Genomic DNA, 71,621 nt, shown 5'->3' with positions numbered 1-71,621 from the left:
TTCAGGTCTGAAATGCATAAACAACATTTGGCAACATGACCTGAGGGGCTCTGAGGAACCTGAGCTAGTTGAGGATGTCCCTGCTTACTACAGAGGGGTTGGGCCAGATTACTTCTAGAGGTCCCTTCCAGCCACGTGTGTTCTGTGGTTCTGTGATTTTATAATTGCCAAGTAAGATAAAACTTCAAAAATAAGTTTATAAAATTCTGAGCAGAGTTTGGGCCTGGGTGGTAATAGTTAAATAGTTAATTTATCTAATTCCAGCTCTCTCAAGATAAATAAGATAAATCATAGAAGCATTAAGGCTGTAAAAGACCTCTAAGATCATCAAGTCTAACTGTCAAGCCAACACCGCTAAACCATGTCCCAGAGTGCCATGTCTACATGTTTTTGAGCTGCTCTAGGGATGGTGACTCCACCACCTCCCTGTGTATCCTCTTCCAATGCCTTACCACTCTTGCAGCAAAGAAATGTTTCCTTTTATCTAACCTAAGCCCACATTGGTGCAAGTTGAGGCCATTTCCTCTCATCCTAAAGCCCCTGAGGCTAGCTGCACCGAGGCACTGGTTGGTTATTCAGAGGTTCATCAGTGTGGGAGGCCAGCGTGCCTGCATTAGCTTGAAATCTTCCTTCCAGCAAGGTTACAGAGTGGCATTATCATTTCATACCAAGATGTAGTGAGGCTGCTCTGAACAGAAGACACAAGAAGGAGCCTCATGTTACACACTGGGAAATTACATAGCCCAGTTAAGATACTGACTCAGAACTCCGTGCAACAAAGTGCTTCGGCATCCTTTGCTGCAAAACACTTCTCCTTGTGAGCAGCTTTAAGCACCAGCATCAGTCAGCTGATTTTAATGGAGGTTTGCTGCACAACTGTAGCTCAGACCAGACAAACAGTTCAGCCAGGGCCATCCGGCTTCCCTGGCAGAGGCCAGGAGATGTTAGCTCCTACATTGACTCCTCTCTCTTGAGATCTTGGAGCAGAGATGAGATTTTTACCCCTGCCAGCACGGCACCTCTGCCTTGCTCCAAACTCTCAGTGTGTTTGTTGGCTGAGGGCCAGGCCTGTCACTGTGCCAGGCTGGGGAGGACATGCTTCTGCTAGAGCAGCTCCACTCGGGTATGTGACCCAGGGCAGTGGCATTTCTACTATTCCCTGCCATTTCCAGCTTGCATCCACCCCAGCATAACTCTTCTCATCACTCCTTCCAGCAGAGGCTGTAATCAGTTATCTGACTCCATTTCCTTCCAGGCACCTGCTAGCTGGAAAACTGTCGAGGGAAGCAAGCACCACGACAGGATTAGAAGGATAATGAGCTAAAAGCTTACCCTGAGAGATCTGCAAGGCTTGTTATAAGGCAACCAGGGGGACTTAGAGTGCAGAAATTCTGTACCACATAAATGCAGGGCTGCAGTAAACCTGTGGATGGCAAGTGATTTACACACACACAGAAGAGTTAATAAATGCATAAAATCTGAACTCCATATTCTTAAGTCGAGACTCATAGAACCATCAAATGGTTTGGGTTGGAAGAGACCTTTAAAGGTCATCTAGTGCAACCTCTCTGCAGTCAGCAGGGACAGATACAGCTACCTCAGACTGCTCAGAGCCCTATCCCAGCCTGACCTGGAATGGTTCTGGGGATACAGCTTCTACAACCTCTCTGTGCAGCCTGAGCCAGGCTCTCACCACCCTCAGTGTAAGAAAATTCTTCCTTCTCTCCAGTATAAATATCCCTCTTTTTGTTCAAAACAATTACCCCCTGTAATTGCTGTGCCCTGTCCCACCAGGCCTTGCTAAGGCGTCTGTCCCCAGCTTTCTCACAAGCCCCGTAAGTACCGAAAGGCCACTGGAGGCTCTCCCTGAAGCCTTCTCTTCTCCAGACTCAACAGCTCCAGCTCTCTCATCCTGTCTTCATAGCAGAGAGGTTCTGGCCCTTGGATCGTTTTTGTGTCCCCTCTAGACCTGATCAACAGGTCCCTGCCTCTGTTGTACTGATTCCAGAGCTGGCCCCAGCACTGCAGGGGGGTCTCAGCAGAGCAGAGGAGCAGAACCCCCTCCCTTCCACACCGGCCCACACTGCTGGGGATTAGCCCAGGACATGGCTCACTCTGGGCTGTGAGAACAGTGCCAGCTGATGTCCAGTTTTTCATCTACCAGCACCCCCAAGTCCTTCTCTTCAGGGCTGCTCTCGCTCCCTTCATCCCACAGACTGCATTGACACCAGGGATCATCCAGCCCCAGGTGCTGCAAATCTGCTCTTACACAGCTCTGGTTTGCCATGATGGTAACCTCCACGGGATCACTGTCTAACATGCTGGACTCCACAGTGCCACATGACACTACCCCTGAGATGGAAAGAAGTGCAGAGGAGAAGATGCAGCGTCCTGTGATGAGGAGTTCTACCACTAACACAGCTCCTGGAAAAGCAAGCCGAAGCTGCTGAGATCTCTCTGCTTTATAAGGCTCTTATGCAGCACTTTATCTTGTCTTATGGTATATTATCGATATTTCCCTAAAGGAGAAGGATTCACTCTGTAATTATAAGCTGCTAGAAAATAAATTGAACCAATTATTAGTAAAAGACAGATCCCAGGAGCCTTGCACCCAGATTATCCATCTCAGCTGTGAGCTGGAGGCAGCTCATGGCACAAACCCCTTGGTTCCAAGCTTCTCAATCGAGCTGGCAGGGCTGGCTTGGTGGCTGCATCACAAGAGTGCTTACAGCCACGGTGTGAAGTCGGTGCCATAATAAATCCAGGGGAAGTGCTGGAGAAATTGAGAGGGAAATTCGCACTTCATTGAATTTGGTGTCAACTCCCATTAAATTCAAAGGGCCATGAGAGTTTTCACAGGGTTATTGAGCATCTGTAAACATTTCCCAGCCTTCCCCAAGTTACAGGTTTATTTTTCAGTTCAAAGAAATTGGCCAGGCAAAGGTAGCTTGACTTCTTATGAGAGAAAATTGAGAGCAATGAGGAATCACAGAAAACACCTGGTTGGAAGAGACTTCCAAGCTCATCCAGTCCAACATTTCACCCAGCACTGCAGGGTCAGCACCACACCATGTCCCTAAGCACCAGCTCCACACTGCTGGAACACCCCCAGGGATGGGGACTGCAACACTGCCCTGGGCAGAACATTCCCATGGCTGAGAGCCCTCTCTGGCAAGAAATATTTCCTAGCACCCAGCCTGAACCTGCCCTGCTGCAGCCTGCTACCATTTCCTCTGCTCCTGTCCCTTGCCACCAAGGAGCAGAGGCTGTCCCCTCCTCACTCCAACCACCCTGCAGGGAGCTGCAGAGAGCAAGGAGGTCTCCCTCAGCCTCCTCTTCTCCAGCCTCAACACCCCCAGCTCCCTCAGCCTCTCCTCTAGCCCAGGGGCTCCAGGCCCTTCTGCAGCCTGGCTGCCCTGCTCTGCACAGGCTCCAGCCCCTCAATGTCCTTCCTGCAGGGAGGGCCCAGAGCTGAGCACAGCACTCCAGCTGTGGCCTCCCCAGTGCTGAGCACAAGGGGATGGTCACCTCCTGGCCCTGCTGCCCACCCTGCTTCTGACCCAAGCCAGGAGGCCTTTGGCTTTCTTGGCCCCCTGGGCACTGCTGGCTCCTGGCCAGTGAGTGCCAACCAACAGCCCCAGGTCCCTCTCCCAGCTGCAGCTTTCCAACCACACCTCCCCAGGTCTGGAGCTCCCCATGGGGTTGTTGTGAGCCAGGGGCAGGACCTGGCCCTTGGCCTTGTTGACCTTCACCCAATCAACCTTGGCCCATGGGGGTCAGCTGTCCAGGTCCTGCTACAAAGCCTCCCTAGCCTCTAGCAGATGGGCACAGCCACCCAGCCTGGTGCCATCTGCAGAGTTACTGAGGCTGCCTCTGTGTCCTCACCCAGGTCATTGATAAAGGCATTGAAGAGGACAGGTCCCAGTGCTGAACTTGAATGAGAGGAGAGGCTTGGTACAAGAGTAAAGACATTTTACAAATGGGTATTTGAGGTGCTCTACAGTCTGGGCACCCCACTGGATATGAGGAGCCTCATCTAATAGGACTTACACCTGTCTTTCTGTGGTTCTTGGCAGCATGTATTCATTGTAGTGTGGCCTCAAAGGCACACAGCAGCTTCACATCTCAGGTCTGATATGCTGCATGTGGATGCACAGAGTTATTGAGGCTGGGGGGAACCACTTTAAAGCCTCCAAACCTCAACGGAACGGTTTTCAGTGACTTCATTCACCTTCAGGTGAGGTTTGTCATGCAAAACACTCACCTGCTTGCAGGAAACCCAAAAAATCTCTAAGAGAATAATATCAAAAGATGACTGAAAAGAGAATAAGGAAGATATCTTCAAATCTTGCCATTTAATTTCTACTTAGAGATAAAAGACAAGTGCTGGAATAAACTCCACTAGTCTATAGCTTTAATAGCAACAACTTGCAGTGATAGGGAAAGCAAAATGCAATTTGTTCAGAAATATCATCTGAGTTGTGTGCATGGGAACACCCTGGCTGGCAACCAGCATGGCAGATCTCCTCAGCTGCTTTTTTATGGTGAAGTGAAACACTGCAGAGGCATCCTGCAGGTTTCCTGAGGTTCCCCAACACTGGATAACTGTCTAGGTGACACAGAGAGGAAAAACAAGAAATGGAAAGGGTTAAATATACTTCAACAACTGAGAAACACCTAATGAAGGGTACTGGAGGGGTAACAGAGTCTAAATTATTAGTGAGAGAGAGAAACCCATGACAAAGCAGGTTGGAAAAGACCCTTGGCATTGTCAAGTCCAACCATTGAGCCTACTCTACAAGGTCCACCCCTAAACCATATCCTCAAGCACCACATCCAAACCACCCCTAATCCCATCCACCACCTCCCTGGGCAGCACATGACAGTGTCTGACCACTTGTCATGCTGCAGCTTGAGGCTGTTCCCTCTCATTCTATGGCTAATTACCTGTGAGACTAGCACCAACCTCTCCACATGCCCTTTCAGGTAGCTGAAGAGAGTGATGAGGTCTCCCCTTGTACTCTTATTCTCCAGGCTGAACACCCCCAGCTTCTTCAATTGCCCTTCATAAGACTTATTCTCCAGGCCCTTCCCCAGATTTGGTACCCTCCTTTGTCCTAATTTCTTGGGTTGTGGCCGTTTGACGCTGTGCCTTTAAGGAAGGGGCACACTGGCTAAATGTTTATAAAATATTTTGGTATTCTAAACGAATTTCATTGGTTGAATTGTGGGAGGTGAGGTTAGTCCCAGCGCAGCTGGAACTTTCTCTGAGTCTTCCTTTCCTCGCTGTCCCTTTCAGCTGGATCTGCTTCTGGGATTCTGGCCAACTAAGATAAGATACTAACTCCTGTGCCAGGCCTTTCTTCCTTGTCACTATGTTTCCTTTTGTGCACACTCACTGTTCTCTATTTAAACTCTCCACTACTTTTGCAATCAGTTTGTCTGAGTTGCTATTTCTGCGCGTGGTGGGGAGGGGGTCTGCCACAACCCATTACATGGGTTATGTGAATTTGGGTTGAAAGTGGAGATAGGAACTGGCTGGAGGCTGAGCCCAGAGAGTGGTGGTGAATGGTGCCACAGCCAGCTGGCAGCCAGTCACCAGTGGCATCCCCCAGGGATCAGTGCTGGGCCCCATCCTCTTTGACATCTTCATTGATGATCTGGAGGAGGGGGTTGAGTCAGTCATCAGCAAGTTTGCAGATGACACCAAGCTGGGAGCAGATGTTGGTCAGTCAGAGGGCAGAAGGGCTCTGCAGAGGGACCTTGACCGACTGGACAGATGGGCAGAGTCCAACAGGATGGCATTCAACAAGTCCCAGTGCCAGGGGCTGCACTTTGGCCACAGCAACCCCATGCAGAGCTACAGGCTGGGGTCAGAGTGGCTGAGAGCTGCCAAACAGAGAGGGACCTGGGGGTGCTGACTGACAGCTGCCTGAACATGAGCCAGCAGTGTGCCCAGGTGGCCAAGAAGGCCAATGGCATCCTGGCCTGTATTAGGAATGGTGTGTCCAGCAGGAGCAGGGAAGTTATTGTGCCCCTGTACTCTGCACTGGTTAGGCCACACCTTGAGTCCTGTGTCCAGTTCTGGGCCCCTCAGTTTAGGAAGGACATCGAGACACTTGAAGGTGTCCAGAGAAGGGCAGCAAAGTTGATGAGGGGTTTGGAACACAGCCCTGTGAGGAGAGGCTGAGGGAGCTGGGGTTGCTTAGCCTGGAGAAGAGGAGGCTCAGGGGAGACCTCATTGCTGTCTACAACTACCTGAAAGGAGGTTGTAGCCAGGAAGGGGTTGGTCTCTTCTCCCAGGCAACCAGCACCAGAATGGGGGGACACAGTCTCAAGCTGTGCCAGGAGAGGTTTGGACTCAAGGTGAGGAGAAAGTTCTTCACTGAGCGAGTCTTTCGTCATTGGGATGTGCTGCCCAGGGAGGTGGTGGAGTCACTGTCCCTGGAGGTGTTCAAGAGGGGATTGGATGTGGCACTTGGTGCCATGGTCTAGTCGTGAGGTCTACCGAGACAGGTTGGACTTGATGATCTTTGGGGTCTCTTCCAACCTTAGTTATACTGTGAGACTGTGAGACTGTGATATAAATGTATCACAATTGTAGAATTTGGTTGGGAAAGTCCTTTAAGATCATCAAGTCCAACCATTACCAGGTGAACTCTGGATTCTGCTGCAGAGAGTGAAAGAAGTTGTGTTCACATCATGTGGCTTGCTGGTTTTCAGTAATCTGAATATTGATTTGGGGAAGTATTAGATGCTCAAGTGAGGCAATGTCTCCCTGAAGGCTTTCTTGGTTAATTATTTCCCTCTTTTCTTGTTTTACATTTTAGGGCAGTCACAAAGCCAGGCCTGCAGTTCAGTAGCTGGTTGTTGGCAATGTTGGGTTCTTTGGCTCAGATGGAGTTCCACCAAAGGAAACAGCAAAAAGTTTTCCTTCCTAGTGCAGGTGGTAGTGAGGAGAACCACACTGTCAGCAGTTCTGACCACCTCTCTGGTTATGTTTGGCAAACCTGAGCTCTGCAATCAATCAATGAACTGAACTTCTCCACAGAGTGTTGAATTACAGCCTGTCTCAGAAGCAGCTGAGATCCCTGGCTAGGGGACAATAAAGTGAAGCCAAGCAGCTAAGTCCTGATTCCCAAGCAGTGAACAAGAAGGTCCATAACTCAAACAGAAACACCCTTGGAGCAGCACAGGTGTTTATTGCAAACCACAATTTATTTCTTTGTGTTTTATTGTACAAAGTCTCCATTACTTGCTTCAGTTACAGGGAAATGGCCCTGCTGTATTTCCAGATATTTCAAGCTGATCCTGTACTTCCCTTTTCTGTGTCAAGAAGTATTCAGACAATTGAACAATCAGATGACTGCAAAGCTGTTAAGTGTCTCGTGATGCAAGGAAGTGTGAGCTGTTTAAGAGCTAATGGCAACTTGCACACTCTGAGGTAAGTCTAAAAGGGGAAAAGAAAGGCAGAAGCAGTCAATATGACTAGAAAGGACTGGATTCAATACCCACACTTCTGTCTGGAAACTCTGAGACAAGAATGATATTGCTTTGGAGATGTTCCTTTGGATTGCAGAAAACACTTCTACTCTAAAGCATGGATTTCCCCCTTGCAACCCCTGCATTGTTTCTGAGAGCAATCTGAAGAGAAAGAATTGGGTGTACAGAAATGGATCACAGAATCACAGAATGTTAGGGGTTGGAAGGCACCTCCAGAGATCACTGAGTTCAATGGCCCTGCCAGAGCGGGATCACCCAGGGTAGGTCACATAGATGGGTTTGGCATCTCTCCAGAGGAGAAGACTCCACAACCTCTCTGAGCAGCCTGCTCCAGGCCTCCAGCACCCTCACTACATAAAGAAGTGTCTATTTTTTTTCCACTGGAGAAGGTAAAATGAATTCTCTATACTAAAACCTGCTAAAATATTGATACCAGACAAGAAGTGTCCAATCAATCATGTCTTAGGAGAAAAAGAAAAATGTTGCTTCAATGAGAACTAGGTGGCAACTGAAGAGGTTTCTCTGGAATGAGGAGCTGTTGAGTTCCTCTTGCTTTAAGCACATGGAGACTTTGGCCAAAAGACTAAGAAAGTGCCACATAAAGGCTGAATCAGAAAGTTTGTTTTATTGCTGCCCTTTATGGATTGAGGTTATCTAAGCCCCAAAATACTGAATTAAATCTGCTCACTCTGAGGTTAAAAATATGTTATGATATCTGTTTATTCTTGGGTGAAAAAGTTGTTATCAGATAGAGTATGTAATAGCTGATTTATAGTCTATAATGCCATACCATGTCTAAGATGCAATAGAGATACTTTAGTACTTAATAAATATATCCACAGATGCACTCCCCCAACACCATCAGGCAAACTCAGACACAGGAGATATTTAAATGAGTGTGGTCTTCCTTAGCACAGCCTTTGAAGAGACCCAGCTTGCATTTGGTGTCCCTGCTGGCTGCAGGGGGCTTGGACAAGATGTCCTTTGAGGTCCCTTCCAACCCAATGCAATCTGAAGATCTGTGATTTCTGCCTTGTGTGAAGCAAACAAGAAGAGCCACTGCTGTCCATTCTGAGCTTTCATAGTTTAGCTGCAAGGTGTGCTAAATGGTGCTTTAAGTGGGGGGAAAAACTGCCAGTTTTGCTGTAAACCCACAGCACTGCACTGAACAAGGAGTGAGCAGCTTTGGCACTGACCCATGGCACATCCCAGTGGGAGCAGTGGGTCTGGGTCAGCCAGGAGTAGTAGGAAGGAGCCTAACATGAGCAAGCTCCTCTTTGCACCCAGACCCCAGGTCATCCCAGTTGCTGACCTGCCCAGAGGGCAGCCACCCACCAAAGTGCAGAGGGTGGCACCAGTTTGTGTCCTGAACCAGTATGTGCGTTGGGTGCAAAGCCCTTTTCATGCTGCCCCACCTACCCTCACTAGCAGATGCTGCAGAGCTGCCTGAAACATGGCTGTGCAGCTCATTTTGCTGCAGTGCCAGGGAATATCTGGTCACTGAAGTGACTGTTTCTGGTTCTTGCAGGATGTCCTGATCACAGCATGTGAATGAAGTCTGGCTTTCAGACACCCAGGCTGTGCTCCAGCTGCCTCCCTCCCATAGCACCAGCATTTCTGCACTGTACAGCTTAACAGCCTGAGTTTGTCTTCCTAAAATTCTGCCACTCTAAGACATATTTAGGTGACACTGAGGGTCTGCATCTGTCTTAGGGAGGACTGGGAAGGTTTGGGATGCAGAAAGTTCAGCAACTCATGAGTCAGGTCCATACATAATAAATAGACTATGCTTGTTAAAAACCAACATATCTCCAAAACATACAGAAGCTGTGTTAATAGAGTCTGCAGGATGGGAACACAACCAATTTTTTATTGACATCTGACAGAAATCTGAGAGTTCATGGCAACTGGGGTGCTGAAGGATCTACCAGAGATGAGTGCCCAGGTCCACGACAAACTTCCTGAAGTCCCAAGGGTTGCAAGGTAAGTGCAGAGACACTTGTAATGACAGCATGTTCTCTCAATGTGTATGTTTACAGAAAGGGGACTAGTGTTTGTATGAAGGGGGAGAAGGTCAGGGGAAAGCTTACATTCTGCAGAAAAAGAGGGAATGTGGGCACTGTAATTAGTGGATCAAACTGGCAAGGAATTGCAAAGAGGATCAGAGGATAAAAAGATAATTAGCAGATCAAAGGCTAAGAAGCCAAGTGTTGAGATAAAGTGGTAGTAATACAGACAACTGAAGAGGAATTATTGACCAATAATTGTATTGCTTTGGGCAAGGTGTGCTTTGCTAGAGCTGTTATTAAGAGGGGTTTAATGGACTGGGCTATTTTTATAGACGTGGAGTTCTGAGTGTCAAACAGCAGAGCCAGAGTGCTCTGCCTCTAACCTAGATTTTAGGAGTCTGCAACAGCTATGCCAGTGGGAAATAGGAGGAATTCTGGTTGCAGTGGCTGGTTTCATGGTCAAGAGACCTTCCTCTGAATGTAGAAACAACACTGAGCTTCATTTTCTGGGCTTTGGGATAAGGCTTGTTCCTGTATCAACGTAAATGACACCGGTTATTCTGGACTGGGAGACATCCTGGGCTAAACCCTCCCTTGAATCCTCTCCATTGCTCCAAGTGAGTTTTGTTGCCTCCCTTTTTGCACCGAGTTCAAAAACTGCAAGCTGCAGACCATCTATTTTTATGTACAGCACACCTGCCCCACCAGTAATGAGGGTGGATTGAATGAGTGAAAAGCTAGTGGGGAGCCAGGGGCTTCTAATTGTCCCCTGAAATAGGGTCTGGCCAAAAGAGAGAGACCTTTGCTTAAATGGAGATTTCAGTCCTGTTTTCATCTGCCCTCTGGGCTACAGGTACTGAAACCTGCTATGGCTGACACCATGGCACGTGGTTAGCCAGCAGTTAACTCGGTGGCAAGAGCAGGTAAGCCCTTGTTTGTAGTCTCTTCTTACTGATTTCAGCACAAAACGTTGCAAGAAGCCTCACACCAGTGCTGTCTGACCGCAGCCTGAGGCAGCTGAAGTTGTTCATCTGGCTTTTTTGTGCCCAGGAGTAGGAACAAAAAATGCATGAGGTTTTCTTTATTGCTTTCTTTTCTCTCAAGTGTTGTCAAATTGCTTTGCTCAGACCCAACCCAGCTATTTCTTGGAATAAGAGCAGAGACTTTTAGGTTGAGTTTTGGCTAAGATTCCTCTCTAGAATTCTGGACCTATGGAGGAGAGTCACAGGCTTGGGAGATCCTGTAGTGGCTGGATGCCAGCACCCCTCTCTAGAAAGGAGTTATTGGATAGACTGCTCTTAATATTTGTAATAATACCTGAGCGTGGGTAGGGATGGGACCTGCTGAAGTGGATCAGATTCATGGCATGAAGCTCTCCACAGAGAGCCTTGCTGAGGGAGCACAGGATCCTCAACTGACCTGAAGGCACACTGCCAGTTTTGTAAGGGACTGACAGAAGGTAGTTTTGGTGTCTGTTTGCTTTTGTCAGGGTCTGTTCATCAGCAGAATGGCAGAAACATGCAGAATGCAAAGTACACGGAATGGTGGCACTGTTAGTTAGCATCCTCTGGGCTTTCCTCTGCAAAGAGCAGCGCATGCAGGCTGCCACAGCCCTGCTCTCCCACTTAGTTATCATTAAGAGAAATCTGTGGGGAAAAATGGTGTGGATCATTGGTGGCTGTTTTGGGTTTGTTTTTTTCTTAAATAGTAATCAGCTCTCTGAGGGCCAGAGAAGATTGAAACTGTCAGTCAAAGGAGCTCCTGTGCTTCTGCTGAAGACAATGACAAAGCTTTAATTACCTAAAAATCACCCAGTGGCCTAAAGCTGGGAGTGCTGAGGGCATTCCCAAGGAGAAATGAGACTTAAAGGTCTAGTTGGGCAGAGGCCCCTGTGTATACATAAGGAGGGGCTTGTACAAATCATTCCTGGAACCAGAATCAGGCCTGCAGCAAGAGCTACAGGATCGAGTTCTTCTAGATAGCAGGAAGAGGGAGGACTGTGAGTTGTCAAACCACTGTAGCACTGAAACCAAAACATGAAATGGGATGAATGTCTAGGAAAAAATAATGCTGAAAGACATCAAAACAATACTGCTGCAATTCCAGTTCCTAGGGTTTAAAAAAACAGTTAAATATATTTGCTTTAAGTCAGGAAAAAGCAGGCATGGTTATCAGTATTTAATGACCAATGAACCTTCAGCCAGCAGCAGCTATAAAACTTGCAGCTCTGTAATTAGTGCCTGGGAAATAAAAAAGTTTAATATTTCAGCAGTATCACTTTGGATGTGTAACTCCAGCTAATTCTCCCAGTCCTAAATAAGGTCCATGGAAGCTACTTTCTAAACAGTTCTTGATAAATGATCAGTCCCATCTCTTGCTGGTCTTTCTGGGTTAAAGCCCTAATTCTCTCACACATGAGATAAGATTAATCTGAAGCGTGGCTGAAATGTGTCTGCGTTGTAGGAAATGGCACTGCCCGGCCAGGGAGAGAGTGATGAGGTAGTCTGAAGTGATTAGACACGCTGCAAGAGTGAATTTCATTTGGAAGATGGAGAGGTGTGGAGATAACTGCTTTCTGCCTACACACTTTTACCTCTCCTCAGTACAACTGGAGGCTTAGAAATGCTTTCTAAATTAAAGAAATTAACCAGAGCACTCCCAAACTGCAAGCACCACCTACACCACTTCTGCACCGTTCTATTCATAGTGGCTAAAACATCGGCTCCTGCACCCCTGGCAGGTATTAAAATGGAGTAAAACTGAGAAAGATCAGAAGCTGGCATTCTGTTCTCAGTGCTTTCCAAGGGACCAGATACTCTTTGTCAGAAAACAGCAATTTCCTGGCTATCTCCAGGTTCCTGACCAGCATGACAGCATTTTTAAGAAGATGCATATCAGTTGAGCAACAAGATGTAGTAAATCCCCAGAGACAAACCTCCACAGCCTCTGTGCATGTCCTCAGGCTGATGTGGTGCTATCAAGAAGGAAACTTGTTCATTCTTCACTTTTGTACCACAGACATTTGGAATTAAGCTTCATTCTTCCCTTTCATTCTCCCCAAACTAACTGAAATCATTATCAGACTAAAGCCCCCAACCCAGCACCTCTGCTCGCAACCTGCCTAGAAGCTTTATTTAATCTCACCTGCAATCCAATTAAAAGCTTCTCAAAACTTCACACCTGTGCTGATTGTGGATTCACATCACTGCTTCATAGTCATTAAGCCCAAGAGTAAAGGTTTTTATGAGTGCAACTAATCCAGTTTCTCAACAGAATGCTGGAAGGTTTATGTGCTAAAACCAGATAATCAGCATTCATGCTTCAAGACGGCAGCAGGGGTCAGGAAGGAATTATCTTGTCTTATGAAGCATTTCAAAATGGCTAATTATGTTTGCTCCTAAAATTTGGTCCTAAAACAATTGAAATCAGATTAAAAGCCTTTGAACTTTTAACTGTGAATGACTAATTTGGCTGAGGTGTTGATTTATATCCAAAAGCCCTGTGACCATTTTACTCCTCAGCGGAGACCAAACAGATACACTTTGCAAATACAAACCCTGTAACACGGAAGTCTCCAGCTCCATGCTGCTCGCAAAAGTTGGAAACATGGTGCTGAAAGGCACCTGCTGCTGAATCTGTCTCTCTGTGACTGTATGTGTGTGTGGATGGATATCCACTACAAGACCTCAAAGTAATGGCCTTCTATATTCTGCCCTGGTGAGGCCACATCTGGAGTGCTGGGTCCAGTTCTGGACTTCCCATTACAAGAGAGACAGGAAACTGATGGAGAAAGTCCAGTGGAGGCTCCAAAGCTGCTGAGGGGCCTGGAGCATCTCTGTAAGGAGCAAAGGCTGAGAGCCCTGGGGCTGAAAGCCTGGAGAAGAGCAGCCCCAGAGGGGATCTGAGCAATGCTCAACAAGAGCTAAAGGGTGGTGATCAAGAGGATGGGGCCAGATTCTGTTCAGTGGTGCCCAGTGGCAGGACAAGGGTCAAAGGGCACAAACGGGAACCCAGGAGGTCCCATCTGAACAGGGGGAGAAGCTTCTTTGGTGTGAGGCTTCTGGAGGCCTGGAGCAGGCTGCCCAGAGAGGTTGTGGAGTCTCTTTCTCTGGAGAGATTCCAAACCTTCCTGGACAACACAACCTACCCTTAGTTACCCTGCTTTAACATGGCGGGTGGACTGGATGATTTCCACAGGGTTCCTTCCAATTGCAACCATTCTGTGCTTCTCATCTTACAGAACCAAGTTCCTAAAATTACCCATCTCTACATGGTTGCCAAATACCTCCTGTGGATCCCAAAGTTACTGGATTTAAATAGCCTAAAGTTTTCTAGTTTGCTAGAGAGTTGTTTAGAGATGTAAATTTCTTCACCCTCATACAGCTATAATCACCTAGCAGTGGAAAGCCCACCTAGCTCCTAGACAGATAAGGACAAATAAAACCAAAGCAATGAGAAGGAAAAATCCTTGTACACCTGCCAGAAATCTTCTTTTCCTAATGGATTCCTGCTCCCAGTCCACCCAGGGTAAATCACCAGGCATGTGGCATGCAGAGCAGATGGATCAGTCATGGTAAATGTATACAGCTGCACATCTTTGTTCCACAGGTGCTTGGGCTCAGACTCGTTGGCCAGATTCAGAGCTGTTGGCAAATGACCATGGATTGGAAGAGAAAAGACAGTGTGAAAGTAGTCAGCTGGCACCACAGCTTTCCACAGCAGCCCTCGAGCCTGAGCCAAACCTGCAGGTCTCATTCCTCACCCCATGTTCTGCATCACTGTCAAATTCCTAAACTTACTCCGCAGTTCAGTGGGAGGCTTTTTTGGCTGGAGCTGTTGGAAGGGAGACACTGGGATATTTACTGGAGACACTGGATAAGCCCTTCAATTGTTGGTCAGTGTAGGGCAGAAGTACCTGGGAGGAAGGCTTCATTTATGGGCCTTGGGGTTTCTCTTTTTGTTTTCCCCCAACTTGGTTGTTTGGAGTTGTGTTGGTCCTCCCCTCTCTCCCTCCCTCCTTGTTTGGTTGGAGTTGTTTGTGGGTTTTGTTCCCCCTTGGCTGGAGTTGTTTGTGGAGTGTTCTTCCCCTCCTGGGAGGCTGGAGCTGCTGGTTTGGGTGTATTTCCCCCTCCATGGAGGTGTTTTTCCTGTTTCTTTTTTATTTGGGTTTTTGGAACATTTTATGTATTTGTTAATTTGTGTGTGTGTAGTTTCGTTTGTTTGGGGTTTTGTTCCCCTCTTCTTTCCCCTACAGTTGTGAGGAAGAAGGGAGAAGCAAGGGCACAAACCCTCTGTGACAGGCTGGCATTGGCCAGAGGCAGGGGAGGCTGGACATGCTGCAGGTGTAACTGAAGCAGGGTGATGTTTGTTATGTCCCTCTAAATAGCTGCTGCTGATGTTGCAGAACTGGTGCTGAGCCAGTAGAAATGTATGAACCATATTCAGGCTTGAAAGGACAACATTATGGTGTTGACAGAAAAACAAATCCCTCTCCACTGTTAATGTTGGGTTCAGATTCATGTATATTGTACCTGCATATGACAAGGAGCCAAATCACTTGCTGGGGATCTGTTGTGATATGAAAATTAGAGAGGTCTACATAAGGCCACTTTAAGCTTATACATCACAGAATCACAGGGTTGGAAGGGACCTCCAAAGCTCATCCAGTCCAACCCCCTTTGCAGTCAGCAGGGACAGCCTCAACTAGACCAGGCTGCCCAGAGCCCTGTCTGGCCTCACCTTGAATATCTCCAGGGATCCCCATCCACCCCAACCACATCTCTGGGCAACCTGTTCCAGTGTTCCACTACCCTCATGGTGCAGAACTTGTTCCTCACATCCAATCTCAATCTGCCCTTCTCTAGTTTGAAGCCATTGCCCCTGCTCCTGTCACTGCAGGCCTTAGCAAACAGTCCCTCTGCATCCTTCTTGTAGCTCCTTCAGGTACTGGAAGGTTGCTATTAGTTCTGCCTGGAGCCTTCTCTTCTCCAGGCTGAACAACCCCAAAATACACAGCATGGAATGTATACATTTTGTCTCCTGACAGTTCCATAACTTTGTGCTAATCAGAAATAATTTTCTCTCCGACATTCAAAATGACAACACAAAAAGAACTTAGGTCCCTTGTGTTCCAAAGACACATTTCCAGCCATGAGCTGATAGAGATTTGCCTCTGCTCCTTACTGCTAAAAGTATAAATTGTCCATTGAAGATTTCAGCTAGGGCATCTCTCTGGGTGTTTATAGAGCAGTAACCTCTGCGCTAGGAATAGCCTAAGCCTCTGGTGACCAAATAGGGCCAAAAAGCCAGCGAACCCCTCACACAGGCTGTAACTATGTGGTAAGCAGTGATGGCAGGGCTTAGAACAAGGTCTGAGCAGCCATCCCCAAAATTCAGGCTGTGAGTATAAAACCTGAAACTGGGAGAAAGCCTGGAGACCCTGGGTCATCATTCTGACAGAGACCACTTCGGGGAGCTGAGAGCCTCTGTTCAATGCCAGCATTTTCAGCTATGCAGACCAGGTGCCTGGAACCTCCCAAATCCTTCAGTTCTCTGCCACTTCAGCAGGAGCACGGATGAGAAACTTAGCTAACTCAAATTCCTTCAGACAAAACATTTTAAAATGCAAAAAACTGGTGGTTATCATGAAACTTTTTTTTAATTTCTGGTAAATTTCTGCCTTCAGTCCCTGTCTGGCTCTGTGAAGTACGTGTGAAATGTCTGTAATTTAATCAGTGTGCTGCTAGCTTATAAACCTAATGACAACTGGGGTAATGCCAACATTTTTCTTGGCACTGCACTTCATTTTATTATAATCTTCCCACAGCTCTGGGATCAAAATCAGAATTCCTCCTTTGGATATCAGGAATCAACACATTTCCTCTGGTTGCATGGAGAAACCTTGATATCTTGACTTCTTTTGAGCCAAAAGAAGACATTCAGTGCCAACAGTAGCCCTCCGGCCAGGCCTGGGTGAGAGAGCTCTTGGATGTGCATTAAGCCATGACACAGAATCCTCAAACAATTCCCAGCCTACCTTTGCCTGACCTTTACTTTGAAACTACCCACGATGGGGACTGGGCTTTTTTTCACACTTCATTATCTTACCACTTACATCCAAGTACTTCAAGCTTTCTTGTATTCACAGAAGTGTGGCTTATGAATAGATGACTCCATCATAGATATTGATTTCATAGCAATGAAAAATGGAGAGATTATTTCCCAGCATAGGAAAAAAAAAAAATTACAACTCTAGCAATCAACCAAGAAATCAGTAAAACTTCAAAAAGTGGTTTAACCTTTATTTTATTCTTCTCTTCCTTCCTCCCTCCTCCATCCTTATTCCTTCTAAAGAATGTGGCATGGTTTGCATACTGTGGAAAGTCTTCAAATGGACCTTCTCCAGCCTAGCTCACAGAGCATGCAGACCAAGGGCACCTTCCCAGCAACCAACCTGATTTCCAACCTGCCCTTCCCAAAGGTCATTTGTGCATTTTACTTAGCTCAGATTTCCACACACACCCCTCCACACCCACCCCCCCACACACACTTCAATTAGGTTATTTAGACAGTGAAATACAGACAAGAAGAGGATTTCAAGAGAGAGATATGCTGCTTTTAAACGTGCTTAGGCGGTGCTGGTGGCTGGCAGTGGCAGAACAACATCCAACATGTCTCTGAAGCACATCAAGTTTAAAATAGGGAGGGCCAGAACTGCACCGGTTCATCCTGCTGTGTTTTTTCCAGCAGCTCATCACTGGCATGAAGAATAGCCAATAAATACCCAATACACTGCAGGCTGACACAGCTCTCCCTGCAACTGTTCCTAGCAATAGCTATGCTAATGTATGTAATGAGCTAATTACCTGTGCTATAAACACCAAGTGCTGCATAAAGAAGGCTTTTTAATTCCAGATAATTTCAAGTTGCAATCAGCCTGCTCAGAAATGGCCAGGTTGCTTTGATTGTGGTCTTGGAAAATACTGTGCTAAAAGGTGATTTTTCCATCATTTATTTGAGTAATAACTTGTCTTCTCTCAGAAAAAAACCTGAAATTGCAGAATTGGGCCTTTTGCAAAAATAAATCCTTTCACTGTAGGGATGCTGCGTGGTCAAACTGCTTACCAGAAGGAGAATACTCTCTGTTCATTATCTCTACCTCTTCAGTCTCCTCAGTTCGAGGAGGAATTCTGCAAGAGCTCGCAAGCGCTAGAAGAGCAAATGGATGCCCTGCAACGCTGTTGCACTTCTCCAGAGCTGCAGGATAATTAATTCATGAGCTGGGCTGGTGCTTTCACATACTCCTGATATTTATCAAAACTTTGGCATTTATTCTTCCCAGTTGGGCCAGCAAAAAGCAGCCAATTAAGGTGATATTCAGGCATACAACTTCCAACCCCATCCAGAAGCAAAGTAGGACAAAGAATTATCCAGGGCTTTTTTTAGAGGCTTCTAATAGATTCAGCTGAAGTAGGTAGAAAGAGATCTGGGAGATGCCTACTTGCACAGCATCTAGGGATCGCTTGACCATGTCAAAGAGCTGGGTCCTTCCCAACAAGGTCACAATGTCTCTCTGCAGTGTTGTCCTCCCCAGTTTTCCTCAAGAGGAGCAAGGACTTTGTGGCCAGGTCCCACTGCCCCGCTGAGAGTGAGCTGGCTGAGCAGGGCTTTCATGGCTGCTTTCTGATGAGCCTGCTGACAGGCAGAGCAATGCTCTTCTGCAGTAGTCATGGAGCTGTCTCTTGACTAGAAGGCAAGGGTGGACAAAAAAATAATCATAACTGGAGCTTACCTCCATAGCAGAGACAATTGAAGACATTGGGAGCCCGAGCCAGGAAAGCTGTGAGCTTGTGAATCTGTAGGTGTTTACTCGTGAAAAATGAGGCCAGCAGAAGCAGAGGCATCAATTCTCCTGGCTTGCTTCACCGCTGCATTTGCACAGGGTGTCAATGATTTAGGCCTTCAATACCCAGTTTGAATAGTCTCCTACAATAGATTGTGCCACAGGTTTGGCCATAAAGAAGCAATGATCTGGGGTTTTAATGGCAGTCTTAAAACTTTTTGGTCTAACAAGCAAATATCATTTGCTATGTCCAGCAAAGTTATTATCTCTTTATGTTTATGTCAATGAAATGATGTCTGAAGCAAGGTTTAAGTGCGGTGGCATCGCAGCTAAAGATCAAAGCCAATTGTGTTTTGCATGGCAGCCCTGTAAAACACTGCTATTCCTATTAACCAGAAATCCACTTTTCTGTGGCAGATTACATTGTTGCTTTGAAGTGTGAATTGCAGCAGCCAGTGTTTATAATAATATGTACATCATTAATCTTCAGGCTTTAATCTCTGTAGTCCTATCTAGCACGGCGAAGCTTCAAACACTGCGGTGCCTGATATTGTTTATTGAGATATGAGGTGAAATCTAAATCAAGGGTCTGGGGAATCAAAACGATATCATAAAACTCTTTTAATCTGCATAACATATTTAATGCTAGATGTGTTAGAAAGCTACTTGTGGATTTGCCTGATGAGCAGTAATACAGACATACTGGAAAGGGTAAACATATTAATTAGAGCCTGCACATCTCTCTTTCTTGCTGGTGTAATCATTAAATTGATTTTTCCAGTCTGACATGTAATTGTTCCAGCGATGGAATCCTGCTTTCCACTCCCGTTCTGCTTCATCAATATTTCCTGTAAAACACAAAATGGGTTACATTAATCTAAATGTGAATCTCTTTATATGCTAATTGGAAAATAATTTTGATTATCAATGTCATTTGCTCCAGATAAATCATGAGATGGGGCTTTTGCCTCTTAAACCTGGAATGAATGAAAATGCAGTGATTAAGAGTTTATCTTTACATCAGCAAGGAAGGACTGCAAAGAGACAATACTGGCACACCACAGGGTAATAAATATATTAAGTATGGGCTTGCTGATTTTGGATCATACTTCTGTCCATCAAATTAATCATTCTAAAGCCTTTTTTAACTAGAGGGGAAAAGAAAAAAAAAAAAGAGAGAGAATCATCAAAATATTCCTTGAAATCTCCTTTACAGTGAGACCTGCATACCCTGGGACAGACGCTTCTAAACACTCCAGCTTTGCTCACAACAACAGCAGCATTGCCATTAGTCCCAATGGACTTCAATGGATGGCCAGGATTTCATCCTGCTGTGGAATAGATCCACAAGTTTAATGTGTAAGGGGCACAAGTCTGGGGAAGGATCCTGTAAACTGTGCACTATGTCAACATAAAACCATCTTCTCTTTTGCTTTTCATTCCAGCCTATAAAGTATTTGCCAATAATCTGGTGTCCCAAGGCAGTATTTATTGTTAAACTTGCTGTACTTAACCAGAGCAGAGGGTGAGGATGAGAAGAGCAATAAAAAGACATCAATTTACAAGGTTGCCAGAGCGTTTTATGGACAAGCATCAGTTGCTCCAGTCCCAAGAGTTAAAGCAGGGGAGAGGTGCAGGGACCTTGCAGGGCCAAGCCACACAACAATTGAAAGTAAGATGAGGAACGTGGGCTGTATCCCACACTGGGGCTTCTGTTTTTGGATCAGTTGTAGGCTTTAAAAACACAGCTTGGAAAACGATTTATGATCTAAGAATGCCTCTACTCATTTTGGACATAATTATCTCAGTGTTCCATATTGACATAGCTTTCTTCCAAAAACCATGGTAGTTGTGTTCAGGAGATAACAGCTCCAAGGCTTCTTCATGCTCTTGTGACTTTATGATCTGCTGCTGCAGCAGACTGTAGGCCTTTTCCCTCCATAAATGCACACTTGCCCCCTTCTTTATGATCCACCAGTACTGCAAGTTTAACTGGATATGTGAAAATGAAATACCTTTGTGTTTTACACATCAGTAGAGAAAATATTTTGGAAAGCAAGCAAACAGATTTGGGGATTTAGTCTGGAGAAGCATCCAGCAATTTGGTTGCTTATCTGTGGTTTAGTTCAACACTTCCAAACCTTTTTTGGTCTGGGAATCCAGATGGCAATTTAATGAGACTTTGAAATGAGATTTACATTGGTTGGTTTACATTACTTGGTTCCAGTGAGATCACAAATAAAACCAAGATACTTGTTTTCCTGGGGAGGTTCTGTTCTTGTAGCCAAAAGGGAAATTGTGAAGAACAAATATAGGGGGGGAGGGGGATTAACAAAAATGAACCACAGTTCAGAGATGGGGCCCTGCCTTATTCCCACGCCACTCCCCATCCCCTCCAGCAAGGTGTCAGGGGAGGGAGGGGGTACCAGGACCCCAATTAATCCAGTAATGAACCCCCACTGACTGCTGAGCAACCCCTGAGTGTTGGGGGGGTGGTGTGTCTCAGCTTCAGAGGGGGTCCCATTGAAGCTCTAGGAAGTGGGGTGGAGAGATGTGTGGCTGCCTGCAGAGTGCAGGATTCCTTAACTGACAAATTCTGTAGCTGCCTAGAGCAAAACAATCACATTCCATGGGTGCCAAGAACAGCATCCTCACCTTGGCACTCTGGGATTGGCACAGGCTGCAGAAGCCACCTCCTTGACATGCTGGCACCTCTGATTGGGAACAGATTTTAGCTTATCTATGTGGTTGGATTTTACTGTCTAGGGGATTGATAACACCATGTAAAAACAGCCACTCCAAGCTATAAGGTAGATTGGGGGTTAGGGCTGCTAGGGATCTCTGCTTCTGTCAGTTCACTACTTCTGGCTGGGGTTCAGTGTAGGGAAGCTGCAAGGGATATGCCCAGGACTTCTGTTGGCTGCTTTGTCTCTTAAGGGCTTCCAGGACTTCTGCTGTTAGTGGGACTCTGAGACTCTGTGTTGCTGGGGATTCCACAATGCAGCAATAAAGGACTTCTGGGAGGACTTCTGAGCTTCTCTGCTCTCTGCATTTCTGGAATCTCATTGCTATATGGCAACAGAGTTCCTGCCTTCATTCCTCACCCAATGGCAGCCTGGATCAGGGGGGAACAATAGCAGTTGGTGCCTGAACGTGGATGGATGACTGGAAGACTTCAAGAGGCAATATCCTGCCTCTCAGAAACTTGCCTAGGGATGTTTCTGAACATAAAGCTGCAGCCAGGGCCTCAGGTGGAAAATTCAGCTATAGCCATGTCAAATGGTTTGGGAATACTGGTGTTATTTGCAGAAAAATTCCTCAGCTCTGTTTCTTGTCTTTTCTTGGTTATGGGTATCCAGTTTTGTTTATCCAGGCAAAGCCTCCCTTTAGGAATTAAAAAGCCTGTTCCTTCTTTAATTATTCAAGTTTGGATGTGTTAGAAGGCTGCCCCAAAACGTTGGGAACTGAAATACCTGCACCATACACAAGTCCTCGTTTAAAAGTCACTGTTCTAGGGTGTAAATTATGAGGTGTTTCAGCATTTCTTAAAGATCACAATGAAAAATTGAGTTGACTGGGGGGAGCCAACAAGAAGAAACTCAGAGTGGCCACTAGTATGAATCTAAAAGACAAAAGGGGAAGGAAAACACTAAAATAAGAACTTGGTTTCCCATTTGTTTGCTTTTTTTCAGTGATAAGATCCAAATTGAAGTCACAAGTCAATGCATCCCATTATCACCAACATCATCAATCTCTTTGAAGCAACCACCCATGACTTAGATGAGCTGACAGCTAGAAGAGAAGAAAAAAAAAAGAAGGCAAAGCTTAGAGAATTTCTCTTACCCAGGAATCACAGCTCAGCCACAGCTGTGGCATTCAGCTTTTAATGCACTGGGCTGAACCTGCTCTATGCTCTCATTGAACAGAATCACAGAATAGCTCATGCTGGAAGGGAGCTCAAGAGCTCATCTGCTCCAAGATCCCCACCATGCCCAGGGACACCTCTCAGCTCCACTCAGCTGCTCAAGGCCTCAGCCAGCCTGGCCTTCAACACCCCCAGCAAGGAGGCAGCCACAGCCTCCCTGGCCAGCCTGGGCCACACTCTCACCACCCTCCCAAGCAACAACTTCTGCCTCAGCTCCACTCTGACCCTGCTCTGCCTCAGCTTCCAACCCTTCCCCCTTGGCCTGGCTCTAGACACCCTCAGGAAAACTCTGTGCAGCCTTCCTGCAGGATGCCTTCAGGTCCTGGCAGGCAGCTCTGAGGTCTCTCCTCCAGGCCGAACACCCCCACAATAAAAGGGAATAAGGTGTTGTGCTGGGTTACACCCATTCTTGATGGGGGCTGAAAAGAAGTGAGGCCCCAGGCGGACAAAAGTAACCTGATCCAGGTGGGCAGAGAGAGAGACTTGGTTTTCCCCTCCCAGAAGGAGGGGTCCCCTTGGATCAAAGGTGGTCTACTGCACTCCCTCTTCCTGTCAGCAAGCCTATCAAAAACGGTGGACATCTTCCTTCCCTTTCCCATTCACCTCACCAGACCTCTGCTACTGCTTGACAGACCTCTGCTACTGCTGCTTCCTGCATCCACACTTTCTGCAGAACTGAATCCACTGGCACCAAGGGGATCCAATGCCAGCTGGGCCTGGTTTTGAGTATTTTTCTGTTTACCCTTCATCCTATACCTTTGTAACCTTCCCTGTTACTGCTATATGTTTGGGTTTTTTGTTAAAAACTGACCTTTTTTACTTCCAAACTGATTCCAGACCATCTTATTTTGTGATCTTACCTCTCCTTTCTCCTGCCTAATTTGCTTTTTATCAGGAAAGGGAGAGGGGAAGGAATCTAAATCTGTTTCCATTTGGGCTTTTGGACTCTGAGTGAAGCTCAAACCAGGACAGAAGGCAAGAAGAGCCCAGACTCAATCCCAAACTTTAGAGTGCTATCAATTAGCCTAATGCAAAGCCCAGATGACTGTCTGAGGAGGGAGGTTTCCGCAGCAATGACTCACACCTCAGTGCTCAGAACTGTCCTGGTTGAACAGACCACAAAAACAAAAGGGAATTTTTTGTTGGCCTCTTTGGCAGTGTCAGCACAGACAGCTGGCATTTCTTTTCTCTCCTTACAGCCATGCACCCCTTGCTTGAATGGCATTAAAGAAAGTTCATTTGCTGAACTGCTCGATGTGCTAGGATGTGCTACTTGGGACTGTATTTTTGTGTATTAGCATTAAGCTTGGGACAAAGGCCACGCCGCTGTTGCGATAGAGCATAATGAATGAGGGATGGTGAGTTAGGATTCATTTTTCCATCCTCAGCAGCCCATAAATGCAGGTACCTGCAAGCTTCTTGATTCATTAGAATGATAAATGCTACAAATTTATCTGTGCTGTAGGTTTTCAGGATGGTAGTTCGTACATTAATGTTCAGAAAAGAGAAAACAAATAGTATCTGCACTTCAGTATCTCTATTCCCTGCTCTTGAGGCACACGCTCTGAATATCTATGCTCTTTTAGCCACAACAGGAGATTTGGTCGCAGATGAATTTTTAAGGAATGCAAGGTTTATAATTTTGTTTGTTTGTTTGAATTTTATTTCTTCTTCCCAAAGTGAAGAGAGCTCTTGGGGAGATGAAATACTGCCAGGGTGGTTCCCTCTCCTGTGATGCGAGGTGCTGGAGCAGGAAAGAACTCCGATTGAAGCCCATAACCTATAGGTGCAGCACACAGTCTCATTTTGGTAGGTGCAATGGCGTTGGTGAGGTTATGTCTGACTCTTCTGCACGCATCTGGTGCAGCATCCAGCTTTGTGGATATTAAAACTGATTCTGGTGGGGGTTTAATATTTTTGCTTCCCTGAGTATTTTGCTCTCCTGAATCCAGATAACAATAGCAAATAATTATTTTGGTGGTCAAGAGGCTGAACTTTTCTTTGTCTCCATATTCAAAATCATTTCAGGGTTGTTTCAATACCTCGTGTATTTATATCAGCTCCTTTGATTTCTCTGTAGATGATATATGATGCAGTAATATCAAATAAACCAGAAAGCTCTGTATTAGGCACTCAAAACCCAGTAATGGAGCAATAAATGGAAAGCTTGGCTGCCTGCAGCTTTCTATAATCAAGAGGAAATGGGCATTTATAAATAGTTAGGGCCCTAGATGCCTTAAAGATTGTGTTAAGGAGGGAGAGTCTAACATAGATGCATTTATAATTAAGGAGTGATTGCTCTAAAAGCCACTGAAGAGTCACTTGCTGTTTACTGCCCCTCCGGTGCATTTCTTTCAGAAGCAGCCATCAGGAAAGGCTCTGGTGGGTGTCCCACTGCTCATGCCCTTGAATGAAACATTAAATGCTGAATGCTCCCAGCTCAGCTCAGGGTGAGTGGGAACAGGGGGGATGCTCGATGCCCTTGCAGTGGGGTTGAAATCTCACCAGGAATCTTTTTGACTTGGAAGCGAGAGCCCACAGAAGGCAAACCGAGTTCCAGCTGACCTGCCTAGTGGTCATCAAGCTGGCCAAGGGCAGTTTCTGACCTGTGTTCTCCATGATACTTCTACAGTTTGTGTACTGGAATTGAAGGAGAAGGCATTCAGAAGTCTTCACAAGTCATGCCAAGTACTCTAGAGCTCTGAAGGTCAGGGTGTGTGTGGCTGTTGCTGTCATGTTACTGCATGAGGCTTAGTTTTTATTATTTTTTTCTCCATCCATAATTGTGACTTTCCCCCCCCTGACATATTTCATGAGGCTGCTTGAGGAAAATAACCATGCAGATGGCAGGGAATAAATATTTTCCTCTCTCATATTTAACTGCCTCGAGGAACCCATTTTACCCAGCCTGTGATGGGAATAGGCTTGCTCAGAGGCTGAGCACATTTGGAGCTGGCCATTGCCTGCGGAGAAGATCCCAAGGGGGTAGCAAGGCTTGTGCTAGCAGCGGATCAATAACTAAATGAGTGGTTCATTACCAAGCATATCCATAATAAGTTCTGACCACTTGGAACAGTGAAAAATCCTCTTGCAATTTCTGCAAGATAAGTTAAACCGGTTTGATTGTCCTCTGCAGCTTCTGCCTGCTGTAATTCCATTCCGTCTATTCAAACCCTACTTGAACCATAACTCACAACAACAATAATATTAAATTTCCTTCCTCCTTGTTCTCTGTCATCTTGCAGCACATCATATTAAAGCAACTTTCTCTTTATGAGAATATTTCAGTGGAAGACATAATAGAAAAGATAGACCCTCAGAAGAGGAGGCATTGTGTGTATGTATGGCACGTGCTGTCCTTTGGGCATAAAAGGAGAAAGAAATGCAAACCAAGATTGCAGTGAAGAGAACTGCCACAATATAAACTGCTGTATCGTGTTGGTAAGCAGAATCCTAAAGGTTTCTTTGTCAGGTTGTACAGGCAACATAAACATAGCCCCACAGGATTTCTGTTATGATAGTTCAAGGACTGAGAGATACAGCAATATCGCTTGACAATATTCTTGTATCACTTCAGGATACAGGATCCATTCTTTCCTTTTTGCTAAGAATATGCTCAAAAAATTATCTTAATTAAATTATGTAAATTCCTGTTGTAAATTACTGAAAATGGCAGAGTGATGTATTTATGTCTGTTGGCAGATGTGGAGTGTTGCTTTGTCATCCCTCACGCCGCAGGACCATGCAAAGTGACTCTGCTGTCCTGCCAAGATGTGCTGAACTATGTCTGGTGATGTGCTCTCTCCTGCTCCTCCACAGAGCAGTTGGCTATGCACAATCCATTTGTAAGATGCAGATTACTCAACAGGGGTTCACAGCCAGGTTAAAGAAATATGTAAAACAGTTCAGTCCTCCTGGCTCAGCACAAAGGGCTTGTCAGAGTTTGAGACATCTCCCTAAAATCCATCAGCAATTTGGTATACAGTGATTTTAAAATAGCAGAGTGTGCTTGATGAATTATTCATTTTACCTACTGTTTTTACTTCTCTTGATTTAATTGAAAAACAGCTTTTGAGAGGGGATAAACGTTGAGCCATAATACAGTTATAGGCTCAAATGAGGAGGGAATAAATTACTTCAGAGAGAATCATCTGTGTGCCGTCAAAGTTTACAGTTTTTAACACTAACAGTCAAATTGAATCTCACAGAAAGCTTGTAAATGACTAATTAACAGCTTTAAAAGTGTCTCTTGTTTTTGAAGTGAGACTTCCCCCTCCCCTCCAGTCAGGCTGCAAAATCATTTTATGAAAGCAATCCCTTTCAATGCCCAGAAGGACAGAGGCTTGGTGTGTTTGCTGGGCTCTGCAAACCCAGCTTCAGTCGGCTTCTGAACAAAATCGGAGCCTTTTGTGTTCAGCTGAGCTTAAAATTTCAAGCAGCCCATTATACTTTTCTAAGCAGTGAAATCTCATAAACTTGAAGTATACATGGTTAGGAACAAATCAGTTCTGTTTTGCATAGGCAAATCCTGAAGTCTCTGGGTTGTCATCAATGATTAAGGCTCTTGAAATAAAACACAGGGTGCTCTGGTGTGAGAGGCAGAATGGAATCCACTCCTGGCAGCAGCCATGCACTTAATATCCTCTGGGATTAGTTGCATAATAATATAATCCCATAAATAATAGATAAATTAATCCCAATGTAACACCCCACAACATACCTCAGGTACATGAAGGTTATACAGAATGTCTAAAGCCTCCAGAAATCCCATGGCAAGGTCCCTCTTTAGCAATGTCTCAGGAACCCAAAGCCAAGCCCCTCACAGGGCATAGCTTGAGACCACAGATTTGCAGCACTCATAATGTCACGTTGGGAATGCATCTGTACCTGGGGACAAGAGAAGCTCCACACCACCCAAATGCTGGCCCATAGCCTGTCCCAAATCTTTTGTCCCAGCACACAACAGGGTGGAGAGTCCATGACACACGACACAGCATGGACAATTCTACCCAAGATCTGAATGTGCAATGGAAATTCATTTATAAACAGGAATGTAAAGATTTAAACTCAGTATCACTTGAATACCAAGCAAATGATCCTTGTATAAAAGTTCTACAAAATCAACTCTAAAAGCATTTTTTACCTGTCCATTCCAGGATTTTGGGGAAAAAAATATTCCAGAAGCGACAGTACTGAGCACGTAACTTTGTCAGCAGCTCTGGAGCGCTGGTGTTCAGGGTCAGGTACTGCTGCTGACTGCTGCTGAAGGCTGGCCAGCGTCCTCCTTTAATCAGGGTCCCGTTTGGAGCTCTAAACCACAGAACAAACATTGCATTAGGAATGAGACATTTACCTCAGCACCTCAATAAAGTTTGTCTGGGTTTTTTTGTTTAACAGTAATTTTTCAGCTGAAGTGTGTTAGTTTGGAACTACTGCAGTACCCTTTCATTAGCAACAGGTTGGAGGGGAAGGAGATGTTCCTCTTTTGGCGTATTCTGGGTTAATAGCACGTCCAGAGGAGGGCCAAAAAGATGATCCAGGGGTTGGAACACCTCTGCTGTGAGGTAAAGGCTATGGGAGCTGGGGTTATTCATCCTGGAGATGAGAAGACTCCAGGGGGACCTTAAAACTGCCTTTCAATAGCTGAAGGGATCCTACAGGAAGGCTACAGAGGGGCTTCTTATACAATTTGTCCATCCATAGGACAAGGGGAAATGGATTTAAATTGAAGCAGAATAGGTTTAGATTGGATCTTAGGAAGAAATTCTTCACTACAAGGGTGAGAAGACTCTGGAATGGATTGTCCAGAGAGGTTGTGGATGTCCCTCCTTGGAGATGTTCAAGGCCAGGCTGGATAAGGCCTTCAGTAACCTGGGCTAGTTGAGAGGCATCCCTACCCATGGCAAGGGGTTGGATTAGATGATCTCTAAGGTCTCTTCCAGCCTAAGCCATTCTATGTATAAACAATCACACACTAACTACACTCCTAGAACCTGGAGATTTGCACAAAAGCTGTAAGTCACTATGGATAACTGCAGAGCAAACCAAGCCACCAGTCAGGTAGGTTTGAGTAGTTTATGGTTTAGTTTGGGTGCTGCTGACCCTTTCAGGCAGATGAATGGGTTGGCCTAAAGAGCTAAGATAAAAATGCAGGCAAAGGTACAAATAACAGCTAGATGCCAATGAGAGCCTCTTCTCCTTGGTGGCAAGAGCAAATGGCTCCAAGATGCAGCAGGGCAGGTTCAGGCTGGATGCTAGGAAATATTTCTTGCCAGAGAGGGCTCTCAGCCATTGGAATGTTCTGCCCAGGGAAGTGCTGGAGTCCCCATCCCTGGGGGTGTTCAAGCAGCTGTAGAGCTGGTGCTTAGGGACATGGTTTGGTGCTGACCCTGCAGTGCTGGGTGGAGGGTTGGACTGGTGAACTTGGAGGCCTCTTCCAACCAGATGTTCTCTGTGATTCTGTATTGGGAGAGAATAGAATTATTCCTCACTGAGAAGGAGGAATGGAAGTATGTTGAGCCCTGTGAGCAGGGTGCCAAGAAGGAAGAATCTCAAACCTTTTGGAAAGCAGGAAGAGGAACAGAGTGTTTGGTTCTTTGTAAAACAAGCTCTGCACACTAAAGGATCACAGCTGTTAGTATTAAAATAGCTGTGATAAATATTTAAAATACAACACAATTCATCTGCTTCTAGGGATAGGCAGCTGGGGTTTCGCCTCCAAAATCAGCCTCTGGTATCTGTACAACTCGAGGGGAAACCCCAAAAGGTTTACTGAGGTAGAAATAGAACAAAACTGGGAGGCTGGCATTAGGGAACAAATGAGACTGGATGTGATTTTCAGAAAAATGAGATGATTTGTGACTGCTTATGGTATAAATTCTGGTGAACTCTGATTAAACCTTAAGAATTAAACATCTTATTGCAAGTGCAAGTAGAAGGGACTCGTTTTCTGTTCGAGAAGATGATCTAAAGAAAATCTGGAGCTTAGGGCAGAACAGCAGCATTTGCTGGTTCTGGGAATAAATACAGAGCACCATCAGCTGAGTTCATTTGGTTATTGCTGCTTTACTTTTCACCCAAAGGCAGTGGTCAGAGAGGAGTCTGGGATGTGTGGAGCCCACTTGAGTTCTGCTTGCCGAGAGTGGGAAGAGGGTACCAGGTGTGGGTGAGAGCAGTCAGAGCACGAGACTCAGCTGCTGACATAAGATCACAGCTCTCAGTACATTCCTCAGAATCAGGTTTTGGGCCACATTTAGTGTTCTGGAGCCTCTGGCATCAGCTCTTTGCAGAAAGGATGTTGGGGGTTGGGCATGTCATTTCCTGAACTGCTTACTTCTTTACCCATTTCTCCTTACTAATTCAGCTCTGATTAACCTGTGGCACCCTTTTTAACTGCCTATTTATTTGTGGCTCACGAGGACGATGACTTAAGCAGAGGTGACTTGCACTTCAGTCGGAGATCAGCACGCTAATGGTGCTGTCAGGACCCGTTTAACAGCTCCTCTCTCTGCAATAAATCATGACATTCCACGTCAGAGTTTACAGCTGGGGGCTGGGGGTACACAACGGCTACAGATGTCTTTTACTGGGAATAACTGAAAGAACTGTCAGATGAACACATGAAATACATGGACCTATTGATTATGGCATTCTCCCTGCATTTCTAGGAAGCTTCTGTCCAAGGGAGTGCCCAGTAACATCCTCCCCAGCTCCACCACTGAATCACTGCCTTTAAAAAGCAGCTCCCTGTTACAGCAAAACACAGGCCACAGGAGCATAATTTGTAACTGATAAGAACAAGTTATGAACAAAGCTTTGTTGTTGTATCATAATTACTGTTCGTTCCTTCTTGCTAATAACTTCATGCTGAGAATTGCAGTGCACAGAAGCAGCTGTCAATTTCTCTGTTCTTTGCACCAAACTGAGTTTAATATAGAAAATGGAAAGTGAGAAGCTTTCCTGAGCAGAAAGGAATCCAATTCACTGCACAGCCTTGCCTCTGTCCATCTGTGTTTGCATGACAGCTTATAGGAACTTGCTTCTGCAGAAACAAAGTTCAAAATTTCCACAGAAACCTGCATCCCATCTCTGCTCTTTCATCTCCTCATACTACTCAAGCATCTCTTCTCCAGTCCATTCCAGTTTTTCCCATCTGAGTGTTGTCAACGAGGCTCTATCTCTGCTCTTTCATTTCCTCATACTACTCAAGCATCTCTTCTCCAGTCCATTCCAGTTTTTCCCACCTGAGTGTTGTCAATGAGGCCTGAAAATAGCCTTGAAAGGGCTTGGGCCATGCTTCTTCCGGATTGTCCTCTATGTTCTGCATCTGCCTTGTCAAACACTGATCACTTTCTATACAGCTCTATCCAGATATATAGGCTCTGCTCAGGGAAGACCTTCATTTTCTTTGGAGAAAATGTGAGCTGCTTCACTTTTGAGTAAGAAGCTGGCTCATTTTCTAAACAATTTCTGATGTCTGCAGGAGCAGGGCCAATGTCAGTTAAGAAATAGTTATTTTAATTGCTCCCAAAGGAGAAATGCAAGAGAGAAAAGAGAAAGACAACAACAAACACGCACAGAACACCACTCTAACTCACCCTTCACTCCCCCTGCCAAACTACCTGTGTTTAAACTTTGGTGTTAGACAGAATTTGTTTCATTATTTTAGCTTTTTTGTTGTTTGGTGGTGATTTTTTGTTGTTCTTTTTTGTTTGGTTGGTTTTTTCTTCATAGAACATAGACTCATGGAATGGCTTGGGCTGGAAGAGACCTTAGAGATCACCTAATCCAATGCCCTGCCATGGGCAAGACACCTCTCAACTAGCCCAGGTTACTCAAGACCATATCCAGCCTGGCCTTGAACATCTCCAGGGAGGGGACATCCACAACCTCTCTGGACAAGGCATTCCAGAGTCTTGGTACCCTTGCAGTGAAGAACTACTTCCTAAAATCCAATCTAAATTATTCTGCTTCAATTTAAATACATTTCCCCTCGTCCTATGGGTGGACACTCTTTTTACAGAAGTCCCTCTGCAGCCTTCCTGTAGAATCCCTTCAGCTCTTGGAAGGCAGTTGGATGGCATTGTTCTGCAGATGATCCATCATACACAGAAAAAAAATACACGTCATTTGTCGTTTTGGTAAACTTTCACAATATAAAGTGTCTGTAAAGTACTCATTTTGCCTTCCTGATTGAGCTCTGAGTAGTTTTGACTGCTGTGGTGTCACCATTTAACAGAGAGACTCTTTTGTAATGTTAAGTTACATTTTGATATAGTCCACAAAGAGAAATTTTCTCTGATAGGTCTCCTGAAAACAGTTTTAAGCATCATTTACCTTCCTAATGAGTGTTGTAAACACTAACTGTACCACATGCCAGCTTAGATTGTACCAAGCTTTCACTCTGTTCCTATTCAGCTGCTCTATTTGTAAATGGATCAGGTTAACATGTTGTGGTGTTTCTCTAGAGGAAGAGAAAAACAAACCCCACATCATTTCAGCTGTCAGACACAGATGAATTATACCAGCCCAAGCTCGTGAAGAGATTCACAGGCTGGAATGCAACTTTCCCTCCAGTCCCTGGTAGCCTTTTCCTCCAGACAGACAAATATTTGCTCTGCCTGGCTGAAGCTTCTCCCTGAGAGAAGCATACACTAATTTCACCTGAGCAGGATTATTGCTCTTAATTGTCTCTTGGGTTGCTTCTGGCTTCCCTTTGACCCACTCACAGAAGAGTTCAGCCAGCTCATCTGACCACAGCTCACCCTGTGGGGAATTTCCCATCTTTCCCCTTTGTGTGGAGCAGTGGGAAGGTGGCCTCTGCACACACAGCCTGCCTCCCTCCTGCTCTCATCAACCCCACCAGGCACAGACACTTCCTAAGGCAAGTTCTTCCTCCCTGCCTTCTGCAGGTTGTCACCCAGCTGACATTCTGCTGGCATGGGTCTCGTTAACTCCACGGGCTGCCCACTGAGATTAATGAAAAGTTATGCCAATGCCTGGTGCAGTAAGAGCTGAAATCATACAGAGACCTGCTTCTCCTGGCTGTGGCTTTATTGGCTTCACCCAGGCTGTAACTGCTGATGCTCATTTTCAATTTGGGCCCCTTTTCCTTTTAACCAGCTGCTTTAAAGGGAGGAGGGAGTGAATGTGAATCATTTTTATTAGCCATCATGCTTCCTCGTAGCTGGCAGGCAATCAGCTGGTTTTCATGGGATGGAGTTTCGCAGTGTGTTACCATGGGCACAAGGTAATGGGGAGGGGGAATGGCCTGACAGTGAGTGCTACAGCAACAGAACCCCAGCTCCAGCGCATTTTGGACAAAGCCTTTAAGAACTGGTCAGGCTGGCATCAAATAAAACACATTCTGTAACTGTTCCAACCTGGGGAGTGAGGGACATGTCTGCACAGCTCCACAGGAGCTGCTGAAGCTCATGCAGTTGTCCCGAGGGTGGCTTCAGAGCAGCCGTGTGAAGACTGCCAGCATCATGGCAAGAAAAAGCCAAAAGATTAGCGTTAGATAATGGTTAGACTCAATGGTCCCAGAGGTCTTCTCCACCTGACCCAATCCTATGATTTGTATCCTAACAAAGTTGCTGTGTCATGTAGAGCACATCCATTAATCAATCGTGCTGGCACTAAACCACACACCCACCCAAAATTCCTTTATTCATCTAACCCAAGTGGATGCACTGAGGGGTTTTCCTCTCCAACCTGGAAGAACACATTTTATTATTTCCCCTCTTTTCCACTTGGGCATAAAGACACTCCTCATTAGCTGGAGAGCTGTCAAGGAGCACCAGGCAGGCCTGTGGTGCCTCAGCCCTGTGGAGGGAAGCATTGGCAGCGTCAATCAGGTGAACGTCTCCAGATGTCTCACCTCATTTCTAAAGGCCATGATGTCTGATATTTGTACCCGGGTTCATTTCCTGGTTGCAGCACAACGACTGCCAGGTTAACAGCAGGTTTAGGCTGTGGTGTGATCCCATGGGGATGATGGAGTAGGGCCAGCGGGTGGGTGTGGCAGGCTTGGCTCAGGTGCTGTGACTGGGAGCGTGAGAGATGCTTTCCAGCCCAGTGCTACTAAAAAGAAGAGCAGAGTTTACTGTTCAGTACTGGCTGAATCTTCTCAAACCCTCAAACAACTTGGCTTAATGATGGATTCCTCATACCAGATTATTGGGTTTGGATGCCTCACTGTTAAGGAGATACTGGAGAGGGGCTGTGAGGTTGAAGATTCAAAGTCCTTAATCTGAGGAGCAGTCCTAGCAGTTGGAACAAAGGAAATGAATCTGTTCTGAAACCTTTCTTAGAAAGGTTAGCAAGAGAAAGGATGAAGAAGTATCAGTAACACCCCATTAGCTGTACAAACATCTCCAGCTGCTGCATAAGCTTTCTGTTCAGAAACTGAGGCCTGTGTAGGTCTGGAAGGCTCTCATTGCATGAACAAGAGGTTTGCTCTGATGTGGTATCAACATCAACTGAGTCCACCTCTGTCTGATTCAGTACGATTAATTTATTGTTAGATTCCCAAAATTCAGTTATCCACAATGTTTTAACAGGCCAGCCAATTGTCTAACACTAATGAAATGGACTTCATGGAGTCCCTGAAACCTTTATAGCAAAATATTTTACTTTGAATTGCACACTTGGAAGCTTTTGTTATTCGACACTGCAGGAGAAGATGGCGAAGGCACTTTTCTGTCCATTGTCCAGAAGCTATGATTTGGCTCATTGGAATAGCAAGACCAGGGGAACTATCAGCCCCAAACGGGCAAGCTGAGAAGCTGCTATCACTGCACAAATTCTGGCATCATTTTTGATGCCACTGCTGCTACCAGCTGGTGATCTTTATACACCATGCTACATAACAAGACTTTGCCAGTTTTTATTTCATCGAGGCAGCTCTCAAGAGCACCCCTTATTATCAGCTAGTCGTTGACCATGTTGTCTATTGGTCTGATGGGCCCGCTGTACAAATGCTCCACCACACCTCATGTTTGATTGTGAAATGCTCTCTTAATGTCCTCTTAGCCCAGTAGGAAAGAGAGAAGCTATCTAGTTTATCAGCTGAAAAGGGTGAGTGGTGCCATTTATACTAACCAAGCTCGAAAAACTGCCATGCTGGAAGGTGACAACTCAGGTAGGGGTATTGTCAGCCTGTGTGATATTGGCTGATTGGAAAGCAGCCACAATTATCCATTTAATGCACTTCCTTCTTATCTCCTGACATCAGTGCTCTTGAGGAATCAGGCCTACGCTTCTGTGGCATTTTGAAGAACTGCGTAATTAAAAATAAACCAATTCCACCTTTGAACACATTTAGAATGTAATTCTTGTACTAAAATCTGACCAGTTTCTGAAAATCTGCACTAATTAAACCTTTCTCACTCTGATGCAACAGTCATTGGTCCTGGTTCTGCAGTGTTTGAGCCTTACTCCTATTCCCACTGTAGTGCAGCGTACAAACAATGTACAACAAATCCTTGAAGCAGAGGTTGTAGATTTGGACCCTTCAAATTACCTTCCGTAAGCAGCTGTTCAGGAAAAGTTCATTCAGTTCTGTGGTGCTCAGTTCTCCCTCACGGAGGGCACACGAGTTTGTCACCCAGTGAGGGTAAAGTCCCCCTGAGCCACAGCAAAGGGAAACTGCTTTGCAAGTTCTGTCATAGGTAAATATTATTTCTTCTGCTGATCCTTGACGAAATCTGTAGGATCCAGCTGGCATGCTTGTAACTGGCAGAAACTGGAGAAGGACCCTTGCATCTAGGCTTTCTTACACCTTCACAGGCTAAATAAAGCTCAGGATATTCCTTCCAGATTCCAGCCTGGTGACAGCAGTTGTGTGTTTAAATGTCTTAAACTATAAATTATTGTGGTATGCACTACTGCAACTGATATCAGTTCCAGGAAATGAAGCAACAAGCTGCTGCTTCCTTTTTGGTCTTATTGTGTTCTGCTCAAAACAGCCTTGTAAAGCACCCATCAAGGTGAAATGATTCTTGATTGGGCGTGTCCTGGTACTTATTGGCGAGTTCCTGCTATATATAAGGTAATGGCATGGTAGGTCTTAAGGTATCAGCCATAAATAATATAGTATTTGAGAAATTTAGATCCAGGATGTTCTGCCTCAGCTCTTTGGGCATGCTTGCCATGCATTTAGAAGCTCAGTGCCTCAAATCCCTGGCTCCTGGATTGGAGCCTGCCCTGGTATGAGAAGTAATGATGAGCTGGATCAGCCAAGCTAGAGCTAATGAGCCCTTCAGACCCTGCCTGTGTATTTCTAACCTCCTTGGCTCATACTGGCACTGCTGCACGTAGGTCTGCTCCACTGCGAAAATGCTCCAGCAAAGCGCAGTGCTATTTCAGAATGCCCTGTCCCAAACTCCACCATCTTTTCAGCATTTGATGAGCTGTGAATATCATACAAGGTCTGGAAGAGCAGTGCCACCATTCTAAGAGTCACTAGCACTAGAAACTTGAAAGTGAATTAAAATGTCCTTTCCAGAGTAATGAGCAAAGTTAAACACAACCAGATCTTTCTCTAAGGTTAGCTCTACTTAACAATGAAGATCCAAACTGATTTAAATGAGAAGAACAATGTCCCAGTGAGTTAGGATGATCAGACCTGTCTCTTGTCCTCTCAGCACATCTATGCTAGACTCCTAAAGCCCTGACAGTCAGAGATCCTTCAGCACCTCTGTTGAAATGTCCCAAACACATGTATGTTCCGCACAGTTTGAAGAGTGTATAAAGAAGAGACTGAGACCATGAGACTGAGACCATGCTGGATCTCAGCTTTCTCATCACAGAGCATTATTCCTGGATAAAAAGAAAAAAAATAAGCTCTGCAAATGGAAAGAGCCTGTGATGCTAGAAGATATCTTGGGAAGAAGAGTGACTGACAAAGAAGAAACAACTAACCAAGACAAAATGAAACCCTAAGCCTAGCGAAAAATATTCAATCTAATGGTGTCACTTCAAGGAGCCAAAAGAGTTGAATTCAGGGAAATGGATGCAATTTTGCCAGTCATGTGGAGACAATTTTAAACCAGCACTTTATCACAGTATCACAGTATCACAGTATAACCAAGGTTGGAAGAGACCCCAAGGATCATCAAGTCCAACCTGTCCCAACAGACCTCACGACTAGACCATGGCACCAAGTGCCACGTCCAATCTCCCCTTGAACACCTTCAGGGACGGTGACTCCACCACCTCCCTGGGCAGCACATTCCAATGATGAATGACTCGCTCAGTGAAGAACTTTTTCCTCACCTCGAGTCTAAACCTCCCCTGGCACAGCTTGAGACTGTGTCCCCCCATTCTGGTGCTGGTTGCCTGGGAGAAGAGACCAACCCCTTCCTGTCTACACCACCTTTCAGGTAGTTGTAGAGGGCAATGAGGTCACCCCTGAGCCTTCTCTTCTCCAGGCTAAACAATCCCAGCTCCCTCAGCCTCTCCTCATAGGGCCTGTACTCAAGGCCTCTCCCCAGCCTTGTTGCCCTTCTCTGGACACGTTCAAGTGTCTCAATGTCCTTCTTAAACTGAGGGGCCCAGAACTGGACACAGGACTCAAGGTGTGGCCTAACCAATGCAGAGTATTGGTCTTGCTTCATGTGCCTTGCACTAGGTGTGGTATTTTGCATGGTATTTGAAGACCAGCCTTGCACTTTCTGAGGTGAAACAACTTAGTCATTAGGGGTGGATCCAGATACAAACAAATGCAACAGACTGATTGACCCTAAAAGCTTTGAGTCAGGTCCCAGATGGAGAAATAGCCATAACTGGGTGGGAGAAAAACTGAAAAAAAGCCCTCCAGGTGCTGGGGTATGTATTCAGAGTTTGTATTTAAATCACTTTTGAACAGGTATGAGAGAGGCAACACAGCAGCTTAGTTCTTTGTTCTAGAGGAACAGCTTTGCCCATTTTAGTTCTGTAAGATCCTTCTGCCCTTTTTCAGGGTTTCAGGTTTAGCTTTCAAAGACCATTTTTCAGAGCTGTTGTTTTTTTCATGCTCCTGGCTGCAGCATGAAATCAAACCAAACCATAGTCTTTAGACTTGTGGAGGGTGAAGATGGCTATTGGAAATGGAAGGTGCTGAACCCTACTGAGACCTTGAAGCAGGAAGTAACTCCCTTAGAAAGCAAGAAGAAGATTAAGCAGACAGGAAAGGATGTAGCACTTGGCCTTTTACTCATCCTCTGCAACCACTGCTCTACAGCCTCACTTGTCCTTCTCATGACCTGGAAAAACATAAATTTACAAAGTATCTCAGGCAAAATTGCTCCCTGGGAAGAGCCTAAGGAGTGTGTGTAAAAGCAGAGAAAAATATTCTTCCTGCCCTGCAACTATTAATGCTCTGTTTTAAATTCCCAGTGGCTTTGGGAAAATTTTTCAGCCTGGTTGGCTATGAGAAAGAGTGGATGCTGTGTTCATGTGTATGATTGCTCTTTCCACTTCTTTCTTTCTCTCCCGTTAATAATTCCATCCCAGACACTCAGAAATTGCTAGATAAATTGATTCAGTGCTTTCCTTATCTCTAAAGACCAAGTTTTCAGTACAGTCTGTGTAGTAGATACTACACTAGGAGAGAATATTGGAGGTTTGTTTCCAATTGTAATTGTCCTAATCCTGATTTCTCTTCAGGATGGATGTTCCTCATAGCTCTGCATCAAATAAAATCATATGGATCCACTGCGTCCTGATGGACTTCTTCACAGTAGCATCTTTCTGGGTATTTCCCACTGTTGCCACTGTATTGCTTCTGTGAATGGTAGGAAAACCATAACTCACAAACTTCAACTACCAGATAATCGAGGCCAGATTGAGAAGTCCTATAAATTAAACCCTTAGGTGGCTTTCAGTAGCATGTTTAAGTGCTATTGCTTCATCTGAAACAGAACCACTGAGACTTCATGATGGGAAAGGTAAATAAGAAGCTGAAGTGTGCCCCACCAAGTATTTCAGAATAAAAAAGAGGAGATTATTTCCTTCTCTCAGTTATAAATTCATTGTAGGTTTGACATCCACAAGTGGAAGCCACACAGAACTGTCTTTGATAAATACACTCAAGTTATGCCCCAGTATTACAGCATCCTCCAAGTCTTACTTGAACCACACCAAGAGGGAAATGAATAGAATAGAATAGAATAGAATAGAATAGAATAGAATAGAATAGAATAGAATAGAATAGAATAGAATAGAATAGAATAGAATAGAATAGAATTAACCAGGTTGGAAAAGACCTTTCAGATCATCGAGTCCAACCTATCACCCAGCAGCATCTAATCAACTAAACCATGGCACCAAGGGCCTCATCCAGGCTCTTCTTAAATACCTCCAGTGATGGTGACTCCACCACCTCCCTGGGCAGCACATCCCAATGGCCAATCTCTCTTGCTGGGAAGAATTTCTTCCTGACATCCAGCCTAAACCTCTCCTGGCACAGCTTGAGACTGTGTTCTCTTGTCCTGGCGCTGGTTGCCTGGAAGAAGAGACCAACCCCCACCTGGCTACAACCTCCCTTCAGGTAGTTGTAGATCTCAAACACCAGCATCTGACTGAGTCATGAAAACTGTGCTCTCAAGAGGGGAGGAGGCTACTGAGCCCATTCAAAGCCTTTCTCTGAAAACTGAGGGCACTTTGTGCTGTATGAAACTAGGAAGAGGCCTTGTGCTCCATCAAAGGAACAGAGATGATGGCCAGAGATCACCATGAAAGCGGACGGTGGCAGCTCTGAATTTGACATCTCTGCTAACATGCAGTTGTGTCACATCACTAGTTGTAAGCAGCAGAATCCGGGTTTCTCCTTCCACATCTTCTAGGTTTGTGAGGACAGAATCTCACGAACCCTGTGATGATATTGCTAACTACATTTACTCACAACTGACTTCTCTCCTGATTGAAAAAAAAAACCCAACAACCCCTAAAAATTAAGCCCCATATTGAGCTACCTTCAGAAATATGATGTTGGGTAACCTCTGCTGCTCCTCATTTCCTCTTTCCTCCCCTTTGCCACCTCCCTGAAACAAGCCAATCTCTCGTGTAGAAGAGTAAATTAAAACATGTACCAAAGGGTTTCCATTCCTCATCTGAAATTTCTCTGTAGGACTTCAGATTAGTGTTCCAGAACCACCTGGAAAAATAGGGTTTACAGACCTTTTAAACTGCAATTTCTGTCTTTTGATGATGAAACAAGGACTAAACTGCAGAAAAGCAGCACCCAAGAAGAGTGCTTCTGAAAGGAGAATTAGCTGAGAGTGAACATTAATTGGAATTTCACAGTGACTTGTGCAATCAAATCTCCACATGCCTGCAGCTGTGATACGAGGAATGCCATCCTTAATCCTAGATTATCTCTAAAGTCTGTTGCTCTTGGGTGTGAACTTGCCTTACACGTAACTTCTTAGAAGTTCATTCATACATTCCCTTCAGTCCACTCTTCACAGATGCTTTCAACCCCCAAAATGTCTCTCAGACATTTTCCTCTTTAATCTCTCCACTTTTTGTTCTTCCTCGTCATTCTTGTCTTGTTCACCTGGCTTCCTGAATCAGTATTTCTCTCTTTCATTTTCTCATCTTCCTCACCTATGTAATTTCCATCAAATTATAAATCCAACTTTCCATAGGCCCTTCTTATTCCCACTCCAGAATCTGAGGTAGCAATCATACCATGATTTAACTTCAACTTTTCAAAGGGCTCTCTTCACTCCTCTCCCTTCCCTAAACCATATCCACACCAGGCTCAGGGCACAGCAGAGAACCATATGCCTGCTACAGGGTCTTCTGCCTATTTCTGTCACTAGAACAGGCAGAGCCAAATACAAGATATTTCACAGAATCACAGAATGGTCTGGGTTGGAAGGAAACTCCAAAGCTCATCCAGTCTAAGCCCCTCTGCAGTCAGCAGGGACATCTTCAACTAGATCAGGTTGTACAGAGCCCTGTCAAGCCTCACCATAAGTATCTCCAGGGATAGGGCCCCAACCACCTCCCTGGGCAACCTGTTCCAGTGTTCCACCACCCTCCTGGTGCAGAACTTGTTCCTCACATCCAACCTAAATCTGCTCTGCTCTAGTTTGAAGCCATTGTCCCTGGTCCTGCCCCTGCAGGCCTTTGCAGTCTGTCTGCAGCCTTCTTTTATCCCCCTTCAGGTACTGGAAGGTTGCTATTAGGTCTGCCTGGAGCCTTCTCTTCTCCAGGCTGAACACCCCCAGGTCCCTCAGCCTGACCTTGCAGCAGAGGTGTTCCAACCCCTGATCATCTTTGTAGCCTCCTCTGCTCTATTAGGTACATGTCCTTCCTGTATTGAAGGCTCCAGAGCTGGACACAGCACTCCAGGTGAGGTCTCCCCAGAGCAGAGGGGCAGGATCCCCTCCCTCCATCTCTGGTAACACTGCTTTGGATGCAGTCCAGGCTTTGTGTGCTGCAAGCTCACACTGCCTGCTCCTGTCCAGCTCCCCTCAGTTCTTTCCCAGGGTCAGCCAAGGCAGCAGAGCCCTGCAGAAACTCAGCTCAAAGCAAGCCACTCTGTCATTTCTTTGCCCGTGCAGGCCGGTTTCTGTGTCTCTGCCTGCAAACACAGGATCTTCACTTTGCTCAGTCCCAGGACAGAGTGGGTTTGATCACACAGCCTTTGTCCACTGTGCTGGACACCCTACAAAGCACCCTACAAAGCATCACCAGGGTTATGTTCAAGGCAAACCCTCACATTATTGTGTTAGTTTTGTCTCACTCAATTACTCCTGGAACATCTGGTCATTTCCTTAATGGATGTTCTCATCTCATGTCTGAAAGGAATGGTTGGACTCTGCTGCAGAGAACAGGATCTGTGCTGACAGAATTGCGTTTGCTTCACGGACAGGAAGAAGCAGGACATCTCCTTGCAAATTTGGTATAGTTGTAGCAGCATGAAACCAATCCAAACAATTTGTATCCCAGACCTATTTTCAAAAGATGACTGAATCAAACACTCCTGGTTTCAGTTCTGGACTTCAATGACAGCTTGTCAGCTCACAAGCCAGTACGAGATGCCTGCCAAATGCAAGTGTCTGGTTACTGATTCTTTCCATGATGCACTATTTCCAAACAGATTGCTAAAAAAGTGTTTCCATTATTGCCTCTGAATGTAACAATAGGTATGAACCCTGGAAAGATGATGAGTCACTTTTAAGAACCCAAAAGCCAAGAAACAGGAGAAAGTTGCCTAAAATCTAACCTTTATTTTGTTCAGGACTACGGTTTCCACATTTATTTTCATGGCTCAGACGTGATTCCAATGAAAGACAGTGAGTGTGAGACTGCCTGTGCTCTTTTGGGTCAAAATTAAAGTTCTGCTTTCTCCACACACGAGAAGGGAAGACTTTCTGTACATCTTTGTGTATTTTTAGAAACCTCTCTCATGCCTCATTTATAGTCCTCTGCTTTTCACCTCACACCTCAGAATCCTCTCTTCTGGATCCTTGGGCTGATCCAGTCAAACCACTAGTTAAGATGACAAATTCCAGAGGTCCAGAAGCAGCAGCCTCAGGGAGAAGCCTCCCTTGATCCCACTGAGCTGCTGCTCTGCTGTGTTTGAAGGCCCTGTGAAGGGCCAGCACCAGGTTGCAGCTGAGTGGCTCCAAACTAGTCACCCAACTCTGTAGACACCCATCTCTGTCCCTGTGAATGTGGGGAAGAAATACAACTCCCAGCAAATTTTTACCATCAGATAGCTGAGTGGTACATAAAACTTCCTAGCTCTGAAGTATTTGAAAATTAAAAGTGGTGGAAGTATTTTATTTTCTCCTTTCTCCCAGTGCTTCCATTCTTTCCATACACGGAGTATATAGGTCCCCAGTTCAGGCTGCTGTCTGGGCTCTATATGAGGCTGTTGGTTTTGTTCTCGCTGCTCTGAAACGACCATCTATAAACATGTTGTGATAAGTTGGTAACAAAAGCACTGAAATTTATTGTATGTCTGCCAGTGGAACATCAGGGAAAGGCAATAATAACCAGGCAAAGTGCTTCAGAGCTTTAGTGGGACAATCAAAGCCTCACAAATTCCCCTAAAACAGAGGAGGAAATATTTCAAAGACTTCACTTTATAGAAAAAGCTGCAAAGATTTGTTCCAGCAGTTGTAAAACTGGCAGAGAGACAAGTTTCACCAGTTGCCTTTTATCTGAAACATTTTTCACCGAGCTTAAAAATATTATCTTGGTGTCTTCTGCTCCACTCTTGTTTGAGTTTTCATCTCATTTGATTTGTCCTCCTCCTGGTCCCTTTACGTCACTCATGTCTAAACAACGCTGTTACCAGGTCTAATGAATAAAGTGGTACAAAAGGCACAGCCTAGCAACCACAGACTTGGGGTGCCAACTATCTTTTCATGATAAATAAAACTTGTACTAGCAGCATTCTGCTGCTTATGATTGATAGCACCTCTTAGAGACCCTTGTTTACTTTCAAAAGTTTTCTGAAGAATAACAAAAGTGCAGCAAAGGAATTACTTCTAAAAGTGTTTCAGAAGAGTCATTTGGATTCTTTCACCATGGATGTCCCTTCAAATGAAACGTGCTGGAAAGCACTTCAGGAGAAGGTCACTGGGAACTAACAACATGACAACGAACGTATACACAGCCATCACGATAGTGAGCCTGACCCATCCTCCTCCAGATACCACACTATGGTTTGCTGCTGAACAGCTTGTCTGATTTTGATGATGTCTTGAATTGTATGTGATTTTAAGGCTGAAAATGGACACTCAGCTGCCAATGTGCTTAAGTACCAGAATCAGCTGAGGAGACCCTAGGGCAAGGTAAAAGGAGGAGTTCTAAATCAATGTCTAAATCTGTAGTGGTAGGGCCAAATGGGCCCAGCCCAAACCCAGACAGGCCTTGGTGTGTCTAGACATGGTCCCACTCTCTCCCCTCCCTCCTGCAGGAGTCAGGGTAACGTGGACAAAGGGAGAGGACCTAACATGCCTGGTAAACAAGTGTCCTTCTGGGGTAAGAGCACATGCACCGGCCACTGCTTCTCCCAGACCAGGTCTATGTTTCTACCTTTTATGGCCACTGCCTGGCAGAGTCCCTTTTCATTGGGTAACTGTGTGCTGGCTTCAGTTGCCCTGTTGGCCCAACTGGATCTTGGGCAAGATTTATATACAGGCTGAGTTGTAGTTGCCTCACTTTGATGGCTTGGACCTGCCTTGCTTTAATTTGCCTTGCCTCGAGTTGCCTGGTCCAAAACCTGGGACAGAAGCCATGAGCCCTACGCACAGCAAGCTTGAGAAGCCACGAGCTTTAGGGTCCCAGCATCACTTCCCCTTGCAACTAGAATTCAAGCCGTGCCTCAGTTTACCCAGGAATACGCCAGAGCCTTCACGAGAAGCATCGTACTGCTGCTGTCCTGCGGGAGCCAGACCAGCCCCCAGCCTGTGTGGCCTTCCTGCCAGCACCTAGTTGTGCCTGGCACACCAAAGTGCCCCCAAAAGCATCAACAGCTAATACAGCAGCACCCCCTACTTGGGGTAGAGCCTTTGGTGAGTAATTAATTCATTGCCTCCTGTATTTATGGTTCTTGTAAGTCTCCCCTGCAGTGGCCAAGCACCATATTGCTCCCAGGGCCTCTCTCTTTCTGTTCTTCCTCCCACTTTGCTTAAAATGGTTGAAATTTGTCACACTTGCCTAAACACTGTGCATTCCCACTGTATGGATATCTTCCAACCCTACATCGAACCTATTTGATATGTTTTGGGCAATTTTCATATCAATAAAAAAATACTAATATTTGTATTAATGTTCATATTTTCCATATTAATTTGGTGAATTCATTGCCAAATCGAGAAGGGCTGGTTTGGAATCTGTCCTTTCTTATAAACCAGACATTTTGTTGTACATGATCCCTTCAGAAAACCTTTCCTCTTCCCTCGGTGGTGGAACAGAGCCTTTGAGGGGGTGATAAGAATGTTGTTCTCCCAGGGCTCAAATACCTGCCAAACCCCAATGTTCTCTGAAACGATGCTAACAGCAGTAGGAATGCCTTGGTCAACCTTATTTGATCCTAAAAATGCAGTCATTAAAAGTCATAGTGATAATGAAACAGAAGAGTTCAGGTGATGGAAAAGGAATTGCCACACCTGGAAGCTTTTGTTTTCCAGTCCCAGGAATTCATTGGCACTTCAGTAAATAGTCACCTTTCTCTGCACCTCAGTGGACACCAGGACCCACCTCAAGACTGACTTCACACTGTTCATCCAGGACATTCCTACCTAGTCACTTGCTCCCTCACTACACTGAACCCAATTTTAAAGTGAGAAGGTCATTGGATGATAAATGCATTCAGCTGCCAGCAGACTTCAGGTACCAGCAGCCTGGGAGACTGGGAACACCCATGGCTGGAGGGCAGAGGCACTTCAGCTGTGCTGGGAAGGGCAGGAACTGTTCGCACGTCGCATGAGCAAGACTGGAGAGATGCCCTTCTTAACACTGTGAATCAGAGCATGGTATTTTGGCACGTCCTTGCAAGAGTCTAACAGGTAATCTGTACCACTGTTTGCTTAGATCTGCTCCTGACATAAATCACAAGCAAACTCCTCAGGGGAAGAGATGCTGTGAGTATTTAACTGGAGGGCAAGCTCCCCACACTGCCAGCCTGCTTTGCCACAGCTCTGTGGGCAGTTCTCATCTCTGTCTGTCTGTGGTCTAGCTGTGAGCATCAGGGATAGCATTAGCTAGAAGTCATTCAAAGGACTGAGCCTCAACATCACAACCAAGAATCTTCAGTGCCTCCCAGTCTGTCCTTTCTTCAAACCACTTCATGTCAGCTGCTTTGTCAGACCCACAAGGTAATTTTCTTTCTTTAAATTCTTCTCAGACTCTGTGATGTGAAGCCAGGTTATTTCTGTGAGTAGATGCTGTGGACAGTGCTGAGCAGCCTGTCCCTGTGACCAGTAACTGGGGTAGTTACATTGCCCACACTTCCCAGAAGATCCTAAGCTGCCGAATCCTGCTCTGGATAATGAATCTGTAGGAAATCTCACGCCAGAAGAGCAATGGCTTGTTGTCAAAGGCTGCTTCTGCAGGGTCTTCACAGATGTCACAGTCCACATAAATATGTGGGAGACTCCTAAAAACGACCCCACGCCCTTGGGTACTGCAGATACTGCTGCACAATGGCAGCATCTAACTTAGAACCTTGCAGGTAAAATGTTTGCTTCCTTCTCCTGATGAAACATCTACATCCCCATTCCCCATCACAATCAAAAGCAGACAACCTTTATCCCTGATAATTTTCCAGCAGAAATGGTCAGTTATCACTAATAGCTATTTTTCAGCAGGGATGTGAAACAAGGGCCTAGGGACTGGGAATGTTGCCTCTGCTGTTGATGGAGGCAGCAGCTGACTGACAGCCTGCTCTTGTTTACAGAGAGTGGTGGAAAGCAGGAATTCCACACACTCTTTTGGGATCCTTTGGGTAAGCACTTCTCTACTTCTCCCCAACAGCTTTTCTTCTGTTCTTACATGCCATTAGGTATTTCTGAGAAACAGAAATTGCTCCTACTGGACATCTAGACCTTTGACTTTTCTTGTTATCATTCTTATTCCTACTGACTATGTGAGAATGAAACCCAGAGATCAGCAAGGTCAGACTATGGGGTTAAGGACCCCTCATCACAGTATCACAGTATCTCCAAAGCTGGAAGAGACCTCAAAGATCATCATGTCCAACCTGTCACCACAGACCTCATGACTAGACCATGGCACCAAGTGCCACATCCAATCCCCTCTGGAACACCTCCAGGGATGGGGACTCCACCACCTCCCTGGGCAGCACATTCCAATGACGAACGACTCGCTCAGTGAAGAACTTTCTCTTCACCTCCAGCCTAAACAACCCCTGGCACAGCTTGAGACTGTGTCCTCTTGTTCTGGTGCTGGTTGCTAGAGAGAAGATACCAACCCCTTCCTGGCTACAACCACCTTGCAGGTAGTTGTAGAGGGCAATGAGGTCTCCCCTGAGCCTCCTCTTCTCCAGGCTAAGCAACCCCAGCTCCCTCAGCCTCTCCTCACAGGGCTGTGCTCAAGGCCTCTCCCCAGCCTTGTTGCCCTTCTCTGGACACCTTCCAGCAGCTCAATGTCCTTTCTAAACTGAGGGGCCCACAACTGGACGCAGGACTCAAGATGTGGCCTAACCAGTGCTGAGTACAGGGCACAATGACCTCCCTGCTCCTGCTGGCCACACTATTCCTGATGCAGGCCAGGATGCCCTTGGCCTTCTTGGCCACCTGGGCACACTGCTGGCTCATGTTTAGGCAGCTGTCAATCAGCACCCTCAGGTCCCTCTCTGTTTGGCAGCTCTCAGCCACTCTGACCCCAGCCTGTAGCTCTGCCTGGGGTTGTTGTGGCCAAAGTGCAGCCCCTGGCACTTGGACTTGTTGAATGCCATCTCTGCCCATCTGTCCAGTCGGTTGAGGTCCCTTCTGCCCTCTAACTGACCAACATCTGCTCCTAACTTGGTGTCATCTGCAAATTTGCTGATGACTGACTCAATCCCCTCATCCAGATCATCAATGAAGATGTTAAAGAGCACAGGGCCCAGCACTGATCCCTGGGGCACACCACTGGTGCCTGGCTGCCAGCTGGCTGTGGCACCATTCACCACCACTCTCTGGGCTCAGCCTCCAGCCAGTTCCTAACCCAGCTCAGAGAGCTGCTGTCCCAGCCAGGGGCTGACAGCTTGGCCAGCAGTTTGCTGTGGGGGACAGTGTCAAAGGCCTTGCTGAAGTCCAGGCAGACCACATCCACAGCCTGCCCCACATCCACCAGGCAGTCACCTGGGCATAGAAGGAGATCAGGTTGGAGAGGCAGGACCTGCCCTGCCTGAATCCCTGCTGGCTAGACCTGAGCCCTTGGCCCTCCTTCAGGTGCAGTGATTGCTGCCAGGATAATCTGCTCCATCACTTTCCCTGGCACTGAGGTCAGGCTGCCAGGCCTGGAGTTTCCAGGTTCCTCCATCCATCCCTGCTTGTGGATGGGGACCACCTTGGCCAGTTTCAGTCATCTGGGACCTCTCCAGTGAGCCAGGACTGGAGGAAAATGATGGAGAGCGGCTTGGCCAGCTCATCTGCCAGCTCTCTCAGCACCCTAGGATGGATCCCATCCGGTCCCACGGACTTGTGAGTGTCCAAGTGGCTAAGCAGGTCCCCAACTAATTCCTCATGGATTTCCAGGACATCACGCTGCTCCCTGACCCCACTGCCCAGCTCAGGAGGCCACTGGTCCTGACCTCCAGCCTTGCTGTTAAACATTGAGGCAAAGAAGGTGTTCAGGACCTCAGCCTTTGCCGCATCTTCAGTCACAGTGTTCCCCTCCAGCTCCAATCAGGAGTGCAGGTTCTTCTTGCCCTCTTTGTAGTGTTAATATATTTGTAACAATGCTTTTTGTTGTCTCTCACAGAGGTGTTCAGCTTCACTTCCAACTGGGCCTTTGCCTCTCTAATTTTATTCCTACATAATCTAACCACTTCCTTGAACATACCTGGAGAAGCCTTCCCCTTCTTCCAGAGGTGATAAAGCCTCTTTTTGCCCCTTCAATCCTCCAAGAGCTGCTTGCTCATCCAGGCCCAGAGCCTTCCCCGCCGGCTCATCTTTCGACACGTGGGAACTGCCAGTTCCTGTGCCTTCAAGAGCTCCTCTTTGAAGTAGGTCCAACCCTCCTGGACCCCTTGGTTCTTGAGGGCTGCTACCCAGGGAACTTTGCAGATAAGTTTCTCAAACAGGCTGCAGTTTGCCCTCCTGCAGTCCAAGGTGAAGGTTCTGTTGGTGCTCTTCCCTATCTCCCTGCATATTGAAAACTTCACTATCTCGTGGTCACTGCACCCTAGGCAGCCTCCCACGGTCACATCTCCCACCAGCCCTTCCCTATTGGTGAACAACAGGTCAAGCAGAGCCTGTCCCCTGGTAGGCTCACTTAACAGCTGCAGCAGGAAGCAGTCCTCCATTTGCTCCAGGAATCTTCTGGACTGCCTCCTCTCTGCTGAATTAAGTTCCCAGCAGATATCTGGCAGGTTAAAGTCATCCACAAGGACAAGATCTGATGATCTTGAGACAGCCTCCAATTGCTTAGAGAATAATTAATCTGCCTCCTCATCCTGGTTGGGTGGTCTATAACAGACTCCAACCAGGATGTCAGATGAGAGACACAGAGCCACAGGTTGCAGTGCTAGCAGTGAGATGGAGCACACAACCCTGTGTGCATGAAGCTGAGCCAACTTTCAGTCTCTTCCAATCAGAAAGTACCAGGAGAAACCCAATTTCTCTCAGCATTGGTTGATTCTACCTTATCTCCTTTCCTCTGCAGGCTTCCCTTCAGTCCCTTGTGCTTTCCTACTTCTGCACATTAGAATATTAGGTCAAACGCCCTCACTCAAAATTGTGCTGTACAATTTTTCTGCTTTTCTTGTTTTTTGCTTAATTTTCTCCTCATCGAGTGGAGACATCAATGGCAAAGCAACTTTCCCCTCAGAGGTTTGCCCTTTGATCATGCCAGACTTTACTATAAACATTCTGCCAAAGGGGGATTCCCTGGCTCTTTATAAATGTTTGCTGTGTGCTCAGAGTGCTGGGAACACAGGGCACAGCTACGGCTGCTGCGATTATTAACAGTGGTTATTGTTTCCCCACTCACTGCACACACTGAATAATGTGTTGCAGAGCCTTAGGGATCTGTGCTCTGGATGAGGAGGGAGCTGTCACATAATGGGTTAATAGTGAGCTGCTCTTGTCCTGTCCCAGGTATTTTGTTAAGTTTGTACTTTTATCTTACCCTAATCGTGGTGGTTTTGTCGCTCACAGTGCAACAGGGATTATTCGCTGTTTGCTGTGGAAACCACTTGAAGTTCAATCTGTAGGCTAATCTAATTATAGTGAGAATGACAATCAGACTAGATGACAGGACTGACTTCTATAAACTTAAACCTGAATGTACCTTGTGTTGTCTAATTTTAGCCAGTTAGAGTGACAGGGGCAGTGCACTCTATTCTGCACAGAACGTTAATGAGGTATTTTTATAGATACACAAACATAACATTGATACACACACAGACATAAAAATGAAGTATGTCTATATATAACCCAGGGGGAACCAATAGTTCACATAAATGTAAATATTGTTGTGAAAAGTCTAACATAACCCTGAGTTTCTTACTAGGAAACAGCTCTGTTTAATGAAAGAGCCACTGGCTCTAGTGCAGGATCCTGACTGCAAACTGCCTTAGGGCAGGCTCTAAAGCTGCAGGATGTAATAAGGGCCCTTTGCTCAGTTTGCTCTTCATCAAGGGCCTAATAACACCAGCTTCAAAGCAGTGTTGCCATGTTGCATGTCTTTGTGATGCAGGAGCTGGCACCAAGCTTTGCCTGACCTCACTGTGCAGGCTTCATCTCGGGGAATCCATCAGATGCATTTTTGGCATTGATAAATCAACCACACAGCACATTCCCAGAACCCATAGTCCTGTGAATGCTGCTTCTTGTGCTCCAGTCTTTCACACCAAATTCTAGTGGAGTGGTGTCGCCAGGCTCTGATTAAAGAGGGAAGCAGGAAGAGCTCAAGACTAAATTTCAGGTGACATTTTTGAGGAATAAAATCTGTATTAAAACCCCATCCCTCAATAAATACAGATCTCTGGGTAGGCACTTGCTGAGCTTGGAGATGCTCATCACTTGCAGCAAAAGAATACAACAGGCTCCAGCATATAAAGGAGATAGAAAATGTTAATAGAATATTCCTGAATATCAAATCAATCAATTAGTCAGTCACATCTATTGATAAGAAAATCTGTCAGAAAAAAAGGATGCAGATAAAATGGAGCTGGTAGTTCACCTTGGATTAAACGGAGGAATATCATTTTGAACTAGAGGGGACAGATGACAGATGTAGTGTATTTATTTGCTTCTTACCCAGGCTGGGGCATACCTAAAGAGGAGTCTAATGGAAATAGCAAGTGGTTTGTCATCAGCTTCAGTGAAGCCCAGGATGGTGCCCAGCACACATGGGAAGATAGACTCTGTGAAAAGAGCACCCTGCAATCCCAAATCACTCCATTGTGTGAATGTAATGCACCTCCACATTACACACCTGTGTGTTCTGGGCAAATTGCACCTGAAAGGAAATTTGGGATTTTTTTGCTTCTATTTTTGCTGCTGGAAACCTTGCCCAGAATTTGAAATATTTTCGTGCTAAACCTTGAATCCATTACCTTTCCATGGAGCAGCTGCTGCCACCGCAAGAAAAGGTGGTTTCTATTTGCTTGTGTGGGTGGATGTGGATTGTTTGCTTAGGTTATCCGATACAAGGAGCTAGGCATCAAGGGTTTGTTTTACTGGGCGGTGTTTCTATCCCAACTAACCCAGGAACTCTGGATGGCTGAATGATTAATCCTTCCGCATCCTTCTTATCAGGCTTCAAATCCCCGTCAAAACGGTGTGGGTATTTCCACCTGTGACACAACAAACCCCTGACCACTCCAACAGACTGCTGCAGCAAACTCACCCAGTCTTTGCAAAAGTGGCCCAGTGCCTCAGCATGGTCCGGCTTAGGACTTCTTCAGCTTTGGTATAATTCACTCTCCTCTCTAGGGGCAGTCCGAACACAAACTCGATCTCATAACCATGCATCACTCCCATCCACTCTGGCCAAGGTAGCTTTGATGATCTGTGTTCAAAGAAATAAAAGAAGGCATTGTGCCCTCGTTGTGCAAATCTTGTAGTGAATTCCACTACAGGACATATTATGTTGTAGTCACCGACAACATCGTCCATTGCGTCTCGGTAATGTTCTGGCTTTTGCTCATTTTCCCAGTCTGTGTACTGAAAAATGATTGCTTCTATTGCCAGCTGGCTGGCCTCTGGGAAGGACAGAGTTAAAGCTGTTTTGAATTCAGTTTTATTGATCAGGCTATCATTATCTTTGCTGAAGCCAGGGACTCCATATGCTAGAAATGCTGATCCTTCATCTTTATTGACACCGACTAAGATCTGTGTTGGTTTGAAGAGGCCGCTCTCAATCAGTGCTGTCGGCATGTCTGAGAGAAAATCCCCATCCACAGTGGGACAGAAATATACACGCAGCAGAGGGTCATGTGCTACAGCAAAAACTTCATTCTCCAGGATATCCTTTGGGTCCTTGTCTCGGAGGCAGAGAATCAGCTCTGCCTCGTCGACGGTGGGACACTGCAATTTTTTAGCTAAAGCCACTGTTCGGTTTCTGGCTTCAGCTGCTGTTATTGCAGCCCAAGGGGCATTTGCAGATCCACTTTGCATGATGGCTCTGGTGAATAAAGGATGGCTCTGGGGAGACAGGATGTGGTAACTGACAGAAGCAGAGCCAGCACTCTCTCCAAATATGGTCACACTTTTGGGATTGCCTCCAAAGGCTGCTATGTTCTCCTGGACCCACTGAAGTGCCAATCTTTGATCGAATAAACCTGCATTTCCAGGAGCTTCCTGGTTTCCTGGCAAAGCAAGAAATCCTAATGCACCAGTCCTGTAGTTCATGGAAACTACAATGACTCTTTCAACCCTGGCCAGAAATTTGCCATCGTAGACAGGTAGGGAAGTCGACCCAGACTCAAAGCCACCGCCATATATCCAGACCATGACTGTTGCATTCTTGGGCTTGGGAGAAGGAATCCATACATTAAGGTATAAACAGTCTTCACTTAGGTTTGTTTTTGGATTCCACATCTCTGATCCAGCAAATCCTGGGAACGTTGTGTCTATAACCTGGTAACAAGAGTTTGCATGCTTTGTGGCATCCCAAATGCCTGTCCACTCCTCACAAGGCTCTGGCTTTTGGAATCTCAGTTGACCAATGGGTGGCTGTCCATAAGGTATTCCAAGGAAGGCTGTCACAGTTCCCCCTAGTACCTGCAAGCTTGTCCCTCTGACTCTGCCTTTCCTTGTTGTAATGATGTTTTCTTCAGGCATTACCTTCTTGGTGAATACATACAGGAGAAGAAGCCACATAAGATACCTAACGTGCAGAACTGTGCCACTTGTCCACATCATGATGCCTGAAACGCAGGAAAACAGTAATTCAGAATTAGTATTGCAGTGTAGGGGCCAAAACAGTGTGTTCAAAAAGGGTGTAGGTCATCCCAAGGACACTGGAAATAAGGTGCTGCTGGTGCTACACGAAGCTCAGAAGTCTTTAACCACAAGTTGTTAGTTAGCTGTGTTGCAAAGACAGCTTAGCATTGATAGCTGGTACAGTGCTTCAGAAAAACTCTGTCACTACAAAACACAGCTGAAGAAGTGATGAAGCCAGGCCAGGGAAGGTAAAGCCTCTGCTTCAGTTAGCAGGTGACTTTGCCACTTGCTTGCACGCCCACTGACAGTTTATGATCCATGGCAGAAAGCGTCCAAGCAGTCACTGCCCTGCCAGAGGTGACTGTGGCAAGTTGTATTCCAGAATTGATAAAGTATGGTATCAGCCATCACTAGGCACAGACTTTTCCACACATAAACACACAAGTTGTGAACACTGAAGAGGAGCTTGAAGCCAAGTTTTAATCCAAGGATTTCCAGGTCAACAGAAGTTTTGAGCTATATACCTGTGTAGATGCCTGAGCTGAAGCAAACCATTGAGGTGGCATTGCCATAGACTCAAAACGCTGGGGGATCTCACTGCTCCATTCACATCTCTTAGGATCTGAAGATCTTGTAACAAGTGAAGCATATCAAGGACCTCTGAACTGACTGGCAGTTCATCAGTTCCTGTGGATGACCACATACAGATGTACACCAAGACCTAAATGAAATATTTATTTTAAGGTCTTTTTTCTGTAAAGTAACTTAACCAATTTTAGAACCATCATGGTCGTGAGAAGATGTCACACATCTGCTGCTTAGGATGAGCATTAAAGTGGTAGAAAGCCAAGGATTTTTCATATCTGTAGGTGGTGCCTAATAGCTGAAGTAGGGCCTGGCCTTTAATTCCAGAGAACTTTTTGAAGTGAAAATTAACACTCTTTTAAAGTGAAGGGTATCCACATTTAAGCATACTCCTGGTCCTATTTACCCCAACCTTTTCAAATGCTATAGAATCCCCTCGAAATTGAAAAGTCAGACAAAGGAAACTTGCAACGACCCATTTCCACGGCTTAGATGTCTGAACACGCCCAACAAAGCTTCCTTCTCTTTTTGGTTTGTGGCCCTCTCGTACACAGTGTGCTCTGTCCTGCCACTTTAAACAGGCCACTCTTTGTCAATGAGAAGCACTTGTGTCCTTAAAAGGCATGAGGCTAATTTCTGTGGGAAGTACAGCTGTGGCCTCTGCTGAGCTCTTCTGCTTGTTTGTGTATTCTTAGAAATTGGGTAAGAAAGGGAAAAAGGAAGGTTTTGCTCAGAGGATCCTAACTTTGAGATAGCATCAAAGGTCTGGGGGAGAATCTTCAGAGAGAATATTTGTAGCATTCATCCAAGCAGACATAAAGCAGACACACTTTAGAAAACAGAGATATTTACACTCTTCTTTTAGCAAAGGGAAAAAAAAGATAAGGTGGTGCATGGGAGCAAGAGATTTCAGAGCTGGTCCAACACTCCTCCTTCAGCTTTACTTATATAAACCTCCAGATGCTCCCATGCATGCTAAACCTTACAGATGTGAGCAGTCAGCTTGAACAACCCACATGGTCCAGCAGCTCCTGAGGAACCTGGGTAAGCTGAGACTCACTCCAGAGCCCTCAAGTCCCACATGGGAGGCTCACATCATTCAGTAGTGTTCAGCTGCCTCCACTATGTGCCAGTCATTTATTTATTTATTTTCCATTCAATCCTGCAATCAAATCTTTCAAGAGCTGGGTAAGAAAAAGTGTGCAAAGATCAGCTTAGGGCTGAACTCTGTTTCACAGCCAGCCAAGGCAACTGGGGTGGCTGTGAGAAATATAATAGTATGGACTCAGCTGGGCATTTGTGCACCAAATGGGCAACACTGGGAGAAATGATTCCTGTAAGTCTGTTAATTCCTCTCTGCATGTTCCAGTAAATTAAAAAGAAATGGTTTGGGAGCATGGCAAAACACAGAAGCACATTTGACCCTAGGAATTTTTAGCTAAGAACTTTAGGAAGGAAAAAAATGAACACAAAATTCTATTGTGCCCCTTTTCAATTAGCTCTGCAAAGAGAAGGAGATGGTGTTTCAAAGAAAAAAGGCAGAAATCCATCAGGGATGGAAAAGGTAGAAGCTTTGCACTGCTGAAGGAGAGGACTTGCCTGGTCTCAGGTTACTTCACTAATATTTAACAGAAGTAGCAAGTGGCAGAGGATTATTGCACCTCACATGCAGGGCAAATATTCCATTAATAAGGTTTTTAATGCTGCATTAGAACAAACTCAACAACGCAAAGCACACCAAGCAAAACAAACACTACTAAATTGTCACTGTGAATGCAAAAGGGTCAGAAGATTGCTTCAGCTCATCAGCCTCAGCCAAGCAGAGATGCATCCCATAATGGATTTGCATACTTTGCAAAGCTGCTTCAATAGTAGTTTCCCAGCAAAGTTAAACAGACTCCACTTTTGTATTCTCGCTCAGCAAGGGAACACAAATCTGTTTCAGTGACTATTTCCTCTCCTCACAAAGCCCCAAATTCTGTGTACGAGACTATAATCACTATTTAAACAGAAAAGATGAAGGAATTAAGAAGTGATTTTCAGCTCAGCTTCATTTACTTAGCCCAGGCTCCCCTCGATAATCCCCAGGTCTGATACCCACGCCTGCTCGCTCCTTCCCTTTGCAGAGCAGCCTGAGCTGTCCCAAGACAGCAACAAATGTGCGGAGGCTGGCGTGGTCCAGGATCCCAGTCCCACTAAACCAAGCTCAGCTAGAAATTGTCCTGGCAGACAGAGACGTGCAAACAGAGAGTCACTTACCCACCTTCTACTACAAGAACTACAAAGTTTGCAAGATTCGGGATCTGTGGGTGGGTCGGGGTTAAGGCAGCGAGCCGCTGGTGCTTTAAGCCGGGGAACTGGACAGTGCTGACATGACATCAACTCCTTCTGACACAGCGCTCGCGAGAGCAGGCAGCGGCTGGAGCTGCAGGCAGGCAGCTGCGACTGGAGCTGCAGGCAGCTGCAGCCGGCAGCCCTTCCGCACGCCGTCATCTGCTCCAAGACTGCTGGTAGGAAGGCTGCAGAGAGAAACCCATCTGGGAGAAACCCGGGTGTGAGCTGCTACAGGAGAGGGAGGATGCAGACATTTGTTCGTAGCACGGGGCAACAGTTTTCTAGCCTAGAAAGACAGAACTAGAACTGCAAGGAAATCCTCCTCTGCTTCCTTCGGCTCTCTCAGAGCACCCATCTCACCCCCACGGTTTCGCTGCTCTACAGCTCCCCATTAGCACCACTTCAAAGTACCTCAAACTTTTCCTTTGGCTCTAAGTAGTTATTTTTGCTCTTAAGCAGCTGTGGCAGATAAAAAGGAGCATCCTCTGCATGGACGTATCAACGGCTGGCAGCATCAGCTGTATCTCTTGACCCATGGGCAACTGCAGGCTACGGCAGAAATCTGCCTCCTCCTCTTCTGATGCTAACATTCAAAACAGTGACCCGTATGGTGTCACACGCTATGTTCTCACTCTTCTTAGGCTTCCAAGAAGTCCCCCATGCTGCTTAGCACACCTGATACCCTCCTTTTGCCTGAATCCCTCAAGCCTTCTTTCCACCAGAATTCAGCACCACAGGTACAAAGCCAGTTTAAAGCACAAGTGAGAGCTGCCGAGGTTGCAGCACAGCTGGGAGCATGTCCCACGGTGCAGGGGGGATATTTAAACTGCAAATATTTCAAGGTGCAAATGAAGGCAGGGGTGAAGAAGATAAATAAATTCTATACACTCTCTTTATAAAATGTCTTGTCAAAGCCTCATCCCTGAGCCAATGCTTGAAACCATTGGTGGTGGGGCTGCTGTTCCCCAGCAGCATCTGCTCATCCCCAGCAGCATCTGTTCTCTGGCTCTGCTCTGAGGAAAAAAAAAGGCAATTCTCCCACAATTTAAGGTTCCCTTCTACTGAAAGCCTTTGCTTCCCCCATTAGAACTGAAGGCAATTACTTTCCCCTCTGTTTAATAATCAAACTACAGCTCTGTTTCAATTACACAAAAGCAATATTTGGCAATGCATAGAACAGGAATAAAGCAGAAATAAAAAGTTAAGTATGGAGTTTATAGACCTTAACGTGGAGACTACAAATGGTTTTTAAAAGCTAGATGTGAAATAGTGTTTTAATAGAGAAAAGCTCAAGAAAGCATGGCCATTTCAGCTCTCCCCGGGTTTTACAGCCTTCCTTTAGGATCAGACACTTGATAAGTATCCTGCAGGGACATGTCCCAGTCTAAACCTAAACCAGGTTTTAAATCCCTAAGAATCCAGCATGGAAGTGTCCAATCTAGTTGCTAGCAAGAAATTCAGAATATTCAGAATATTTAATAACAAAACAGGATTTATTCAGAGTCAACTCACACTGATCAAAACTTCTTTTCCTGCAGGAAAAGCAAAGTTGTGCTCTTTAAGGCAGTTTCCAATGTTCTCTGGAATGCAGATTCACTCTGATGCCTCTTTAACCTGTTTGGAAGCGTGGCCAGATATTGGCTGTGACATCAGAGGGCTGAATCATAAACCCCAAATTTTGACAGAAGCCACTTTTAAAGGAGGTATTTCAGGCACTTGTGACAAACCATTCTACCCTCAGCCCCCATCACCACCTTGAGCAGCAGAGAAACAGCAGGAGATTCAAACACTAAAAATGTTGTTTGTGGTTTCATTTCCCAAGTTGACTGTGGTGTCCTGCATCTGCTGTCACCACCAACTCCCTTCCCCTCTCTGCTCCCCTTTACGCTGCCCAAGGCACTTGAAGCAGCCTCCTGCTCTGAGGCAGACACAACTAATAAATGCAAAATGTGGAGCATTTCTATGGGCTCTGACAAGGTGACCCTGGCATCACTTTTAGGCAGCTTCTAAGGTAGCAGGAAACACTGAGTTCAGCTTTTGGGTTACCTGAATGTCTCCAGGGAAGAGGAGCATTGGGCCAGGCTGTTTAGACCACTCTACTTCTCACCCATTGTGCTCTAGTCTAATGGCAGACTATTATGCTGTACTTTTAAAAGAAAACTCAGCCCCCTTCTATAATTTTTCCTTTAATTAAAAAATTAACATATAAATTGAAGTTTCACTACTGTGTGCTGTGAGAGGAAACACTTAGTTTAGTTATTACTTAGCTGAGTAAAAATACCTACGTGAAAATTGGAGATCAAATACATTGAATGCCTTCAGTAATTCCCTACACAGTGGTTGGTCATTTTCTCAGTTTCCCTTTGGGAGCTTGAAAGGACAAGAGCCCCAAATCTGCAGGTAAAACACCAAATGTATCTCTATGTGTGTGGAAAGATATTCAAGAGCTGTTCTGTGTGTGTACATTGAGATATCTCTATCCACCTATCTCTCTACCTATAGTGTTTGGTGGGGGGAGGAGCTGGGGCAGGGAGAGAGGTGAGGTTATGCAGATTTTTATTTAAGGCAAAGTTCTTAAAAATCCTGACCAAAGAGAAAAGTGTCTTTTGGTTATTTAATGTCTACCTGTGGAAAGAGATGTCACACTGACATAGGCGTTTGGGTAGGAGGGATGTCCAAGTCTCTCAAGAGCTGAAAGCAAAGGCCAGCTCCAGGGCAGGCTGACATTTAGTGGGATAAGAAGCTCAGAATTCAAATACCATGTACTATAGAAATATCAAACACTGATTGTGATTGAGTTCACTGCTCAGCTGCCCCTCAGGATATTACCTAAGCATATGCAGATGTTTACAGTTATGACCATCCTAAATCATGGACATCCTGGGTAACCACAGAATCACAGAGAACATGCAGGTGGAAGAGACCTCCAGGCTCATCCAGTCCAACCTTCAACCCAGCACTGCAGGGTCAGCACCAAACCATGTCCCTAAGCACCAGCGCCACAGCTGCTGGAACACCTCCAGGGATGTGACTGTACAAAATATCATTTGTAGAAGAATATGGGGAGGTTTTGTTGGAAAAAAACATGGGGAAGTTTTGTTTAAACTCAGGCTTGGTAAGCTCTCTCAGGGAGCCTTGACCATCCCTGATCCCTGGCTGAGTTTCCACACTGAGCATCTGTATGACCTTGGCTCAAACCTCTGAGCAAACTGCTAGGTTGTGAAAAAAAGCTGTGAGGAAAGCAAGCAAACACAAGCTGGTACAGGACACAAAAGGTGAATTTTCACAGAGTTAAGATTGCTGTGATGGGGACAGTTAGCAGCTCAAGGACTCAGAGGGATAAACACCAAAGCTGCAAGCTGTGAAATCTTCAGGTAAAACACAGAAGACAAGCTCAGCAGCAGCACCAGAAGCTACTGGTGCTCAGCACTGGGGCTCTCATTTATGTTATTCTACTTTGCATATGAGGAAGTAAATATTTGGCTTTGCTTCCAAGTAGAGACCCCTGCTTGCAAAGCACCTCTCCACGCCCTGATACAGTGGCCCTGAAAGGTTGCACCTTCGTCCTCTTTCTGTATCTCTTTTGCAATGTACCAGCTGTGTACCTCCATCAATTTAAACCAGGGACACCCTAAATAAACCTGGAGAGAGCTGCTGTGTTGCTGCAGCTGTTTGTATCTGGTGACCAGACCCCTCTGAAATGCTGTTGTTCTGGTTATCCAAAGAAACCTCACTCCAGGGGATCTTCCAGGAGTAGCAGGAATTCCCAGCAATAGATCTGAAAGGCAATTTGATCATATTAGGAAAGGCATCTGAGATTTACACCATGAAAATGGATATCAGTTTATTAAGTGTAGAGAAGACACTAACGCTCACATCAACCATTAAGCATGGTTGTGTTTTCATCTTATGGGCTCAGTTATGATCTGCTGTACCTTTTCCCTTATTACTCTAATTACAGGTCAGTATCATTTCCTCTTTATTAGCACAGTTATGGTCTGTACTGTATAAAATTCTGGGAGAGATGAAAGCCAATGAGAAAATGTAACCAGTTACAAGGTAAAGGCATTGCTATTATTTCTTTGGAACATTCACTTTCTCTTAATTCCTCATGGGACTCTTAGCCAAACCAGCATTTTGTCTCATAGAGGGATCAGATTCAATGAAGAAAGTAAAAGATGGTTGGTGTATGCTCAGTATGGCTTGCATGAGGTTGTTTCAGGCCAGTGTTTGCAAACAGGCAGAATGGGAAGGTCAGCAAGGAGCTGAAATCTTGGGTGAGCTTGGCAAAGCTGATCAAATGGTAAGCTAGGTTACACGGGTTTCTGCAGATTCTTTAATTGGCAATGCAAACACTTTCTGTTTCTTCTGATCGCCTATGGATAGTGAATCTTTGATTGCTATAAAGTATGTGAAGGTCTGGATAACCAAGCTTGGTTAGTGGCCATCACCTACCAACAGCAGTGTGAAGTTCACAACAATACGTCCTCTCATACCTAGACTGTGAATAACTAAGGAGTTTGACAGATAAAGGAGGTCATTTGAATCTGTTAAGAGGTAGCTGTTAGGTAGAACTCTTCCCAGTTCTATCTCCTTATTTTAGACCTTACCACTAATCTGCTCTTTCAGTTTCTGCATCCTCAAGAGAGATCACTGTCTGCTATGAGAAATTCCATAGAGATGTTCAAAGGTTTAGCTTAATCCAGTGCAGAGTTCAGGTTTCAATTTCATCTGGCATGTTGAAAGCAGGAAGGAGAGAATCAAGCCTTACATCAGGACTTGCTGGGACATGTGGGTGGGAAGTTAGAGAGACAGGTTCAGTGTGCCTCAGCCCACTCTCCAATAAATGGGTCATAGCAGCTGAATGTGTCACAGCTTTGGATTTGAGGGGGAATAAGTAGGTGTTTGTCAGGAGAGAAAATTTCAGATAGAGCGGTGTCCTGCCATTGCTCTGCATGGGTCTGGAGTCTGAGGGAGAGGACATCTGAGAGGTTACTGCTGCCCACGTCCAATGAGGGCAGCTGAGCTGTACCTTGCCAAAAGATTTGCTCGAGCAGGGAGAAAGGCTGAGAGACCTGGGGCTGTTCAGCCTGGAGGAGACTAAGGTGGGAACTCATCAATGCTGATCAACATGTAAAGGGCAAGTGTCAGGAAGATGGGGCCAGGCTCTTTGGAGTGGTGTCCAGTGACAGGACAAGGGCACTGAACACAAACTGGAACATAAGAGATTCCACAGAAACATAAAATTATTCAGTTGAAGAAAAATTCAGTTGAAGAAAAATTCTTCAGTTTGTGGGTGGCAGAGCCCTGGAGCAGGCTGCCCAGAGAGGCTGTGGAGTCTCCTTCCCTGGAGGCATTCCAAATCCACCTAGGCATATGCCTGGGTGATTTATTCTAGGTGATCCTGCTCTAGCAGGGAGGTTGGACTATGATCTTCAGAAGTCCCTGCTGGTCCCTACCACTCTATCATTCTGTGATCTCTATTCCAACAGTGTCCTTCAAACCTGAATCATGTATAACTATTAGGAAGTGTTTCTCTATAAAATAGTTGAAGGATTCTTCAGCAGTAGCCATCATTAGTTTATTACTGGTACACTCTAGTCATGATTATTCTGCCCTGTGCAGATTCCTGATGCATTAACCCACCCTGTAAAGTCATCTTTTCTTCCTCTCGCCTTTGTTTGCATGAAGGAATTCCTACAAGCCTCAAACAACACTGCCTTTTCCCAGTCCCTTTCTCCCTATTGTATAGCAGCACTTTAACATGGAAAACAACTCATAGGAGTGTTCTCCCCAAGCAGGGGTTGCAGCAGGTTGAAACAGGAAAAGAGAACTTCAGTGCCCTGGGAGAGAACATGGCACCACAGGCAGACCTCACAGACCTCAGCTGGCGGAAGAGGCATTTTTCAGTAACTGCAGGGACCTTAGGATTCTGTGCTCATTCTCTCACTCTTGCCTGAAGGGAGGTTCAGTGTAAAATGCACAGACAGTCTGCAACCTCAAAGACTTTCTGTTCAGGTTATCAGACGAAGGAGACTGGGAGATGGAAAGATGTGCCCAAGATTGTACGGAGAAAACCCGGACTGCATTCAGACACAACTTTAACACATCATCCTTGGTTCGCCGGAAACCCCCAGTTTTAGAGCTGCAGGTTTGTAGGTTTTCTCTCAAAACAGTACTAAAAACTGAAGATGTTTTTGATGGTCACCTTGAATAAAACAGCATTTCCAGCCATTTTCCATGGTAAAGAGAACTCAACTCTTGGGATTCACAGGGGGCATTTTCTATAAGTCACCAAAGGCTACAATCAGAAGTTATTGCAGAACACTCCTGGGGCTGAGGGAACTGGGATTGTTTAGACTAGAGAAAAGAAGGAGGCTCAGAGGAGTCCTTCATGCTCTCTGAAACTCTCTTCTCTCAGGTAACAATTGATGGGGTGAAAGAAAACTACCTTAGGCTGGACATATTCTATGTATTCTATTCTATGTATGTATTAGGAACAATTTATTCCCCAAAGCAGTTGTCAAGCCCTGGAACAGGCTGCCCAGAGAGGTCATGGAGTCCATCCCTGGAAGGATTTAAAAGACATGCAGATGTCATGCTTAGTTACATGGTGTGGTGGTTTGAGCCTTAACTGGGATTTGAGAGCTCAGATGGGGGTAAGACTGAGAACCCCTCCCCTGCTTCCCTTCCTCTTTCCTGATCGAGAAAAAAAGGGAAGGGGAAAGAACAAGGAGAGATAAGGGAAGAAAAAAAAAAGGAAAGAAAGGGAGATAAGCAAAAAAGGAGAAGGTAAATCCACTGAGAAATAATTTGGAGTCGGTTTGGAAGTAGAGAGGTAAAATTTTCTTTTATATATATATACATATATATAAAACAATAACAGAAAGGGTCCACAAGGGTAAGGAACAAGGATGGATAGGGAGATATACAAACCAAACAATCTTTTGAAGATGCAGCAGGGAGAGAGACCAGGCCTGACCATGTGGCAGAACCAGGAAGCTAGCAGCGGCTTTCTTAGTCCTCTTGTCCTGGCAAGATGGAAGCAAAAGAGAGCCAGATGCTCACCATAGCCTCCCCTTTATAGCTTTGCTGGACATGGAGGGGGAGCGGAACAGACTAACTTGGTTTTCCAGGGGAAAAAAAAAACCTTCAAGGAGAGCAGGGCTCTCACAACCGCTCTCCCCGTGCTTTCAGGATGGGTGTAACCCATCACACATTGTTTAGTTCTGGACTTGGCAGTGCTAGTTTTATGGCAGGACTCAATGATCTTGAGGGTCTTTTCCAACCTGGGTGATTCTATGATTCTGTTCTGTGGGAACCATGGAACCACTGTGCATAATATTATGGGTAAGGAAAACCAATTCATAGCAGTCTGCCCATGGGCATGCCAGAATCTCTTGTTGGAGCCACCACTGCAGCAGGGTCTCTTGTGCACAACATTTAATCATAATAAATGCTGTAGTCTGGATCTGGTCTAGAGATGGATTCAGAAGGCACAGATGGCACAAACCCATGTGCCTTCCTTCTTACTAAAGCAGCAGCTCGCTGGTGTTGAAGAAAGCCTGCAGGCAGGCAGGAGCTGCTAAGTGACTTGTCCATGGTTTGCCTTTCAGTGCCTCTCCTGCAGGATCCCAGCTTAAATAAAATGCCACTCTATTTCCCGTGCTGCTGGAGGAGCCAAGTATAATGGCTGAGACTTGCTCAGCGAAAACATTCAAGTAGTGATTCCAATGTTTGTGTTCATTAAAAAACATAAATAAAATAATCCCCTTGGGAGCTGCTGGAAACAGAAAACGTTGCACCCCACACCAAGAAATGCAAGTGCCTGTGGTATTGCTATTCTGGCTAAGCACACGTGTAGCAAACATGAGCTGGCCTCCCCAGCCAGAGGTCAGCTCCAATGTTTAGGATTTAACCAGGGGAAAAGCAAAAAGCAATTTCCTAGCTCTCCTGTGCTGCCTTTTGTCTCCTCCTCCTTTGTTACAGTTTAAAGGCTGTGTGTATTTGCAAATAAGAATTAGATTTTTCTAGAGAATTCAGTCCAGGGGCTGGACAAACTTCTGCAGAGGCTGAGCAAGTACCAGAACTAAGTTTATTTCATTTCATTGCTTCTGCAAATTTCTATATAGTTTAGGAACACAAAGTGTTCTCTTTCTCCTTTCTGCAGCTGCCTTGCTTGTTTCTCTCTGTCTCTGTTCTGTGACCTTGGTTGCTTGGCCTGATCCTACTTGTTTAGCTGTGGTAAGAACTGTCTGGGACAGGATAGAGATAACAGGTTAGCTGGAGCAGCAGCCCTCTGGGCTGCCCAGGAGTGTGTGGGTCTGGCCAAGGGGTATTGTGTTGCTGTTGAATTGTATATATGTGGAAATATATCTTGTATAAGTTTATTGCCTTTAATACTTTTTATGTTTAGTCTGCTTTTGTAGATATAATTTCATCTTGTTCCAAATTCTGAGTCAGTGTGGTAAATTTACTCCAGGGGAATTTCCAGTTCATCAGGGTGCAAATCCAACATACAACATCCTTTTATTCCACCCTCCCCTCCACCCTCCACCCCAGTTTTCAGTCAGCTATTCACAGCTTTGCCAAAAAATGTGCAGAAATGTTCTTAATGTGCATCTCTGCTCTTACACTCAGGATACAAACAGGAGTATTCTCAAATAAATGCTATCAGTGGCCATAAAGCAGCAAAACAGAATAACACCAAGAACAACCAAAAAAAAGCATGCACCAGAAAGAAGTATTGCTGCATGAAGTATGGAAAGGACCTGAACTGAAGTGCTTCAGAGAGAAACCTGGAAGTTTATGGAATCAGTCTATAGCTTCTTCAAACTAGGGAAAAACAGAACAAAGCAAAACAAACAACCAGACAAAAAAAAAAGACATAAGAAACTCTGCAGTGTGTACACCATCGGATCCTCCAAACCTGCTCTGTTGTTGCTCTCACCAGCCTGCCCTCCTGCTGTTGGTGTGTCCATGGGTACCTGCCCATCCCAGAGGGCACACCTAGACACATCCAACTCCTGTCTACAAGCAGACCCAAAAGCCATGTGGTTGGCAAGCAGAAAATAGGACTATGCACAGCCAATACACAGCAGCCTTCAGAGCTGAGCCAGGGTGGATGTAAATAAGCCTGTATTTTGGATGGTCAGACAAAGAGTCAGTAGGATCACTGCACATAATCAGCTCCAAGCTCTGGTTACATGGACTTTGGTGTCTGCTCTATGGAATAAGAGCTTTCCACCACTGAGCAGTGTGGGGTTAGCCATGGGAAGACAGCCCCTGCCTGCAGTAGTTGGAGAGATTTTCCAGCTCTTCCTTCAGTACCTCTGTTGTTAGGATATGGGATTGCTATGGGATGAGCTGCCAATGGGATGTTCAACAGGTGTGTTGCTGTCCATGGGTTTAGGAAGGGCAGGTCCTGCCTGACCAACCTGATCTCCTTCTATGATCAGGTGACCCGCCTGGTGGATGTGGGGAGGCCTGTGGATGTAGTCTACCTGGACCTCAGCAAGGCCTTTGACACCGTTCCCCATAGCAAACTCCTGGCCAAGCTGTCAGCCCATGGCTTGGATGGGACCACACTGCGATGGGTTAGGAACTGGCTGGAGGGCCGAGCCCAGAGAGTGGTGGTGAATGGTGCCACATCCAGCTGGCAGCCAGTCACCAGTGGTGTGCCCCAGGGATCAGTACTGGGCCCCATGCTCTTTAACATCTTTATTGATGATCTGGACGAGGGCATTGAGTCCATCATCAGTAAATTTGCTGACGACACCAAGCTGGGGGCAGGAGTTGATCTGCTGGAGGGTAGAGAGGCTCTGCAGAGGGACCTCGACAGGCTGGGCAGATGGGCAGAGTCCAACGGCATGAGATTTAACACATCCAAGTGCCGGGTTCTGCACATTGGCCACAGCAACCCCATGCAGAGCTACAGGCTGGGGTCAGAGTGGCTGGAGAGCAGTCAGGCTGAGAGGGACCTGGGGGTGCTGGTCGATGGTAGACTGAACATGAGCCTGCAGTGTGCCCAGGCAGCTAAGAGGGCCAATGGCATCCTGGCCTGCATCAGGAACAGTGTGGCCAGCAGGAGCAGGGAGGTCATTCTGCCCCTGTACACTGCACTGGTTAGGCCGCACCTCGAGTACTGTGTCCAGTTCTGGGCCCCTCAGTTTAGGAAGGAGGTTGACTTGCTGGAACGAGTCCAGAGAAGGGCAACAAAGTTGGTGAGGGGTTTGGAACATAAGCCCTACGAGGAGAGGCTGAGGGAGCTGGGGTTGCTTAGCCTGGAGAAGAGGAGACTGAGGGGTGACCTTATTACTCTCTACAACTACCTGAAGGGAGGTTGTAGACAGACGGATGTTGGTCTCTTCTCCCAGGCAAGCAGTACCAGAACAAGAGGACACAGTCTCAGGCTGCGCCAGGGGAGATTCAGGCTGGATGTTAGAAAAAAGTTCTATACAGAAAGAGTGATTGCACATTGGAATGGGCTGCCTGGGGAGGTGGTGGAGTCGCCATCACTGGAGGTTTTTAGGAGAAGACTTGACGGGGTGCTTGGTGCCGTGGGTTAGTTGTTTGGGCGGTGTTGGATTGGTTGATGGGTTGGACGCGATGATCTTGAAGGTCTCTTCCAACCTGGTTTATTCTATGTATTCTATGTATTTGTAAAATATAAGCCAGGAACTCAGGGGTTAATGGGCACTAAGAGATTTTCCAGCTTAGCCATTTCCATTCCATTCATAGATTCACCAGCAGCAGCTCCAGCAATGCTTCCTGTGCACCAGCAGTACTCATTCCATAAAGACAGACACCTGGCCTCCTCCTCACCCGAAGATCCTGAGGGGCTTATGCAGCCTGCTAAAGCCAACCACCTCACTTGAACAATGGGTGCATAATAAACCTCCAATGTCAGCTGTAGATGGTGGTGACGCTGCATGGAGTGCCCAACCCAGTGACAACAGCCAGCATCTGGTAGAGCAAACATCCCAAGAGCAGCTTTTATTTGTGGCACTTTAGAAAGCATTCCCTATGTCTGGGTTAAAGATCTTTACCAAGGCCTGTATGACCTTTAGATGTCCCTTCCAATCAAAAACATTCTATGATCAATGTGATCTAGTTGGGCATTGAACTAGGTAACTCTTCCAACCCAATGCATTCTATGATGCTATGATTTCTTCACTGAAAGAGTGGCCAGGGATTGGAACAGGTTGCCCAGAGAGGTGGTGGAGTCACCATCCCTGGAGGTGTTCAAAAACGTACACATGGCACTTTGGGACATGTTTTAGTAGTCATGGTGGTGTTGGGTTAGTGGTTGAACTTGATGATCTTAGAGGTCTTTTCCAACTTCAATGAGTCTAGGATTCTGTGATTTATTGTGGCAAGCTGTACTTGGGCTTCACTCTGTGACTGGAACTTTAGTCAGGATCAGGACTTTTCATGTAATGGGGTGTGCAAAGGGATAATCTATGAGCAGTCTTAGTGAAAGCTTTCAATTTAAGTGTCAGCTGATGGAAACAAGGGTGGGACACACTGAAAAACACAAAGCAACACTTGTCACCACATACAACATATTCCAATGTGACTGTAAGGCCATAGAAGGTGACAAAGTTGTGTGGAAATGCTTATGGGAAAGCTCCCTGGTGGTACAGAAGAAAACAGAGGTGTCTGTGTGAGACAGCATCAGCCAGAAACAAGTTCTGTAGTTTTTGGCAGGGGCTGCCATCTCAACAGAGGTGGAAATAGGAGGTAGGTTGAGGGCAGGCAGTGAGGATAGCAGAGCGCAAGCATCTTCCTGCTAGCTCCCGTTGTCCCCATGGTGCCTTCAAGTCTCATGAAGGAAGCCTGACCCTGGCTCCCATTAGCTCGTTTACTAGAGCCCTTTGGCACAGCACCCAGGAGAACATCCGTCAGGATGGATCTGCCAGCAGCTGGATTTCCAGCACTCCACACAATGCCTGGCATCTCTGCAGCACTGCTAGCAGGAAGGGCTCTGGATCCAGCACTGTGCAAAGTGCCAGTGCCTCCCACCATTGTTAGCATGTCTGCCTTTAACAGGATGCCCTCAGAGCTCCTCCATGGGACATCTGCTCTGCTGCATCACATCAGTGCCCAGGCTCGAGCTATTACTGCCTCCTAATGCCATAGTCTACATCCTGACAGTGCAGGCTGTTGGGCAGCCCTTCATCAGCAGAGCGGGGTTATGCATACAGCAGCCCTGGCAGCCCCAGAGCTGCACGGTGCCAAAGCATGCAGTGCAGCACCCTAGGTAAGCACTCAAAATGTTACTTAGTTCAGAGGAAAATGATGAAAATTCAAACCTGAGCATTTGCAGATCCAGGGCATGACTCATAGAAGGCACTGGCTGGACTGGTTGGAAGAGATCTCTAAAGTACAAAGGTCATTTAGTTAAACACCACTAAAGTATGCAGGGACACCCCCAACCAGATCAGGTTGCTCAGAGCCCCATCAAGCCTGACCTCGAATGTCTTAAGGTATGGGACCTCCACCACCTCCCTGGGCAACCTGTTCCAGTTTCCCACCACCCTCATAGTAAAAAACTTCTCCAGCTTAAAACCATTGCCTGCCTTTGTAAGTAGTCCTTCCCTGACTTTCTCCTCTTCGTGGACTGCAAGGTTGCTCTGAGGTTTCCCCAGAGTCTTCTCTTCTCCAGGCTCAAGATCCCTAACTCTCTCAGCCTGTCCCCATAGGGAAGGTTCTTCAGCCCCCTGATCATGCTCCTGACCTCCTCTGGACCTGCTCCATCATGGACCCGCTCCATGCTAAAAGTAATCTGAATGCTCATTTTCCAAGCACCCACCTATTAGTGAGCTACAACCCAGCCTTACAACCAGCCTTTCAAACACTTAACAACAAAACATTGCTGCTTGTTCTGCTGGCAGACCACTTGCATCACTCTAATTTAGGAAGCAAACCATTTTACAGTCATCACAGACATGTAAATGAGCCCAAAACCATGGTGTTTATTTTGCTGCCTTCCAAATTTAGGCTGACCTAAATAATTTAACACAAATTTTGCAGCAACGAGAAGACAATTTGGTGGACACATATGGGGAACACATTGAATTTGTAGTACAGAATTGTTACTCCTCTGAGTAAGAGATGATTCACCCTCCAAACGTGCTGTAAATGCTTGTCCCGCTCTGGTGGCACAGTTGGCACTGTGCAAACAATGCAGACCCTCCCCATCTGCCTGCCATGGGAGATGGAGAGAGGGGAGCACTGAGGACATGCTTACTGTCTGAGTGGGTAGCACGATTGGCAGGTGTCCCCAGGTTTTATTATGAAGTTGCAGCTGACAAATCCTTTTTGCTAGCAAGGAAAAGGGAAGGGAAGCGGAGCAGGTCACTGATCCCAGCACTGCATGGCCACACTGCCCTGGATGCTGCACAGCACTTATGGCAGTAGGGACTGATGGATGATTTGAGCTCTCCATGGGGTAATCAGCAGCCACCTCCTTCCTGAGCAAAGCGAAAAGCCAGGTCTGAACCAATGGGTTCTAATTACTGAGAGATGAAAAGAGACCCTATGAAGCAGGCAGGCCTGGCATCACCGTGCTCACCAATGGCTTTTAGAAAGATGAAAAGCCCACTGGAGTGTGTGGGAAGCTGGCACAGAGGCTTTTCATCTCAGATGTGTTAGTTTTCTCTTCACAGTTGTGGCTAGCTGCCATATCTGCTCCAGAGGGATGAACCATATCACCTAGCTGTACTTCAGTGGACTTTTAGAGAAGGGCTGTGAACAGCAGGATTTGGTTGTGCACTATTTTGACCTTTGATTCAGCACTCAAGAAAAAGAAAACAACTATTTATCTCTTTTGTTTTATTTTTTTTTCCATTCTATCATTTTCCAAAGCCCTTTGTGCAATTTCTTCAACAATATCATCACTGCTCTTTGGAGTGTTTTGTCTTATTATGTGCTGATGGATATCCTCTGTAATAAACTGCAGCAGAACAAGAAGCATTGTCATAAATTCCAGCACACTTTACATTTCAGAGATATTCCATCACAATAAAATAAATTAAACTTAAGTGTGAGCTTAAGTGCAACATTAAATGCATTAATCATACTTCCAGGTGGACTCCAGTGTTTTCTTGGACTGTAAATCACATTTCAGCCACCAACCAGATTAAAGTACAAATATGAAGCAATGAGAGACCTGAGCATTCACTGTGCTGGCAGTCCTACAGGGATCTTCACTGCATAAAAACTGTGCATCTTTGTGGCTCAAAGCAGTTCAGTCTCAGTGCCTTCAAAAGTGCCTCAAGATGTCTTTTCCCAGGCTCAAACCCACAGTTCCTGAAATCAAAAGTACTTTCCAGCAGGCTAAGCAGGAATTTGTGTTTTGGACACAGCCTGAAGATGAAAAAGGTTTGCACAGCATCAGGACAGGCCCCAGTGCTGGGCTGGCTCCACCTTTCTAGTCCCAGATAGTGGCTTTTGTCCTATTCTATGTGATCAGCAAATGAAGTTCACAAGAGTTTTGTTCAGCACCAGCTGTGCTGCTAGTAACACCATAGCCCCCTCTTCAGAAGCAAGCAAAACAGAAAATGGAATTCAATTTATGTGAAAATTCTGTCTGGGCACATTTGGCACCTGCTTCATTTCACTGCCACATCAGAGGGCACACCCTGACCAGTGTCACACACCCTGAGAAATATTATTACCGGTGTTTGAATATTCAGTCTGTGTAAATGCATGACAGGCTTTGCTTGGCTCCATCAGAACAGAAAAGCCAGCAAGACAAGCTTGGATTTTTTTCTGCGCACCCTTTCCTTTTGTCTTTTTTTTTCCCCCCAGATTTTGCATAGCTTCTCTTTTTAGTTATACCCCTCTAGCTACTGTCTTGGAACAAAAACTCAGACATGCCCTGCACAAACCCACTTGGAATGGCTTGACACAACAGTGCCTCAAGGTTTCAGAGGCACAGATGTTGGAAAGGACTTACTCATTTCTCTTGCTGCACCTGCCCTTGCAGTCTGCTTGTCTCTATTTATCCTGAAAACCCCAGGTAAAATAGTACCTTGCAAAGGAATGAATGAAAACCATCTTCATCTCTGAGCTGGTTTCTGGGACAGGGAAAATCCTGAGTTTTCTTGTGCAGGTACCTGGTCTACTGCATCAGAATAACCATAAACCACCAGGCTGTGCTGTTGCCCTTAAGCAATAGCAGTGCTGCAGAGCTGTGCTACTGTGCTCATCTGATGGCTGTGATTCGTCTGGGAAGAGCCTAAAATCCTAGAAAACCAGAAAGAAAACAACTCTCTCAGACTCATTTCCCTTTTGATTATACAGCTCAGGATTCTTCACGGGACTTTGGCTCATTTTGTGAAGCACTGCCAGTGTTTAGCAGCCATGAAATTCAGGTACACAAATAAGTGCTCTGGCTGCACAGGCTCAGGATGCAAACGCTGCAAAGCTGACCTGAGGAGCGGTACCATTTCCAGTAAACCAGTCCTCAATGCTCACCACTGCTGCTTACTTTCACAACTGCATTTCTCCTCCTGCCATCCACAGACCATCTCAGACTCCTCAAAACTTTATGTTTTTGGAAAACTCAGGAATGTCCGGAGGAGAGAGCTTGGAGAGCATGTTGAATACGCAGAGACTGTTGTACATGTCGGACACCATGTTCATCTGCAGTTGGAACCTCAACAGTGCTCACACTAGGTTAGCCCTTTGGATCTTATGAGTGCCCCTGGCATGCTGGATTTGTTCAGCGTATCTTTCAGATTACCCTTTTTGATCAAATCATAGAATGGGTAGGGCTCAGAAGGGACCTCTGGAGACATCTACTCCAACCCCCATGCTAACACAGGCACACATGTTTGTTTATACCTGAGCTATTTATTTTTCCTGCTCATTTCTAAATAGATTGAATTTTTATCAGGTTCCCCATTACACAGTCTCTAGGTAAATTCTAGAATCAGAGAATCATTCAGTTTGGAAAGAGATCATCAAGTGCAACTGTCAAGCCAACAGCACCATTCCCACTAAGCCATGCTCTAAAGTGAGTCACCACTGAACTGAGCAGACTTATTTTTGTCAGGACTGATCACCTCAGACAGCAGTGTGACTCCAGATTACTTTTCCACAATGTACAACTACAGAGATCTGTTAATTGCAGAGAGGCAATGAGGGCTTCCATGAAACAACAGATGTTTTCCAAGAGGGACATGCAGCAATGGACAAAGAGAAATCACCAAATCCCAGGTAGGTGTGCAGAAGTAGAAGAGTGGGCAAAATAGGCAACGGTCCATGAAAAACTGAGTCTCAATAAGAGGTGACATTTTAGTACCTTATTGTCACCCAGAGGCTTCTCTCCCTCAATGCATCCAGGC

At 45.8% G+C, this 71,621-nt stretch overlaps 1 protein-coding gene across 3 annotated transcripts; it reads right to left on the bottom strand.

Moving 5' to 3' along the window:
• Positions 1-18,454: 18,454 nt before the first annotated feature.
• On the bottom strand, positions 18,455-55,313 carry BCHE (butyrylcholinesterase). 3 transcript variants are annotated; one of them, XM_054175611.1, is made up of 4 exons: positions 55,192-55,313; positions 50,810-52,331; positions 27,423-27,589; positions 18,455-19,202 (listed from the first exon to the last, which is right to left on the bottom strand). In XM_054175611.1, exons 2-4 carry the CDS (start codon positions 52,324-52,326, stop codon positions 19,075-19,077), a joined length of 1,812 nt encoding a protein of 603 aa, XP_054031586.1. In that variant the 5' UTR covers positions 52,327-52,331; positions 55,192-55,313; the 3' UTR covers positions 18,455-19,074. The 3 variants fall into 3 exon arrangements, with proteins under 3 accessions (XP_054031586.1, XP_009908936.2, XP_054031587.1); XM_009910634.2 differs by having other exon boundaries at positions 55,196-55,313; XM_054175612.1 differs by lacking the exon at positions 55,192-55,313 and adding an exon at positions 55,034-55,055.
• Positions 55,314-71,621: the final 16,308 nt, after the last annotated feature.

This window comes from Dryobates pubescens, chromosome 32 (genome assembly GCF_014839835.1).
Source record: "Dryobates pubescens isolate bDryPub1 chromosome 32, bDryPub1.pri, whole genome shotgun sequence".
NCBI classification, from domain to species: domain Eukaryota; kingdom Metazoa; phylum Chordata; class Aves; order Piciformes; family Picidae; genus Dryobates; species Dryobates pubescens.
Note: the sequence above shows the minus strand (reverse complement) of the source record. Positions and strands in the feature narration are given on the sequence as shown.

Coding starts and splice junctions, on each gene's coding strand:
- BCHE (XM_054175611.1), bottom strand. CDS start 52,326: ATGATGTGGACAAGTGGCACAGTTCTGCACGTTAGGTATCTTATGTGG. Junction 27,590..50,809: donor GCCACTTTTGCAAAGACTGG/GTGAGTTTGCTG, acceptor TCTGTGGTTTAG/AGCTCCAAACGGGACCCTGA. Junction 19,203..27,422: donor CAAAATCCTGGAATGGACAG/GTAAAAAATGCT, acceptor TGTGTTTTACAG/GAAATATTGATGAAGCAGAA.